The 72,089-nt window shown below is 35.1% G+C and overlaps 4 protein-coding genes and 1 pseudogene across 8 annotated transcripts in view; 3 read left to right on the plus strand and 2 right to left on the minus strand.

Moving 5' to 3' along the window:
• Window positions 1–5,470: 5,470 nt before the first annotated feature.
• On the plus strand, window positions 5,471–9,180 carry LOC114282578 (putative receptor-like protein kinase At1g11050). The gene is made up of 2 exons (XM_082900158.1): window positions 5,471–5,765; window positions 5,923–9,180. The coding sequence occupies exon 2, from the start codon at window positions 8,295–8,297 to the stop codon at window positions 9,006–9,008; it is 714 nt and encodes a 237-aa protein (XP_082756284.1). The 5' UTR covers window positions 5,471–5,765; window positions 5,923–8,294; the 3' UTR covers window positions 9,009–9,180.
• Window positions 9,181–13,167: 3,987 nt separating this feature from the next.
• On the minus strand, window positions 13,168–14,712 carry LOC114268160 (syntaxin-125 pseudogene; annotated as a pseudogene).
• On the plus strand, window positions 14,573–42,739 carry EBS1 (EMS-MUTAGENIZED BRI1 SUPPRESSOR 1). Of its 4 annotated transcripts, none has more exons than XM_082900162.1 (37): window positions 14,573–14,962; window positions 15,934–16,377; window positions 16,513–16,666; window positions 17,516–17,687; window positions 18,387–18,460; window positions 19,682–19,778; window positions 19,874–19,986; window positions 20,120–20,235; window positions 28,431–28,488; window positions 29,720–29,872; window positions 29,993–30,091; window positions 30,188–30,337; window positions 31,279–31,347; window positions 32,219–32,307; window positions 32,560–32,722; window positions 33,199–33,333; window positions 33,472–33,577; window positions 33,668–33,762; window positions 33,949–34,061; window positions 34,165–34,375; window positions 34,595–34,663; window positions 34,929–35,071; window positions 35,177–35,278; window positions 35,756–35,903; window positions 37,281–37,337; window positions 37,424–37,554; window positions 37,848–37,936; window positions 38,064–38,413; window positions 38,502–38,597; window positions 38,723–38,787; window positions 39,055–39,157; window positions 39,381–39,539; window positions 39,660–39,800; window positions 40,518–40,561; window positions 40,654–40,768; window positions 41,638–41,790; window positions 42,258–42,739. In XM_082900162.1, exons 1-37 carry the CDS (start codon window positions 14,802–14,804, stop codon window positions 42,435–42,437), a joined length of 4,917 nt encoding a protein of 1,638 aa, XP_082756288.1. In that variant the 5' UTR covers window positions 14,573–14,801; the 3' UTR covers window positions 42,438–42,739. The 4 variants fall into 4 exon arrangements, with proteins under 4 accessions (XP_082756288.1, XP_082756289.1, XP_082756286.1 ...); XM_082900163.1 differs by having other exon boundaries at window positions 38,502–38,594; XM_082900160.1 differs by having other exon boundaries at window positions 14,593–14,962; window positions 34,929–35,278.
• Window positions 42,740–49,268: 6,529 nt separating this feature from the next.
• Window positions 49,269–51,928, plus strand: LOC114268165 (uncharacterized). 2 transcript variants are annotated; one of them, XR_014347508.1, is made up of 3 exons: window positions 49,390–49,912; window positions 50,666–51,321; window positions 51,572–51,928. XR_014347508.1 is itself a non-coding variant. In XM_028209283.2 (2 exons), the coding sequence occupies exons 1-2, from the start codon at window positions 49,508–49,510 to the stop codon at window positions 51,257–51,259; spliced, it is 999 nt and encodes a 332-aa protein (XP_028065084.2). In that variant the 5' UTR covers window positions 49,269–49,507; the 3' UTR covers window positions 51,260–51,928. The 2 variants fall into 2 exon arrangements, 1 of the variants encoding a protein (XP_028065084.2); XM_028209283.2 differs by having other exon boundaries at window positions 49,269–49,912; window positions 50,666–51,928.
• Window positions 51,929–59,198: 7,270 nt separating this feature from the next.
• LOC114268139 (serine hydroxymethyltransferase 7) overlaps window positions 59,199–72,089 on the minus strand; it is a 17,744-nt gene continuing 4,853 nt past the window's right edge. The window contains exons 2-4 of the mRNA XM_028209254.2: window positions 71,918–72,089; window positions 59,942–60,043; window positions 59,199–59,845 (exon numbers count right to left, since the gene is read on the minus strand). The exon at window positions 71,918–72,089 is cut by the window's right edge and continues 228 nt beyond it. Of these exons, the coding sequence (XP_028065055.2) occupies window positions 59,622–59,845; window positions 59,942–60,043; window positions 71,918–72,089 (498 nt within the window). The 3' untranslated portion in view covers window positions 59,199–59,621. The remainder of the gene's footprint in view (window positions 59,846–59,941; window positions 60,044–71,917) is intronic.

Below are 72,089 nucleotides of genomic sequence, written 5' to 3' on the forward strand. Positions count from 1 at the left end.
CAATGATGGACATCATGTGAATGGATGCTCCAACCTTCATTTTATTAAAAGATGCCTTATTTCAAAATGGCTTTGTGAATATTGAAAAGATGCGTATCAGTGTCGAGGAATCACTTGGCATTTTTTTATATACATTCGCACAAAATGACCGGCATAGGCTACTGGTCGACAGATTTTAGCACTCCACTGAAACTATTTGTCGGCACGCCAAAATCATAATGCGTACACTATGCAAGCTATAGACACCCTATTTTTGACCGCTCGTATGACTTGGGCGCCACGGATTGCACACCCAGTGATGAATTTGTATATGCTTGTTAAATGCTCGAAGCCCTCAGCAGAAAGCCTCAGCTTTGAGCCTCAAAACCCTACAAACCTTGCGCCTTGTCTTTGGACCAAAATAACAGTTTTTCAAGCCTGAGCATCCAGGGACCTGCAGACCCACTAATGTGGCCTACTGCCCACCATTAGTGGCCTGTTGGCCACTTGTGTAAATTTTCAGATCTTTTTGCTAGCTGTGCCACATGTCTTCACAAGTGCATGCATTGTACCAACTGTGTCTATATAGATATTTCCGAGATAGTCTTACAATTTTCTATATATAGAAGACCCTCTCTCATTGTTTTAGGGTTAGAAAAATTTGGGAGCAAAAAATATTTCCCTCTCTTGCAATTTCTCCACCCTCTAAACCAAACCTTGAGTGTTCTTTGCTGATGTGTTTTTGAGCTTGCATTTAGCTCTTAAGAGTGTGGAATTGTTGGTTTGTAACTCAAAAAGGGTACCCCTCTTCAAGAGGTATAATTCTTAGCTTGTTCCCCTTATTTATTTGCCATTTTTTCTACTGTTTTTTGGACTGTTTTTACACTAAATTTTTAGGCTAAAACTTGTGGTTTAAGGCCATTAAGGGTAGAGGGGTGGATCACCCTTCTTTGCACCTTGCTTCTTAAGCCTTCACCCTTGTGTTTCCCACCTTTCCATTATCTTTTTTTGAGCTTTTTACCACTAAATCTCAGAGGTTTTTTAGAGGCTAAAATCATGTTTTGAAGTCCCAAAAATGGAGGAGTTAGCCTCTCCTCCTTGTGCTTGTGTGCTAGCTTAAATTCTCCATTATTTTAGCTTATTGTTTTGGCTATTTTTCCCTAGATTCCAGCACTGTTTTGAGCTAATTTAGGACTGTTTTTATGTGTTAGTTTCATTTATACTTTGTATTGCATGAGTGTAGTGTAATAATCCTCATAGGTTTGGTGTTTTAGGCATTAGACACCAACCTATTTGAGTTGATAGCATTTATTTAGTGTTTTCCATACTTGTGTTCACCTCTAAGCATCTCTGCAATCTCCCTCTTTTCTTGGCTTTTCCTTTTGTTTTGAGAGTTGCTTCAAAAGAAGTGTTGTTTAAGCTTGAGGGGTGATATTGTGCTTAATGGTTTAATCCCTTTAGGGGTTTATTACCAACGGCGTGATCTCCCTCTCATGCCTAAAACAACATTTGGTTTGACACTTCTCTCTAATAGTGGACTTAAAGCTCATTATTGGACTTAATTGACTAATGAATGAAAGGTAATTAAAATGGAGTAATCAATGGTTTAAAAAAATGGAGCAAGATAATAAAATGGTTAGGGTTCAATCGGACGTTAATTGAACCCTTGAATCTTGGTCTGTTTCATACTAACTAGTGATGAAAACGGTTTAAGAGTCAATATCAACCACTTCCCTTGATTAATTCATGATAGGAAGGAGGTTTTGTTGGTCTTTCCTTACCATTTATTGAAATTGTATCCCTTGGTTCATAAGCCATCACACAATGAAATTGCGTCAATTGATGGCTTGCGAATCGAGCCTACCCCTCATTTGACCTGTTTGCTAATAAGGAGAGGCATAGTGGACAAACATCCCTTGAGAATACTCTGTTTGTGCTCTATTTGTTCTTTGTTGCAGCAGGAGGAATCCAACAATAGTGGCCGGCAAGCCACTTTTACTGGGCAGCAGACCACTATTAATGGCCAGCCGACCACCACTTCTGGCCTACCGACCACTTTTTCTAGCCCGGTAGTGTCCTTGTTTCAGCAAAGCAGAGCAGAGGCTGAGGTGAAAAACAGTGCAATTTTCTGACTGTGCAACAGAAGCAATATGGCAGCAGAACATAGAACATTTTTTGGTGAAAATTCGTGTGCATGCATGAGTCAACCCTCATTCCCTGGGGTCTATAGTAGTTAATTAAATTAGCTAGTTAACCCATGTTGTAATTAATTAGTTAAAATAGCTAGTTAATTTTGTCTTTTAATTAATTTTGTCTCGTGATTATTTAATTAGTTAGAGTAGTTAATTTATTTCATTCAGCACTGTAATAATTAGTTAGCTAGCATAGCTAATCCATTCATTTGAACCCTCTTGTGCAAGGGCCAAGATTGCAATAATGTGTATGTCTTCCAACACGTCTTTCTCCCTTTTATTTAATTGCTTATGATAGGTAGCTTAGAACATCAAGTTTCTTTTAGCCTTTCCCATGTTTGCATCCATTTGTTTTGCATGCATGAAGTTCGGCTCATCATTCTAAGAAAGCATTGTCGTTTAAATACTTCTTTGAAAATGTGTTTAAAACTGCATGCTATTAAAATGACTTGCATGCCATGCTAGTAGTCGGACTTCTAATTGCATATTGCATGTGTTGCATTAGGCATATTTGCATTAGTTAGGATCATGCATTTTTCTAACTAGTTTCTCTTTTTGGCTCGCCTCGGGAATTAGGATAAGCTTTTATTGCTTTAACATATCGCATGCATGTGATTGTTGCCATGTCAAGCATAATTAACATGAGGCTAAGTGCTTAAATGCTATATATGTTTGAATGTCTGTGGATGAAGGCTAATTGCTTAAATTGGGATATTTTGATTAATGTACATATGAGATCGCTTTTTCAAGTGGTACATATTCGAAACAATTTTTAAACAAACATGAAATCAAATGTTTTAATTTTTTTTTTGCAAATTAGTCTATTCTTGTGTGCGTCACATAGTAAAATAGCCTAATAATCGGCATAAGAGCATATAATGTAAATAAGATTCACATTATGATTAGTAGAGGCCAATCTTTGATTGAGCGAGTGGGGTGCTCAATTCATGACCTTCCCCTCTCGTACCTAAGTTCCCGTGTCGAGACACTCTTGGTGATGATGGACACATAGCCTTTAGCACGAGTCTCAGGTTTTCTAAATTTCTCAAAAATAATATATTTATGTGGCGACTCTATATCTGGCAAAGCAGTCCATTTTTTGCATTTTGATTCAAAATTGATTTTCCAAAAGAATTGTCAGATTTGGACTCATTTGTGTTTATCTATTTCACATTGAACTTGTGGAATCAGATTCAGAACCACGGGAGTCCAAACTGTAGGGCTAATCGTATCCGAAAGGAGCACGAAAAGTCAAGCTACACAAGCTTGCAGCAACGGTTATCAAACCATGGAACCAAGTAGAAATACCGGCAAAAATTTTATATGATAGGAGGTTTTTCCCATGGTTCAAGGTATGACTCTATCTTCGACATGCAAATTTGCAATAATGGAAACGAAGCAATTTTTTTGTTATGTTTTCAAAGTAATATCTACGTTGGTGTCATGTTGAACGTAAAATTGATAATATGATGTAGGATTGTGTCGGTGCTATCGATGGCACATTGGTAGACGCGTGGATCCTTACCTCAAGACAGATTACATTCTAGGTCGTAAAGCCACGATATCGCAAAATGTACTCGCAGCTTGTGACATGTTGTTCACATTTATCAATTTTGGTTGGGAATGAAGCATCCACGACAACGCAATTTCAGTTGACTCAATTACAAAAGATGATGTACATTTCCCACACCCACCATATGGTCAATGTTACAAAATAACATATTGTAGTATTTCAAAAAATGATATTTGTGTACATGTTTCTGACAGAGCGTTACAAACATTATTTACATGTAGGCAAGTATTATTTAGTGGATGTCGGGTTCACGAACATGCCAGGATTTTTTGTCCCATTTCGTTCACAACGCTATCATTTGCAAGAGTTCCATAGCCTTCATTATTCTGAACCAAAGGAATTGTTTAACCATTGACATTCGTCATTACGGAATGTCATAGAAAGAACATTTGGGTTATTCAAGAAACGCTTTCTAATATTGCTATGCATGCCTAATTACAAGTCAACACAACAAGAACCCCTCGTGATTACATGTTGTGTAGTGCACAATTGGATCCATTTCCATAGCTGATAATGAAATGGTGGTTGAAGCAGCAGCAGAGGGGTTTGTTAGAGGCCAAGCTGAGTATGTGGATATGTCACAATATGGGTTGACGTACCTATCAAACTTGAGGGACACAATTGCTAATGCTATGTGAGAAAATTTTGTTGGTCATGGGTAGATTTGTGACATTATGAAATGATATTTATGTCATTTTTTTTTTGTTAGTATTGTATGTATAATTTTTATTTCTTTTATTTGTAATGTGCGAAATGCAATTGTAATTTGTGGTGTAAAGAGTTTTTTTTTTAAATATAATTTTCCATTTTTTAAGTGTTCATGGAAAAAGAATTGAACAAAGTCACTTCTTGAATAGAGAGCATCAAGCATTTTACCTTCTCAGAGAGAATGGTAATTAGTATAATTTATTTTTAAAAATATTTAATTACGGCCTATTATCACATTATTCGTAACTTAAAATTATTTATATTTTGTATTATATTTTTTCGATGTGTTTCAATTTAAACTTTTTTGTTAATATTCTACTATGCAAAATGACATACAAGCTACACATGTCAATTTTATGACTGGAATAAACATATTTATTTACACAAATGTAAAAAATGTACACAGATGTTCATCTCCTATAAAGAAATATAAGAGAGAACATAGATATGGATATTGCCTGCATGACCAAAGACGCCAATATTATGTATTTAAACTTTAATTTTTGAATAAATGTTTTTATCTTAAAATTGTCTCGTGTTAATATTAATGAAAGGTTAAAATTGAAACAAATGTCAGCAATTTTTTTTTTTTGTTGATGGGTATAGTGCTACAATGTAAATTGTCTAAAAGTCAATAAATAAATAAAAAATAACAATTCAGTTACAAGTTTTAAAAATAATTTTAAATACATGAAAAAAAAAATTACAAAATTATCTTTTAACATATTAAAGTTCATCATTAATATGTAAATATATTTTTTAAGCAACAGTGCTACATACACACAATTTCTTTTCCACAATTCCCGTAATGAGGTGACAAGACAGAAGAATGCATGCAATAAGAGTTTTGAAAACATGAATCATAAATCTCAAAATAGTTTTCCAAAACAAAATTGAAGAATATTTTCTTGAAATTTTTTTTTTTACACATTCAAAAATTTCTAAGAATATTTTTTCATTCATTTTTGTAAGTATAGTTTTGCAAAAGAGTTGTGAATTGAGTTTTGGGTAGCATTGGACATTTACATCCACCTACATCATTTACACCACCATTTACACAATTTGATATATTGACCAACCACTACTGATTGTATCATTAATGAGGTCACGAAACTCTCTCAAAAATTATCTTTAAATGGTGCATAGTTGCTTGCATGCATCCCACAGAAGCTTTTCATTTTGTTGACGAAGCAAAGCACTCTAAACCTACAATATATCTAAACAAGCAAAGCAGTCTTTCCATTGATTCTTTGAATCCATCTCCCAAACACCAATCAAACTGAATAAATATTAAAATTCGTGTGTAAACACAGGTAAATTTCTATATTCAGTGTTTTGGTGTACATTTCATGATAGTGCTCTAAATATATCATCTGTAAATTTATTTGTTTTATCCCTGATTTTTTGTTTTCAATACATGCAATACTTCCATGTTATTGTTAAAATTCTATTGGTCTATTTTTTTCTTAGCATCAAAAAGTGATGGCTCCTCGCACTAAAAAGCCTAGAGCTCGAGAGGCTGGAGAGTCATCAAATCAAGAACAGCAATATCCATCAATTGACTTCCTTTCATAGAACCAGGAATTTGAATTTGCCACTATTTCTTCCTGTTCAATCGTTAGTGGCCGAAGAGTCAACCTTGCCCCAAAATATGATGCCCTGTTGATGAACAAACTTGAAGCCATGGGATGGCAAAACTTGATAAATTTGCCTAAAAAGGTATATCCCCGTCTTCTTGCCCTCTTTTATTTGCATCTCAAACATTCGAATGTCAAAGAAGATGACTACACTGTTGAGTCTTATGTGAAAGGCAATTTCATTTCGTTTAATGTTCCAACATTGGCTTCTATTCTTCATATTGAACAAACCAATAACCAAATATATTTTCAAAATGAGTAAAAAATGGCTGATACTGTGGGCAATATCACTGAAGTTTATTCTACTATCTGCATTAGTAAATCTATGGGCTCAAATCTACTTGCCAAACACCTAAAACCACATATTCGCATTCTCCACAGTTTTTTATTAGAGAATGTAACTCCGAAAGCAGGCCACTATGATGTTGTTCCCACTTTTCATGCTTACCTACTCTATTGTTTTGAGGTTGGTCAACCCATTGATTTGTGTTATATTATTATGCAATAAATGACTCTTGTCTCATTCACGCGAGACAAAGCTTTGGCATTTGGAGCCTTGTTGACCAAAATCCTCAAAAACTTCAAAGTTAGCTTTGTCAGTGAGCCCAAATCTCATATTGCCTCCAACATTAGTGAGTACACAATAAACCAAGTTGGAGGAGGTGATGTTTTGCTTGTGAGCATGGCTGCTACTGATGTTCCCATGGATGATCCTCAACATCATCTTGAAGTTGCAATGCCACAACCACAGCAACAGCCTCCTGCCTATTGGACAGACTTTACGGCAATGGAGCAAGAACACTACAATCAACCCATTCAATGGGAACAACAAATGGCCACTCAAATGAATTCCATCTCTCAACAATTTGGTGCGCTCAATACCCGTGTTGACTACATTGAGACACGCATGGATGCCATATACCAGTACCACTTTCCTCTGCCAGCGCCTAATCCTGAGCAGTGATCCTCTTGATGTTGATAATCTCATAGTGACATTACTGATTGTAATGTTTTTATGTAGTTTTCTTTTCGTCTTGTTTTTTTTTTTTTTTCCTTTCACTTATATGTTGTTTTATTTTGCTCCTATTTTTTTTTTTTTCTAGCAGACCTCAACATGAAGTCCATGAGATGTGATAGTAGTTGTTTTACTCCTGAGCATCAATATTTTTTTTTTTCAATTTCATGGTTTAATTGAGTGGAATGGTGATCAGTTTATAAATTTTTTTTATAGATCAATTAGTCTTATTAATTTTGAAAATTGAGTTTATAGTTATACCCTTATTTCTACTTTTTTTTTTTTTTTACGAGAAAAGTAATACACAACCTATTATAAGATCTTCTAATATGAGAATCTCTTTTTGGGATTGGGTGTGGTTATTAAAATTTTGCGTGGATTTTGATATGGGAATCTTTTTTGTTTGAAATGTGAGATTCTTCAAATATTTTTTTAAAAAAAAGTACAAAAACCTCTTAGTAAGTTTTGAGAAAATATATAATTTCAAACTATGGGGTTTTGATCAGGAATGACTTGAAATGTAGGATTTTTCAAACATTCCAATAGTACAAAAACCCCTTAGTAAGGTTTGTGCTAATGCGTAATTTCAAATTGTGGGATTTTGATTTGAAATGGCTTAAAATGTGGTATTTTTTCAATCTGAGTCGAGCAAGACTCATTTGGCTATGGTGTTTGGACTCATTGGAGCCTGTGTTGCCGCCTTCGTAATGTCGGTTTTGTTGGGTTTTTATTATTGCTGGCATAAGAAATAGGGGAATAATAAGAGTGATGCGATTGGTTTTGGGTTGGATATGAAGGAGGTGGAATCGAGGCCGCGAATGAGTCCTAATGCGGGGTTAATCTAGTTCAAGATTGATGAGCTTTCCAAGGCAACTAAGAATTTTTTGCAGAAGAATTTCATTAGGATAGGTGGGTTTGGTGTTATGTATAAAGGGACTTTGTCAGATGGGACGATGGTTGCTATGAAACAACTGATCGAATCCAATTTTCAGGGGAATGAAGAGTTTTGTAATGAAGTTAAGATCATTAGCAAGTTGAAGCATAGAAATTTGGTTCCACTTAGAGGTTGTTGTGTGATTGGTGAAGAAAATTGAGAGTATAAAGATGGGGAAAGGCAGAGGTACCTTGTTTATGATTACATGCCAAATGGAAATCTTGATGATCATTTGTTTTGGTCTAAGAAATAGAGTATGGTTAGGAAGCAGGCATTGACATGGCCTCAAAGAAAGAGCATAATTTTAGATGTGGCAAAAGGGTTAGCTTATCTTTACTCTGGAGTCAAGCCTTCTATATATCATAAAGACATTAAAGCCACAAATATACTTTTGGATGCTGATATAAGAGCTAGAGTGGCTGATTTTGGGTTAGCAAAGCAAAGCAGAGAAGGGCAGTCTCATCTCACTACTAGAGTGGCCGGTACACATGGTTACTTAGCCCCTGAGTACGTGTTCTATGGGCAATTGACAGAGAAGAGCGATGTTTATAGTTTTGGGGTGGTTATTTTGGAGATAATGTGTGGAAAGAAAGCTCTTGATTTGTCTTACAATGGATCGCCACGGGCATTTCTGATCACAGATTGGGCTTGGTCATTCATGAAGGCAGGGAAAATAGAGGAGGATTTGGATAATTCTTTGTTGGGAGATGGAAATTCGGCGAATTCGAATCCAAAGGCTATCGTGGAAAGATTTGTGCTTGTTGGAATTTTGTGTGCTCATGTGATGGTGGCTCTAAGGCCAACTGTTTTGGACGCAGTGAAAATGTTGGAAGGAGATATTGAGGTTCCTATAATCCCTGATAGGCCAATGCCTCTTGGGTATCCTTCTTTTTCCAGGGATGGGAATACCTTCAGCATATCGCCAGCGGTGAGTGGACCTAAATTGAATTCTGGAGACATGCTAAGGTGATTGAGAGAACTTGTAATGTTTGTATATCTCTTTATTGATCAAGAGGATAGATGGAGATGGAAACCAGAATCTTGGAAGTCCTTTTTGGAGTTGATTCATGGAATGAAATAGAGAAGATGAGGAATTCAAGAAAAAGCCAAATTCCTCTAAATACATTAATCAATTGAAGGAATTGAAAATGGGTGTGAACCTAGATTTCCTACACCATGGATCTTTCTGGTGCGTGGAATAAAAATGATTACTCGCAATGAACAAAATAGGAAGATAGCAGAAATAATGAATATTTTCATTAGCATGACCAAGCATGATGTGAGTTTTTTGAATGTTGCGATTTATAAACTTTTACACAATAATAATGTGAAAAGCACCATTGAGCTTAGTCATAAAATGTTGAGTGTGTACTAGTTTCTTATAGTTTACATGTATTGAGTTTGATTCAAAATGATGAATCAAACAATATTGTGAAATTATTCTTGGAAGTGGGGAAAAAATTTTGACATAGAAGATTTAGTTCATACTTGTAACATTTCGATTGTTGTGTATGTTCAAAGAGTATGAGTTGATAATATTTAATCTCTTTTTGATCAAATTCTCTTTTTCTTTAATTTTGATTGTATAAGGAGAGATAATGAGCGGTTTGAAAGAAATGCGACGTTTAATTTGATAGTGTTTACTTGTAGGGTGTTGACTTGGATTGTGGTGCCGGTGGATGCTAGAAGTGTTGATGTGGTGAGAAAGACGACAATAAGAAGATAGGGGAAGGAAAGAAGAAGAAGGTAGTAAAGTTGGGGTGGCAGTTGTCGTGGGCTTGGTTAAGAGAAGGGATGAGTGAGGTGATGGTTTGATGTAAGGGAGAATTTAAGGGTGAAAAAATAAATTCCACCTTGAAAATAGCGGATAATTTTATCATTTGGTATATAAAATATAAAATACATGAACGTTAAAATGTAATTTCGTCACATATGTTAACATTGTTTATTATACTACTCTTATAAGATTAGTATGACGTTTCCAAACTAATGAAATCAACTATATTTATCTCATCTATCAGTGGAAGTCAAAAACTCACATTAAAAGTTAAAAAAAAAAAAAAGAATTATACACATATTTATTAAATTTTTTACTAAAAATACAAATGATCAAGTATGATTGGTTGTGAAAAAAAATGTAAATCTCTAATGTGATGTATCGTTTTACATACCAAAAATAAATACTAAATTGTATAAAATTTTTAAGAATAATGGTAAGTCCAGATATTGATCCATAGGGACAAATGTGAAATTAAACTAATTTAATTGTTAAATTCCTAAATTAATTTTGACCAACAAGATGATGGTTCATAGACTAATAATAATTAAAAGAAACTAAGAGATTAAACTAGCAATTAAAATTGAAGTTGAAGATCTTAAAAATTATTAGTAATGAAAATATATTTCTCACCAAATAATCTTAAAATATTTAAAATCAAGTTTTTTTTTTTAAATGTAAAATTATTGGTGATGAAAATATATTCCTCACTAATAATTTTGTAATTAGTTACAAATTTTTTTCTCACCAAAAGTTTTAAAATTTTGGCGCCATCAAAAAAATTAGTGGAAAAACCTTCGATAACGAAACATAATTTTTCCTCACCAAAAAAGAAATATTTATTGACGAAAATAAATTTCGTCACCTATTATTTTTATTTTTTATTATATGTGACAAAATTTTATAATTCGTCACAAATTGTTCTTATTTAGAGACGAAATTTATTTTCTTCACTACTTTTCGTCACAATATGTTACTTTTGTTGTAGTAAGATAATGATTTTGGCAAAAACCTAGGGTTATGATTTCACCACTAGTTACATAAAATAAGGTCTCAAATTATGAATCAATTATGTTATGGTTCAAAACTAACTAATACTTCACAACTACAAGTTTGAAGTATTGATCAAGATGATTATCACTCTCAATGTATAGGCACAAACCATCTCAAGTAGGGCGAGTCATTTGCTCTTAGCTAAGATAGGAACATGACTTGTCTATCGTAGTATAGCTCGTTTTATACCTTGAATGCAAAAGAATAGAAAATCATTGCATAGAAAGCATTCAAGCATTCAACAATCATAGAAAATAAAATACTTGAAAAGAAAAATGAAAAATATATTTAAAAATTTCTTGAATACCATTCAACTCGTTCAAACCATTACAACAATGAAAACCAAAGAGAAAATCCTATTTACTTGGTTAGGGTTTCATCAAAACTCTATAAATAGAAGAATTAGCCACTCATGGAGGAGTGGGAAGAGATAAAGGAAGAGGAAACCCCCATAGAAGATGTTCTTAAAGCTTGAGAACCTTTTTCTTCAAACCCTAGCCCCTCATCTTTTTTGAAAAAATTTCAGAACCGTCTTCGAGCTTATTTTTCCTTCTTTTATTCTCAACAAAAGGAAATCAAAATTTCGCGCATATGTCCCTAGGTTGGTCACTCGAGCGCCTACATTTTTTGCTCGAGCGGTAATGGACCGCACGTGTGATGAAGTCTGGCCACATGAGCAGTGAGATGGCAGGCTGAGAAATTTCATTGCTTGAGCGGAGAATTTGCTTTTGTGCCACTTTTCGCTAGAATTTCCATGTTACTTGCCAAATCTACACAAGTACACAAAACACATCATTTTCACTAAATAATCATAATTTAAAAACTATAAATGTAACTTAAGTGGCTTCAATATGATTCCTTTCGACCTTCATCATAATGATATTTGAACATAAATACTTTTAATAAGATTGTTAGTAAGATTTTAAATAGATGTAACATTGCTTTTAAAAAAATGCTCATTAAACTTAAATTAAAAATCAATAAAAAAAGCTGGTCAATCTTATCTACCAAAGACTTTTAAATCTTTCCTCAAAAGAAAAAAGAAAAAAAAAAGAAAGAAAGAAAGGAAGGCTTTTTAAATCAAATTTGATTTTTATTGTAAAAATCAATTATAACCCCCTTTATTGTTATCATTGTCTAACAAATTTGTCTCTAATATAACACCGAGATTTCATCAAGTGCAATAGAAATTTATTGTACTCAATTAAAAAGATAAATAAGAGTAATGTTATAGAAATTAACAAATATTATAGGGCTTTTTTTTTTAGAGTCTCTGGTATTAAGACTTTATAATATAAAGGACATCTAATATTTTCATAATGTCTAAGGTCCCTCAATTTGATCTAGAGAAATTCTGCTCCAGAGAAATTTTGATCTAAAGAAATTCTGGTACAGAGAAATTCTCTCCAGAGAAATTCTATGTTTCTCTCCAATCTAGAGAAATTTCTCTGGACCTCTGAGAGAATTTCTCTGGACCTCTGAAAGAATTTCTCTCTACAGAACTAGAATTTCTCTGGGAGGTTTCTCTATTTCTCTAGACCTCCTAGAGAATTTCTCAGAGAAAATTTACACAATGGCTAAAATCCCAGAGAATTTCTCTGGATAGAAATTTAGTTCAAATCAGAATTTCTCTAGTCCAAACAGACACCATATATATACGTAAGAGTACTAATTCTGTTATGTATCTGTGTGTGTGTGATAAGTAGAGTATATCATTCTAAATTTAACAAGAAACACTAGTTCAGCTATGCACAACTTAGCAGCACAAATAACATAGGTACAAAAACCAATTTAAATTCAAATCTTCATCAAGTTGAATTGAGTGGTCTAGACTGAAGCTAGAACAGGTTTCAAATTATTAGTGTCTGATGGAAAAAAAGGCATCTTTTAAGCAATATAGTGGTTGTAATTCAATGATCTTGGAGGTTAAATGGTTTTACATATCAAACTTGAAAAAGAAAGCAATCATTTTCATTATCATCAAACAATTTTTAGTAACATACACTGCAAATAACTGAAACAGCAAGTAGTAGACATTTGAAAGCAAAAGAATATGTTTAACTGGGGAGACATTAACAATTGATTCTACAAAATACACAGAATTATGAAGAAATCTACTCACTTCAACATAGAAAATAGAAGAAAAATATCTTTAAGAATTTCTCTGGATCACTTTAAGCCAGAGAAATTCTCTCAAAATCAATGAAATTCTTAAAGAAACATTTCCAGATAATTCTCTTTAACCCAGAGAAAATTCAGTTCAAATAAAAAAAAATTCAGTCCAAACTAAAGAATTTCTCTGGACCAACCCAGAGAAAATTTAGTTCAAATCAGAATTTCTCTAGTCCAAACACACACCATATATATACGTAAAAGTACCAATTCTGTAGAAAAATATTGTACTGTTACGCTACACCATATATCAGAATTTCCCTGCTTGCTATCAGATTCTCAATGGTGTTTTCATCCGCCTTCTGTCCCGTGATAGTGAAGTACCTTCGCTCTACTGTTTTCTTGTATTCATCCGCCATTTTGCCTCTCAACCCTTGAAAATCATCCATTATGTCCTTGAGTTTCTTTCCCAAACCACTAACTACGGAAATCCAAGTTCGATCCGCATATGACCCCGGACTGCAACCGGGAAGTTTGCGGTGAGCTGCATTAGACTGTTCTAGACCTTCAAGCTTCTTCTTGATGACCTTGACCCGTTTTAAGACCTGGCCAACATCCGAGCTCATTCTGGCTCAAAGCTCCTTCATGGTTTTGGCATTGTGGACAGTTTTGCTCTCTTCATTGGATTCCTGCAACTTATTGTAGAGTTTTTCGACGTCTCTCATGTCTTCCTTGACATTCTCGACATCCTCGAAAAACCTATCGAGGTTGCCTTTCTCGTTCCCAGCTTGTCTAGGACTGATTATTCAGAGTTGGGATTTGGGGGTAGGGTAGACGGAGATCTTGAAATTTTTGTTCATTTGGTTGTAGGGCAGAGAGAGAGAGAGAGGAATTGTAGGCAAAAGTCAAATTTCTCTGATATATGTTTAGAGACTTTAGACATTAAAAAATAATTTTGCAAATCTTTTCCATTACGAAAAATGGGGAAGGGACCCTAGATTGATTTTCTCAATATTATAACTACTTGCATTTAATTTCTAAAATTTTATTACTATACGTGACATCAATTAATATAAATAAAAAAAATCTTAATATTTGACTCTCATAACAAAACCAACTTTGAATATTTAATTTTGTCCATTTAAATATTATTTTTTAATTTAAACTGTCAGTATATTTTGGTTAAATGAAATCAATAAAAATATAATATTTTAGTTATTAAACTCATATTTAGATATATAAAATATCTAAAATATTATATTTTGTTCAATCTAATGACTAAAATATAATTTTTTTGTCATTTTACATTACTAAAATAGGTAGATGATTTAAATTAAAAATAAATCAAAAATATAGATAAAATTAAAAATTCGGAATTAATTTTCTTGTCAAATCTTAAATTTATTTTTTTGTAATTTCTTTAAAAAATTATTATTTAGTTATTTTGTAAAATGTAATTTTTCGCTGACGAATCGTGCAATGCCACGTCAAATAAATGGCGTGGATATGGAACTTGACCCATTAATTGACAAAAATACCCCCAATCTTCCCAACTAATAGACAATAAAGTCCCTCTACACTTAACGTGGCATGATTTGATTAGTATAACGGTGTCAACCAAGCAAAGACAATGGTGAACCCTAGCATTGCTCACTGACTTTCTCTCCTGCTTAAACTCTGCTCTGCGAAGTCGTCGTCTTCGCAATCGTCTCCTTCGGTTCACCGAAGCCATAGATCTCTGTACAAGAGCCCTTATGCGAATCAATGGCGATACTCTGATCTGATCAGCCCAGAAAGTTTAAACTCAATTAGGTTTCAGGAATGTGGACCCATTTTAGATCTGGGTGTTGGGTTCTGTTCGTTTTCGTTGGATTTCTGAGCCTTTCTGGGAATTTGGTCTCTGTGGAGAGTCGTCGTCCCAAGAACGTGCAAGTGGCTCTTCAGGCCAAGTGGTCTGGTACCCCACTACTTTTAGAAGCTGGGTATGTTCTTTTTCATGGGTTTTGTGAAATTGTTGCTCGTTTTTGTTTATTTATGTGAATCTTTGCTTAAATCATCATAGTTTGGTTTGGTGTATTTTTTTTTATTTTTTTTGGGCTTAGGCAGAACAATACTTATTTTAGTTAGCTTTTACATTGCTGAATTGGACTTTGATTTTCCATGGGTGCATTGCAAGTTTTTACTCTAATCCTTACTTTTTTTCTTTTTTTTTTTCTCATCAGATTTTTTTGAAAAATGTTAACGTATCTTTTTAGAGAAATTCTACTGCATATGCACCCCTATTATGCCCTTTTTTTCTTTAGTTATGACCAATTTTCTTTCTTTTAGTTATGACAATAGTCATGAGATCTTTGGTTATGCTTCTGGTGTGTGGTTATGATTTTTTTTTTTGGTTAGTTATGACGTATAAAGTATGGGTTATACCATTTTTTTTCTTTAGTCATAAGGTATAGTCTTTCTCATCTTGTTATGAAAGAAAATAATTTAGAATCCTTATTTTTCAGTAAAAATAAGACAGATGGAAATTTGATGAATGATTTGGTTTACCCTCAATTTGATCAAAGGGTGGGAGATTGTTTTTATCAGGATGAAATTGTTCAACGTGAGAATTTTTCAAGAGTTGCAGTTCACACGAAAAAAAAAAATAAAAAATAGCATACTTCTTTTCATGAAATTATAGTATGATTTCGTCCCAAACGTTCTGGATTTGGACCTTTCCCATCTCATAAAGTCCTCTCCCCATCTTATCCCCGCAAGACTGTACAATAATGTATAGAGCTGAATGGTGATAAAAAACTGATTTCTGTAGCCTTACCCAAACAGTAATTCCAATAGTTGCCACTGGAATTTGGAAGTTGAGCTAATTAGCTAACTATTGATTAATTGCAAAGCGACTTCCCTATTCAGTTCTTCAATTTTGAGTGCTTACTAACTTTATTGTATTATTTGATAGTGAATTGCTTTCTAAAGAATGGAAAGACTATTTTTGGGAGTTCATTGAGGTCTGGCATCACAATGAGGATGCTGATTCACAAACAGCCAAAGATTGTTTAAAGAAAATTGTTAAATATGGGCAATCTTTATTAAGTGAACCTCTAGCATCACTCTTTGAATTCTCTCTTACTCTGCGATCAACATCCCCAAGATTAGTGCTGTACCGGCAATTAGCAGTGGAGTCTCTTTCTTCTTTCCCCCTGTATGATGATATTAACTCTCAATCTGTCAACGGAGGGATTCCCGAAACAAATGAAAACGTGGAAAGCAAGAAGGTTGAACCATTGCTTGTTGGCATGAACCCAAGAAGTCCTGGGGGGGAGTGTTGCTGGGTGGATACTGGTGGGGCATTCTTTTTTGATGTTTCAGAGTTCCAAACATGGCTTCATAGCCCTAAGGAATCGTAAGTCCTGTTCCACATTTTTCAAAGTAGAAGTATTTTTTATTATTATTTATAATTATGTATAAAAAAATCTAAATCAGATGTAAGTCATTTACTTCTCAGTTTGCACCTTGACAATACGTGTTTTATTCCCAGTGCTCGGGATTCATTTCAGCAGCCAGAACTTTATGAATTTGATCACATCCATTTTGATTCAAGTATTGGAAGTCCAGTTGCAATATTGTATGGTGCTCTTGGGACTGATTGCTTCAGAGAATTTCATGTCGCATTGGTGGCAGCAGCCAAAGAGGTCCACTACCTGATGCTAAGCTATATTATTTTTCCTTGTTACTACATTTTTTATGTACCTAATGGTGAGCTATTTCATAGGGTTGTGCTATTACTGGTGTATCATCAGTAAATATAGATTTTTCCATACTTACAGTGAGCATTTGTCAAAATAGATTAACATCAGGCTGCTTTAGTGATTGATTCCCATTTATCACATAATTGAGTTGTATTTTTCCCCACATGCATCCTGTATATCAAAAACTCATTGGATACTCCTACGCACAAGTCCATGTCTCAGACAGAGTGGTAGAATCTTTCTAGGATAGACTAGAGTGAGTGTATAGTATAATTAGATGAGAAGACATCATAACTTCATAAGCCGTTTACAAGCTTCAGTAGTTTCTTTTATCGTTTTCTTTGTTTAGTAAATCCATTAGAAGTGCCACAAAGATTGCATGTATATTGGAATTGTAAAACTAGCTGATGTGCAGAAAAAATCTCAATCGTACATGTACCTCTCTCTCTCTCTCTCTCTCTCTCTCTCTTTGATTTCATACTTCTATTGTTCTTTTTTTGTACGACTCTATTGTATTTGATTTAATTATCTGATGGGATTTTCGGACAACACACAAAAGTTATGTAGGGGATCTGACTGAAAATACTACCAAAAGCTGTGCTACTTTTAACCTAAAGTTCTGTCTGGCAGTGTACAGCTTTTTGTTGATTTAGATAATATATATATGTACTTGGAGTAGCATATTCATTTCAATGTACCAATTCAATTCTTTATGCTTTCTTATTTTTGAATTTTGAGACATTATTCTTTGATTTTTCTTTTACTCTAATGGGGTATGCTGTTGACTTCCAGGGAAAAGTCAAGTACGTTGCTAGACCTGTGTTGCCTTCTGGTTGTCAATCAAAAAGTGGCCATTGTGCAGCTGTTGGTACAAATGATCCAGTAAACTTGGGTGGCTATGGTGTAGAACTTGCTCTGAAGAATATGGAATACAAGGCTATGGATGATAGTGCAATAAAAAAAGGTTAGCATGCCTAACTCATGCTATTCTGCTAATTTAGGGCTAGTTTGGCATGTACTAAATAAGTCAAAAAGTCAAAAAGTCACTATCTTATTTAAGTCACATCATCTTATTTAAATCACATCACCTCTCTAACACATCACATCAAACCCAACCCAAACCCAACACAAACCCACCAATAAGTCAAAAAGTGCACTTTTTTAGGACATTCCAAACCAACCCTTAATTGCCCAACTTTGAAAGCTATGCAAAGTTTCATTCTCTTCCAGTTATGAAACTCCATAGATGGTGTCGTTGAAACCTGTCTTCCACTTCATTTATAAAAATATGAATTGTACTCTAAACTGAAATTATGCGCTATACCTCGTAGTTTTTATTAATCAGTTCTATGGCGCTGAATTATGGGTGGCATGAGTATCCCAAAAAGTTATCCTAATATCCTCCTGTTGTTTCTCTTATAAGGAGTTTCTTTTGCTTTTTCTCTTTGAAATGATCTATGCCAGTCAACTCTTCTTCTGATGCCTTTTCCAACAAAGTTATGCATTTCTAAATTGTGATATTTTACTTCAGAATGTGTGAATTTGATCTGTTATTTGTTAACGTATCTCTATTGTCCTTATCTCATTCCTATAGGTACAGTGTTTTAGTTCTTTGATTTGAGTTAGGAATTGATTCTTAAACAATATGATGTCTGAGATGCAGGTGTAACTCTTGAAGATCCTCACACTGAAGATCTCAGCCAAGAAGTTAGGGGCTTCATATTCTCTAGAATTCTGGTTCGTTTCTGAAAGTCATATTTGCCTCAATTGCAATTCCATTTCAAAATATTTTTGGTCACTTCTATGGCTGCATTAAGTGCTGATCTTTCTCTCTATACATGATCTAGATATAGTTAGCAGATGTTGTATGTTTACTAGAGACAATTATAACTTTTTTGCTTTTTTTTTTTTTTCTGGATGGAGAATCTTTTTTGGCTGAAAACTCAAGTTTGAAAAATGTTTTGAAGCAATCAGGAGTAGACTTTTCTTCATTCTGTAACAGCCTATCACATATAGGAAAATAAAGTTCTGCTTGCTCAGAAACAGATTCTTAATAGCAAAGACACAGATACTTGGCACGAACATGACACAACATAGATATAAATACTAAAACAAGACATAGACATGTTTTCACATTAGAATAATGAAAATTACGTATAAACATTGGAATAATTAAAAATGTCCATTGCATACTTGAGTTGTGGCAGTCATGTCTATGATGCCAGTGTCTTGCATTTCTTCCTTTATCTATTTATTTGAATAAATGGTTGGGTGCTTTTGGTATGTTCATCCTTTTAATAAGGATGTTCGTAGGGCTACGATTGTTGGCCTTGTGTTTGAGTAAGTGTTAGCCGAGGCCCCAAAGTTGCAAAGCATATTTAATAATGTACAAACCCAAGAAGTATCTCAAGTCTCTAGGTGTGTCCAAGTGTAGGTATTGAAGCAGTGTTCTACATGGACACAGCGTATTTGTGTTCATGCTGCTAAGATTGTAGTGGGTTGCTAAATGGTATGGAGAAGTCTAATTTAACTATAAGCAGTTAGACTATTAACATTTTTTGACAAATACTTTATTGATTACTATTATTATTTTTATTGTTATATTTAGTAAGACGAGAAAATTGACTATCACTAATACATAGGATACAGTTACATCATGGAAATGAACTTTTTTCAATAAACCTTAAATGTTGTACGTATCATTTTCTGATTTCCAATGAATCACAAATCTGAAACTGAAAATAGAAGTAATTTAATTAGCTGCGGAGAATGATTAGAAAATATGAACAATAATATGTGACACGAGTTTTTTTGGTGACATTTAAAATCTGCCAGCATTTTATGACTGCCTTTACTTGGGTGTTGAAAATTCCTTCTTAGAACCTTGACTGTACTGGCAACATTATTTTTTAAGAGAATTTTACTGAAGTTTATAAATTCTTTTGTGTCCTCATGCAGGAACGCAAACCCGAATTAACCTCTGAAATAATGGCTTTTAGGGATTATCTTCTGTCATCAACAGTATCTGATACACTTGATGTTTGGGAATTAAAGGGTAAATACCGTGATTATTTATCCATTGGCAGATTTATGTTAAAATTTCTTATACTGGAGTTTGTATAATGAGCTCACTTCGTTATTCCCCAACAGATTTAGGGCACCAAACTGCCCAAAGGATTGTTCATGCCTCAGATCCCTTGCAGTCTATGCAAGAAATCAATCAAAATTTCCCTACTGTTGTCTCTTCCTTGTCCCGTATGAAGGTAAAATATGCCGTTGCACATGATGTGAACTAAAACTAAAATTGCTTTGGTTCCTGTAAAATTAAAATTTGTACCCCGAGATCTAATGCCATTGTATTAGGCGATAAGATCTTAATGTAATTAACCTGTGCAGCTCAATGATTCGATTAAAGATGAAATAGCAGCAAACCAGCGAATGATTCCTCCCGGCAAGTCCCTAATGGCTCTGAACGGTGCTTTAATCAATATTGAAGATATTGACCTTTATCTGTAATGCTTTCAGTTACTCTGGTTTCTTTTACTTTTAGTGTTTTTTAATTTTTCATTTCTGATTTATTTTTCTTCTTAGACATGATATTATATCTGTTTTTTTGGATATGATATTTCTGCACTCTCATAACCCTTTCAGAGAGTGCAGAAATTAAAACCTAGGATAAACTTGTAATGGTCACCACCAGTGCTGAAAACTGGATGCTCAAAATTTAAATGAAGGAAAGGTTGCTGTGTGATTAAGATAATGTTGTTTTTTTATTTGTTTCAGTCCCCGTCCCTTCTCTTTTTTTGTTTTTGATCAGCAACAGAAAAGTAAAATTTTATTAAGGCACATGGCCAAAAAGAAGAGAGGATAAGGCATCCTCAACAAGAAAAAAGAAAGAATAAGACAACCAAAAAGAAAACCAAACCAAAAGACGACCAACTACAAATTATACAAAAAAAACTGACACCCAATTTGAAGCAATCAAAAAAGAAGGAATCCCTCGGAACACAGGACTCGCCGAGGCCCAAAAAGACGCCAAGTATCTCACTCTATCCCATAAATAATCTATATCCCTAGTTCCTCCTTCAAAGATATGCCCATTCCTTTCCAACCAAATGACTCGGGAGATTGCAAAGACTACACAACTCCAAAGAACTTTAGCCCTCTTCGACCTTCCAAAAACTTGAAAATCAAATAAAAGCATTTGAGCAACTCCTTTAGGAGCCACCCACTGTACATTACCCAAACCAAACACCCTATTCCACAAAAGCCCTGCCACCGAACAGTGCAAAAAAAGATGATCCAGAGATTCTCGGCTTTTGCAACACATTATGCACCATTGACGATTAAGATACCATGAAGGTCTCCTCGTTTGCAATGAATCATTTGTCAAAGTGCCCCCATGAACCAACATCTACATAAACACTTTCACCTTAAGAGAAGCACATGCTTTCCAAATCTTTTTGTGAAACAAAAATTGAGGTAGATGCGGAATATCAATGATTTTGTCCAGAAAAGATATACAAGTAAAAGAGACCGACGAATGAATATTCCAAAACCACCGATCCTCCAAATTTGGAGACAAAGAAACATTTTCAAGCCTTGACAATAAAGATATCAACTCAGGAATTTCCCTACCATGAAGGTTTTGGAAAAAATTAAAATTTCACAAACAAGGAGCCAACGAAAAAACAGCCACGGACGCAACAGAACAATTTTGAGACTGAGAAACTCTATATAGAAGTGGATAGGACTCAGCAAAGGACAAAGAACCCACCCAAACATTCTCCCAAAATGTTACCGTGTCCCCCTTACCCACCCTCATAGAAATGAATTGGGACCAAATTGGATAAATATAAGAAATTGACTTCCATGGAGCACGCCCATTACCCCTACAAACCACCTAAGAGTCCCTATCATTAACATGCAACCCATATTTACTTTTGATAACATCATGCCATAATGAACCACGTTCGATTGGGAATCTCCATAACCACTTGCCCAACAAAGCCATGTTTCTAGCCACTGTGTTACGAGCTGCCAAGCCCCCCTTCTCCTTTGGTAATGACACTGTTTCCAATTTCACCAAATGATCCTTACTTCCTTTATCCTTCCCTTCCCACAGAAAATCCCTCATTAGCTTTTCTATGGATTTTGCTACCTTGACCGGAATCTTGAACAAAGACATGAAATAAATAGGAATCCCACTTAGTACTGTCTTGACCAAAGTGTACCTATCCCCAGGGGACAATAAGGCCTTAGTCCACCCTTCTAACCTCTTACCCATCCTTTCCACCACTGGATTCCAAAACATTTCACCTCTTGGGTTACCTCCCAGTGGGAGGCCTAAATACTTCATAGGAAATGTCTCAATCCCGCATCCAATTAAGTTGGCCACACTCTGAATCAGTCTTGAATCAGCATTATTACCCGCTACTCTACTCTTTTCTAAATTAACCTTAAGCTCTAAAAGTGCCCCAAAAAGCCTTACCATTGAAAAAAGGTTTGCCATTTGGCACTCATCCCCCGTAGAGAAGAAAATAGTGTCATCCGCAAATTGTAGATGTGACACACTAATCCAATCTCTACCGACCTGTAAGCCTTCAAACAGGCCTACTTCTTTAACTTTGTCAACCATCCTACCTAACACATCCACTACCAAAATGAATAGAAAAGGAGATAAAGGGTCTCCCTGTCTCAACCCTCGCGAGGCCTTAAAACACTTCCCTGGTTTACCATTAACTATCACCGACATATCACAAGACACCAAACATCCCCTAATCCATGATCTCCATCTCGCACCATACCATTTCTTGTTCATCATGAAATCCAAAAAACGCCAATCTTCATAATCATACGCTTTCTCAAAATCTGCCTTAAACACAAGGCCTACCTTCCCCGACTTCCGGCACTCCTCTACCACTTCATTTGCTGCTAGAACCACGTCTATAATCTGTCTACCTTGCACAAAAGCCCCCTGTGTCAGAGAGATTGTGGGTATGTTTGGTTTCAGTTTTAGAGATGAGTTTTAGAAAAAAAATTTCAAAAAATTGTTTGGTTTGAGATTTTTCTCAAAAAATTTCCAAAATCACTTTCTCTCTCTTACACATCAATCAATCACTTTTTCTCTCTCCTCTCTTCTTCTCAATCACTTTTTCTCTCACACACATCTACCCAATTACAACAAAATATCAAATCATCCCAAACTCCCAAACTCCAAAATTACTTTCAAAATATACAACCAAACAAACCAAAAAAATTTCTAAAACAGCTCTCTCAAATTTTTTTCAAAAACAACTCTCCCAAAAACAAACTAAACAAGCCCTGTATTTCCTAAAGAACATCTCAACCTTTTTGACAATACCTTATCCAAAATCTTGTAGAGTGATGTAATCAAACTAATGGGTCTAAATTCTCCCATTCTAATGGCTCCATCCCTCTCAGGAATCAAACAGATAAATGTGGCATTTGTACATAAATTAACCACCCGTCTCGTAAAATTCCATGAAAACTCTTACCAAATCCCCCTTTACCACCTCCTAGCAATCTTGAAAAACAGCCATGGAAAACCCGTCTGGACCCGGAGCTTTGTCCCTTTCACACTCAATAATTGCTTCCCTAATCTCGTTTTCCTCAAAGGTCGCTCTAATCACGTCACACTTTCCTGATCAACAGGCTGCCACTCAAGCCCATCTATCCTAAGCCTGACAATATTATCCATCGAAAACAAATTAGAATAAAAATAAAAAATCCCCTGGACTATTTGTTCCTCGCTATCCACCACTACACCTGGCCTTACTTCTAATCGCTTAATGAACTTCTTCTTCCTTTTTCCATCCGCAATTCTATGAAATTTTTTTGAACTAACATCCCCTTCCTTTAGCCATTTCACCTTTGTTTTTGTGCCCAAAAAATCTGCTCCTTAAGAGTCAACTCTTCCAATTTCAAACCTAACTCCCTCCTCTCTCCCCTCAATGCCTCAATCTCACTCCCTTGCATCTCCAAAGTATCTATCTCCTCAATCCTTTGCAAAATCTGACATTTAGTTGATTCCAAGTTCCCAAAAACCTCCCTATTCCACTGTTTCACATTCTCTTTAATCACCTTCAACTTTCTTATGAATCTATAACCCTCCCACCCCCTGACATCTAGCAGTATTCCACCACTCCTCAAAGGTCTCTTTAAATGAATGATGTTCCGACCACATATTCTCAAATCTAAATGGAGCCGGACCCCGTACTCAAAGGACAACTCTCAAACATCACTGGACAATGATCAGATACCAATCTTGGTAACGCCTCCTACCTAACATTGGGGACAACCCCCTCCGACCTCAAAGAAAATAAAAATCTATCCAGTCGATAACATACCCGACTTTACTTTAAATTAGACCATGTGAATCTAGCATTAAATAGAGGAGGGTCAACCAACTCGTACCCTCTAATAAACCCATCAAAATCTCTCATACTATTATTGATTTTGTTCCCATTAAGCTTTTCCAAAACCTTCCTAACCACATTGAAATCCCCCCCTCCTAAACACCAATTAGGAGAACATAACCCAAATAAACCATATAACTCATCCCACCAATCCTTTCGCCTAGAAGGGCAATTTGGACCATATACCCCCGACAACCACCACTCACTGAGGTCTAGATTCCTAAACCTAAGTGATAGTGAAAACCCGCCAACTACTGATTCACACTCTGACACAACCCTCTCATTCCAAATACTTAAAATACCTCCTGACCTTCCCACTGATGATACAAAAGCCCACCTTTTATGCCTAACTCCCCAAATATTTTTAATAAAAGTCCTATCACAAACCTCTACTTTAGTTTCTTGAAACATGACAATGTCAGGTTAATGTTTCCTCAAAAAATCCCTAATGATCCCCTTCTTCTTCCAGGATCCCAAACCCCTCACGTTCCAACTAACAATCTTCATTGATAATCATTGTCACCCCTAACCTGCTCATGCCTTCTATCGTAATTAATTGTACTCACCAAATTCCTTTACTCCCTGGCCCACTTTCTAACTGTAACCCCTCCTCGTCTAGTACTCTCCCCGCTAGTGACACTATTATCCAATCCACTAACATCACCCCTCCCATTTAAACTTACTAGGAACAGCCCCGTAACTTGAAGCAAATGTTTGAAATGAGGAACTTCATTTTCCTCAATTGGACATGACGCATACTTGCTTAACTCCATCAACCAGCGCTCTATCTCTGCCTCACTATCCCTCAAACTACTAAAAGCACAGCGTCTGCTGTGCAAATGCTTAACAGACTCCCTCTTAAGCGTCAATTTACTTGACCTACATTTATATTTGCATTATAGGACACAGGGTTAATGGTAGAAACGTCCCTCAATGGGGTGAGCAGCGGATATATTGATCCGCCAAAACCGACAAAACCGAACCGAACCGATCCAACGCATTTTGGACGGATGCGTGATGACGAGCGGACGGTTACGGATTGATTTTCTCCGATCCACCAATTTGGCGGACGAATGGCGGATTTGAGGTCTCTTTGGCCGCAACCGAACCGCTAAACCGCGAACACCCTTAATAATTTATAAGACTTTGTGTTTTCAATTTGTTTAATTATTTTGTTTGTGTTTTCAATTGAAAAAGAGTTTAAATATTCTGTTGAAAAAAAGTTTTCAACTTGAATATATTTTTTGAATTGAAAAAAATAAACGTATTATTTATTTATATTTTTTGATTTTTAAATCTAACTCTAAAAGTAATAAATAGAAAATATGATATATGCTGGTTGGTTTTTATTTTCAAAAATATATATAAATGTAACAATACAGAGACATACAATCTCTACTACTGTTCTGTTTATGGTTTTGGTGGTTTGAATTGTTTTTATATTTTAAGAACCACATATTGTAATACTTTATGTGGATAAGGCATGCTGTGATTGTAATATGTGGATGAGGCATGCAATGATTTTGATATTCTAAAGTTTCAAACTTTCTTTCTTTGGATGAGGCATACAGTAATTGTAGTACTTTTTTAAGTCATTGACTGTAATATTTTTTTTATTTTTTTTTATTTTTAAGGAAGTGCACAAGTTGAACTATGTTGAAAATTTATAAAATTTCAAACCGCCAAACCGATTCGCATCTATCCGCCAATCCGCTCAATCCACATCCGCCGGATTGGATTGATTTTCTCCAATCTGCCAATCTGGCGGACGGATGGCGGATTGGAAGGTCCGTGGCCACAACCGACCCACGCCCACCCCCCTCATGGCTCCCGAGATATCTGGATTGACTCCTTTATCAGCCATTCCCCTGACAGAACACTTAAGACCAAGACATTGAGAGACCCCTATGCCCTTCCCAAGAGAAAAAGAATCTAGAATAACAATGTGACTCCTCTATGATGACGGATCTGTAGAGTCATGATTAACAGAGTCACTAACATGATCCATTGTTTCAAAGACCCCCTTAGTTTCGTCCTCCTTAACAGTCCCCTTTTCAGTTTCCTCCTCCTCTACAGTGCCCTTCTCAGTAAAAAGATTAATAAGCTTAAGGTCAGACTCTTCTTGATCATCTCCTTCACAGTCTGAACCAGAGACATACTCTAAACTCTCATCAGACCCATAAGCATTCAAGGCTTGCAACACTTCGGTAGGTTCGAAACACCCTTCATCCACATTGCAACTCAACAATTCAACATCATTCTCTTCTTCGATCCTTTCATCGACCCATTCATCCACTTCCGCCGCTAATCTCTACTCTTCTTCAACGGAGTCATCCACCCTATCAGCTAAACCAAGCTGAATCTCATCCTGCGTTAGTCGATTCGGACTATCCCTCTGTAAATACACATCACCTTCACCATCGACACCTCCTTGCGTCCTAGACGACTGCCATCGCTGGTCCCCCCTCTCTCTCTAAGTGGTCATCCTTCGTCGTCGAACAAGTCGGGTCGGAATTCAGCTCCCAGTGGTCGAAATTCAACTCGGATTCCCTCCTCCAAGATATGCACCCCATTCATATAACCCACTGGGCCGAATTCATTGGGATTGAACCCATCACTTCTTTGAGGCCCAGCATTATACTCCTTATATTGTTTAGAATATGGCTCATCCCTTGGAGAAACAGAGCTGGGTTTCTGATAATTAATCTCCTAGCCCACATTTAGTAAATCAATTGAGCCCAAAATACTACTTGGCCCATTATGCCCCTTCTGTGGCCCATTCGATAACACTCTAATCCCCCTATCCCTTGGTCTTCCCCCCAACCTCCACAACAACACCAAAGCTGTCCCCAGACCCTTCAACTTCTTCGCCCCTTCGACTTCTCCTTTCCAAGCTTCCACGTGTCCTCCCTGATCTTTTCACCCCATCGGCATCCCTGTCGACGGCGATAAGTTCGCCTGAAGATGCTGGTCGGAAAACCTTTGGCCACGCTTCCACTTGGTGGCGCACTATCTTGGACAAAGATTTTAAACACACCTTTGACGATCGTCCTTTCACCTTCACCTCCATGAACGCCGGCAAAAAACCAGAATCGAAGCCTCCGACTTTCAACCTAGCCTCAAAGAGATTGTCCAGAGCTATGGTTCTTCGATCAACTTCCAACAAACCACCACATCTCTCTCCTATGTACTGGAAAACCTGATCATTCCAAAGGGAAAAAGGCAAATTTGCACACTGCAATCCACCCTCCATAAGAGACAATGACTTCTGGTTTAACATGCTTCTGCTTGGACCACTTCTCCAATCTAACTGCCACACCTTTATCAAAGAATCTCAGACCCTTTGCTCCTAGATGGCTCGCCTCCTCACTATTACTAGCCCAGACCAAAGCGCGATTGAGTTGAAATGGCCATAGAGCAATAGACATCTTTAAATACTTACTCAAATTCTTTTCAATTTGATCCCAGTTGCTTCAAAAGTCGCATCTTGCGTATACGACAGCCCTCTCCAGATCACTCTTTAAACTACTCAACCGATTCGCAGTGAACAAGTCAACGAACCTCCTCCCTCTGTTTGCCCCTGTTTTCCTACCCATAAACATCTCCTTTGTGTCCTTGCTCTGTACTCCTTCTGTGAAGTTAGCCCTGACTTCCATGCCTTTGAAATTTGCCCTGGTATCATTGCAAATGACTTTACAAAGCATTGTAGCAATGTCTAGCCACCCACGACCATTATACCCTGCTGGAAGAATGATGTGGCCTTTTTTAACACCTCCCTCCCACTTCGACATCTCAACAAAAAAAACCCTATCATTCTTATACTTCCGTAAACAGAAAACAGCAGAGCTGCTATGATACTTACTAAAGAAAGATCCTCCTCTGTAGTACGACCCCAACTGCTGAAATGCTTGGACAGCCCAGCTCACTCCTCCCAAATCGATCTTCAACGAGAAACTTTGCACTCTATTCCTCTCTATAATCTCCACTATGCTCCCTCTAGATTTTTTGTCAAGCTGTATAATAATAATCTTCTGTTCAATCCTCAGTTCTGAGGATAGCTCCCGATACACCCTCATTGCAATAATTTCTAGATAAAAGAGTATTGTTTCAGTCCTCGTCCCTTCTCACTTTCATGTTTGCTGCCTTCCTTTTTCAACCTATTTATGATTTCGTGTTTGTTTAATGTGATGTGACTAGATGTCCATAAATTTTACAACTGAGCTGTCTTTTAGTTAACTTTTGCTGGTATATATTGATGCTCTTTGTAGGTTGGTTGACATGGTCCATCAGGAATTATCTTTGGCTGATCAATATTCGAGGTTGAAGGTAAATCTTTCTCAAGCTTGATGGAACATGATGTACCTTGGGCTGTTGTTTTCCTTGAATTGTTCCCATTACTTAATTATTGCTTTATTTTGATCTATGTTTCCATCTCTTAAATTCCTTGCTCTTGTTCAGCTCTTCTTTTCAGTAGAAAGGGCATTAAGGAAATGCCACTCCTATACAAAAAAAGATACAAAAGATAACATAAGAAAAGCTCTATACACTTCTATGAGTGTCAAAAAGCTCTAAAAATTTGAAGAATTGGTCAAGAGTGTGATTAATAATTCCTGACCATCAACTATACAAAAAGCTAACAAAAATACATTTGATCGTATGCAAAGGAACCTTTATTCCTTAGAAATCTGCATGTGACATGACATGGACATGTCAACATCACAAATTTCAAAAAAATGCATGATATGACATGTGGGGAACATGCAAAATATATGATTTTATATCTTATATATATGAAGATTCAATATTTTAGTAATAAAAATATATAGCAACACACAAATTTATAAAGTTTAAAGGAGGATGAATTAATAATATAAATCTACATTGTTTTTCTTTTATCATTAGATCTTAAGTTGTTTTGTTCAAACTTATAATGTGTTTAATGCGTGTTTAAGTGATGGAACATGTCTCCCCAAGTGTCTGAAGTGTGTTCAAGTTTAATTTTAAAAAATATAATTGGACATGTTTGGACCTATGTCCGACATGTGTCAAAAGTGTCGGGAAGTGTTCAATATGTATTGTTTATAGACACACCACCACATGCGTCTTAGCTCTATACCATCAATAGACCTATGATTGTGTTCTCTCCACATAATCCACACAATGGCAAAGTTGTTGATATTTTGAAGAGTACTAGGGGTCTGAAGCAGGGTGATTTATTATCTCATTTTTTGTTTACTTTAGTAGTTGATGTTTTAAAGGGTTGGTTGATGGGACCAAGGCAGTGAGTTTAGGCACTTTAATGAAAGCCTTTCTGAATAAGCACAATAGGGTCACCACATTGTGTACACATGAGGTTCCACCTCTGGTTTCATATTCTCTGGGCGTATATTTCTTTTGCATCTCCTTTTTATATCTTAAATAATCTGTCTGCCAAAGACTATCAATCTGATATGCATGTTCTTAGCAATAAAGGCTAACGTGGCACTGGGTTATTGACTTCGTAACACTAGCTATTTAGTCTTGAGCCTATCAGCTAACTGCTGTTGCTAAAGTTTAGATTCCTCCAAGCATTGTGCGGAAACTCCTATCAACTCTTCCTCCTGCCGAGTCCAATACATTTCGTGTTGATTTTCGTTCAACCCATGTTCATTACCTTAATAACTTGGAGGAAGATGCTATGTACAAGCGATGGCGGAGCAATATTAATGAGGTACACTATATTTTGTTCAAATCTGTAATAGCTTTGTGACTAGATCAGGCACTTTAGATGGCTTCTGTATGCATTGGAATTTTCATTAAATGGTTTGTCTTTTATTTTGCTGCTTTTCAGATTTTGATGCCTGTCTTCCCTGGACAGCTACGTTACATTCGTAAGAACCTGTTCCATGCAGTTTTTGTTTTGGATCCTGGTTCAGCTTGCGGTCTTGAGGCAAGTATTTAATATCTGTCAACTAATCTGAGTTTGTTGTTGCATTTCATTATCACAGGAATTGCTCATTTTTTTTTTCTCCTTTGGTATTTGTAGTCCATTGACATGATTATTTCTTTGTATGAGAATAATCTTCCAATGAGATTTGGGGTGATATTGTTCTCTACGAAGTTCATCAAGATGATTGAAATGAATGATGGCGAAATCCCAGCAGCTCCCATGAGTAATGATGATGTATCCAGTCTGGTAATGCTTCTCTCTATCTTATTCAATGCCTGTGATAATGTCTTCTAACTAAAAGTACAATGAGCGTATTTACAAGTCAATTGGGTTTAAGGACAATATTACCTTAGATAACATCTAACCCTTGATCCGATGCCTGTTCTTGAACCACACTGATGCGACTTTGCTAGATTAGAGGAAGTATTTTGTATCATTCTCGATAGTGTTGCATTGTGCCTTACTGGAGCAAGGAATAAGAATTGTTGTCAAATTTTTTATGAATTTCAATGATGATGAGCATTTCTGTTCTATTATCTAGGCTTTAATTTTAAGGGATTCTTCTGCCTTATTTTGCAAACCGGTAATGCCGGAGGTGACTGATATCACATGCCGTTGTACATATTTGTAAACAAGAGGTTGCTACTAGTCCTCCAGATATTTAATTGGGCTTAGCTGCCACCTGACCGCCCACCCATCCTGAAATTTATTGGTGGAGCCTAATTTGAACTTGGTCATAGTGGCCTGAACTTGAAGTTTGGCTGATCTTTTCCCAATATGAAATGAATCTTTTAATTATTTTTTATGTTATATTTGCGGTTTTCAATTGTATTGTAGAAAAGCACATTCATAGAAAGAGGTGAGATAGGGATAAGGTATTTGAACTGCAGTCAGTTAAGTTAGAACTAAGCTTTAGCAGACTTTTTATTTATGCTGAGTAATGTTTCAGGTGTAGGTTGGCCTAACTGACAGTCCTAGAAGTAAATTCTAAGGACTTTTTAAAACGTGTCAGTAGATCTGTTATTTGGTATCCATTATTTATTTATTTAAAAGTTTTGTTGCAACACCTCATGATCTATCTTACAAACGAAATCATTGTAAGCAGCTTTTGTGCTTTGTGTTTTGTCCACTTATTCCATAAATTTATTGTGATGCTAATGAAAATTGTTATCATGACTGTTTTGCAGATCATACGTCTTTTTATTTATATTAAGGAACATCACGGGATTCACATGGCTTTCCAGTTTTTGAGCAGTGTATGACTTTGGAATCTATATTATTCTTATTTGCATATTCTGGGATGTAAAAGAATTCATTTCTTAGTTTTGTTTCTTTCTCAACATTTTGTTGTTTTGCCGGTTCATGTTTTCTCTTATTTTCTGAAAATACTGAAACAAAATATAAAGACCAGACCACAAATCTTTGGACAAGTAAAGAAGTTCATGAATCATGAATATAAAAACTTTATGGAGACTCTTTCTTAGGATCAAAGGCCAAGAAACAAAAGTGAGTGGTAAAACACATTCTTGATATCACCTTTACTGTTGCAGTTCCTGTCTCATGCTAATTTTGCAATTGCTATTTACCTCCATCTCATGTTTTTATGCACTGTCCAAACTTCAAATTGTTTGTTAAAAAGGCAGACTTAGCCTGGTATTTCAAGTAGATTGGTTATCTTTTGGGTATCCATGTTTCAAAGGGCATGCTTGAATATGTGATTAAAGAAATAAGAAAAACTACAAATTCATCAGCTAATATATTCTCAAAAAATCACAAAAAATAAAATGATACGATTTTATTGAGTTACTTACTGTTACCAGGTTCTGGTACTGGTAATTTGAGGAAACTCAACTCACTAACGCCTTGTCGCAAAGGTTTTGGTACTTCTGTTCTATTTAGATAGAAATGTCACCAATGTTTAATGAGAAAGTTAGGAGATTCTTTAATGGGTCTGGGTGTGTAATCCTGTGCACACTTCTGGATGTGTGTGAAACCAATTAATTGGCAATTTCTAAAGCATTTTGTTTTTACATGTCTTGTGAGTGTGTCATGTGTCTCAGGGTAGCATCATTAAATTCATCTCAAAATTGCTCTAGATTGAGTTCCATTTTACTTGTTATATGGCAGATAAATAAATTACGGATCGAGTCAGCAGATCCTACAGAAGATGCTCCTGAAATGCATCATGTGGAAGGGGCATTTGTTGAAACATTATTGTAAGTTTTTTTTTTTTTTTTTTAAAAAAAAATTTGAACTTAAAATTATTGCAAGTCTGAAAGGTATTTTACAGTTGAGTTCATTGTTATGTGTACATAATGTTTCTGATCATTCTGCATGCCTATTTAAGAGTTGATTATTGTATCATCGTCTTATTATGTCCAATTGAGGTTGATGTATTTGTTCTCAATTTCTTTTGGTTGATTGTTCCTTTTAGTAGTCTACCACTCAAATGAACTTATATTCTGTAGACCAAAGGCTAAATCTCCACCTCAAGATGCTTTACTAAAACTGGAAAAAGAGCAAACTTTCACTGAACTATCTCAAGAGAGCTCCATGTTTGTTTTTAAGCTGGGTTTAGTTAAGCTCCAATGCTGCCTTTTGATGAATGGGCTTGTTGTTGATGCTAATGAGGTACTTGCTCGAATCTCTTGTTGCTTCTTCTTCCTCCATAATAATATATTCTTTTATTTTCTTAGCTTTTGTCTTTGACTGTGGTAAGATTTCATTTAAATTTTGTTTGTTTTTTATAGATTTCTGTCAGTATGTCATATATGCTCTTACAAGAGATATGGGTTCTTAAGTTGGATCCTTCATGATCTCCCATGACCATTAGCACAAGAATGACATATTTAGTTTAGAAGGCAAAGTTGATTATTCTTCTTTGTAACTTTACATATGATTGGCTACTTTTCTTCTCTTTTACTTTTGATCCCTGGAGTTGCTTTCTTTCTTTCTTCTTTAACTTTTTTTCCTTTTTTTTTTTTTTTTTTGATATTGCGTCATCCTTGTGAACTCGACAAATGTAAATTGTGAGCCTTCAAAGAATCAAAGTTAACATTTGGTACTCTTCATTGACACTATACTTTCTCTTTATTTACTATCATCAGGATGCTCTTACAAATGCCATGAATGATGAGCTTCCCAGAATACAGGAACAAGTTTACTACGGCCATATAAATTCTCACACTGATGTACTGGACAAATTTCTGTCAGAAAGTGGGGTTCCGCGTTATAACCCAAAGGTACTGCATTTAGTTAGATTTCTTGGGAATGTCTGATCTGTTTTACTTATTTATGTTTTTTTGGTGTAGATGTATGCTAATGTTATGTCAAGCTCATTGCTTAAATAGTCAACTTTTCATGCTATTGCGCTTTTGTAGATTATTGCAGATGGCAAGGTGAAGCCGAAATTTTTATCTCTGTCTACAGCAATTCTTGGAAATGATTTTGGGCTAAATGATGTCAGTTACTTGCACTCTCCTGAAAGTAAGCTGAGCTAAAGCCCTCAGCATCCCATGCTCAATTTTGTGTACTTTTTGAATTTGACATGTGATTTCTTGGCCCAATTTCTTCCAGCTGTAGATGAATTGAAGCCTGTGACCCATCTTCTTGCCATTGATATCACATCAAAAAAAGGGATTAAATTGCTTCGTGAAGGAATACGGTACCTGGTAATAAGTTTACAACCAAATGCCAAATCTCCATTTGAAATTCATGAGTCACATTGCTTTTCATAATGATTGGCATTTCTTTTGCTACTAATCTCAACATCCGTAATGTTTTTATTGTGTTGTTATTTATTAGTGATTATAATGATGATGACAACAATGTTGTTGAAAGCTTTCACTGTGTCACAGATAGAAGGTTCTAAAAACTCTCGCTTAGGCATGCTATTTAATGCTAATCCAGGTGCGAGTTTTCCTAGTCTCCTTTTTGTAAAGGCTTCTGAAGTCGCTGCATCGTCATATAGGTATTTTAATCCAAAGCTGTTTCTATATTCCTTATGGCATCTGAATATGGAAATATTTGCCCCCCCTAATATTTCCTGTAACTCAATGCTTGCTTTTGTGCAGTCATAAGGCAAAGGTGCTGGATTTTTTGGATCAACTATGTGCATTTTATGAGCCGGAATACGTGCATGCATCCTCTGTAGTTGCTGAAAGCAATCAAGCATTTATCGATAAGGTCTGTGATCTGGCTGATGCAAATGCGTTATCATCTAAGAGGTTGAGAACGGCTCTCTCCGAATTTTCAGTTGACGAGTTGAAAGGTCGTTTGAATAAGGTACAAAATTAACTGTTCCTTTGAGCTTCTGGACATTTACATTCAAATTTTTATTGTGCAATTTTTCCTTGATAGATATTGATCTTGGATTCTTGATTAACCAATAGCAGTGACTTTGTAGGCCTCTGCTATCTTTCATTTTATTTCACGTGTTTTCCTAGATCATTTGCAATCTCAATGTTACTGTCCTGTGAATAATGCAGTCATAATGGTTTGCAGGTGGGACAATTTCTATACAGGCAACTTGGCCTTGAATCTGGTGATAATGCAGTCATTACTAATGGAAGGGTGAGCTTTATATGGGCCATTTTTGCTTAATTGAAATTAACTTAGATCTATTTATTTAGGATCATTGAAATCAAATCAGCTCCAACAACAAACCCCCCCCCCCCCCCCCCACCCCCCCCAACCCACCCACACACACACACACACATTCCCCATCAACATTTTGTGAACGGTTCTTTTAGACAAGTTTATACTTCATTATCTTTCGGAGAATATCGGAGAATATTCTAGACTTCTATGTCTTTACATTATGTTTGGCATATGATAGGTGATCCACCTTGATGGCAGTACATTTTTGAGCCATGATCTACACCTTTTAGAATCTGTGGAGTTTAAGCACAGGATAAAACACATTGTGGAAGTTATTGAAGAAGTGAAGTGGGAGGACATAGATCCCGACATGCTAACAAGGTTTGTTGGTTTTGGCCCTTTTGTTTGTTTCCTATTTCTTCTCTCTCTCTCTCTCTCTCTCTCTCTCTCTAAAAATGGTTTTCTTTGGGTAATTGCATCTTGCAGCAAATTCATCAGTGATATAATTATGTTTGTCTCATCTTCAATTGCTACGCGGGATCGAAGTTCTGAAAGTGCTCGTTTTGAGGTTTTGAATGCGAAATACAGGTACATAAATTTGATATTAGATTCCGAATAACATTCAATGGGACAAAAACACGTGGTACTATGTGAGAAAATCATATATAACCTGCGTGTCAAATTTAGATTGCTGAGATGGTGATTGTCAAGTTTATTTTCATAATCAACTTGTGCAACACGGTTTATATGTTTATTTCAAACATTGAATGTGATATAATGATTAAGCCAAGGACCATACAAACTAAATTTTGCTCAACATCCTAGACAAGCCAAAAATCAGAAAAATTGCATCATAGACTTGTTGATGACATCACATCTATTATAATTTTTTACTTCAATGAAATATGGAAGGCTAATACTTTGGACAATAAGTCAAAACATAGAGAAGTCGCATAAAAGAAGGCTAATCATTAGATATACCACTTTGTCACTTGTTGATGTTTAGTTGTTTAGTGCTTAATTTCAATTTCATGAAATTGATTTTTTGTTTTTGGTTGTGTGCAGTGCAGTTGTTTTGAACAACAAAAATAGTAGTGTTCATATTGATGCTGTCATTGATCCTTTGAGTGCCACTGGTCAAAAGTTGTCTTCACTTCTCAGAGTTCTGTGGAAATCCGTTCAGCCAAGTATGAGGCTTGTACTTAATCCACTGGTGAGTTTGTTTTCCTTAGAATATATTCATAACTATGAGAAACCTTGTCTACTTCTTGCGCTATATGCTCATTCTGAAACTAGCAGAATATATTATTTGAGTTTTTGTTACGTTGACAGAATGTGGTTGAAACTTCAAATATTTATGTGATCAGGTAGAGCTTCTGTGCTTGTTGAGGTTCAGCTTCATATTTGCATTGATACTAGTTCATTATTAATATTTATATCTATATAATGTAATCAGAATCTTATGATTCCCTATATGATTCTTGATTTGACTACTATATAAAACATACTAGTTTTTGAATGTTGTCCTATGCGGCATAATTGAAGGTTAAGATTGAATAAATCTAACAAATATAAAAAATGTTCTATGTGGCATAGTTGAGGGTTAAGATTAAATAAATCTAATGGTTCGTGATTGTTGGGAGATGGGAATTCTTACAAAAAGGAAGTAAGAAGATAACTGCAAAATTATGTCCAAAATCTTGACGAAGAGAAAAGGGAAGAGTGACACCCCTTTAGATGGTTAATATAAGGGAAAATTACTATACAGGTGTATTGTTCAAAAATAATTACATATATATGAAAAAGTTTGACTTTAATAATCAAAATTCATAAACTTTACCATTAATTTGAATTTTTTTTTTCAACCTTTACACTGACATGTTATTTCCCCTTAATATAATTACCTTTGTTAATCTTGGAGAACATATAAATAACAATACACATCTATATCTGATTCTTACTGAACTATATTCCAGGTATAACTATGCTAATCGCGAGGTTACTGGTACAGCAATATTTGTGAAAATTGATTTTTGTGAGAATCTATTTGTTGGCTACAGTAATTGATTTGAATTGCTTGAGTTAGATTAGAAATTAAAAGTTACTGACTAAAAAAATAAAAATCTCAGCACTTTCTCAGTCCTTAATATCATTAATTGTAGGCCCAGGGCCAGGTCCCACTATTTTGGTAATATTAAAATTTCATTGGTTTTTATTGAATTTACAGTGATCTTTATGTTCTAGTATTCTTAGCACATTCTCATTATTAGCTGTATTCTTCTTTCCATATTTTCTTCTACACTATAGCTCTTAGGTGCTCACGTCTTTCCATAAACAGTTTGTGTCAGATGTCTCATGAAGGGCTGCTTTAGGAGATGTTTGGGAATTAGTTTTTTTTAGTGATTTTTTTGACTTTTTACGAAAAGATGTACAAAAAATAGAGAGAATGAATGATAACTTGTAGTGACTTTATGACTTTTTGGCTACAAATCAAAGTTCCCAAACAAGGCCTTAGACTAAAACTTTTTACTTATTTTTTATTTATTTAATGTGTTTCAAGGAGCTAATTTGTTGTTTGGTTTCCTGGCAGAGTTCCATGGTTGACCTTCCCCTGAAGAATTACTACAGATACGTAGTACCAACAGTGGTACCTCTAATACATCTAGTTCTTGTCAAATTTTTTATTTGAGTTCCTCCTATACTGGATGTCTTAATTTTTCCATGATATTGCAGGATGACTTTAGCAGTACTGATTATACGGTGTATGGCCCCAAAGCCTTTTTTGCCAATATGCCATTATCCAAAACCCTTACCATGAATCTTGATGTTCCCGAGCCATGGCTAGTTGAGCCTGTTATTGCTGTGTACGTCTCTCTAACCATTTATTATTATAATTTTTTTTTTTTTTTTTTTTTTTTTGAGGCGGTAGCCTGGGGAAGGGATGAATCTTGTGTGTGGCAAGATTTGAACTCTTGACCTCGTAGTGGAGTGAAGGGGTTCTATTCTACCAAATATTTTAGGTCTTATTTTAGCATAGCATTTTTGTTTTATGAAATATTTTAGAACATCACATTTCAGTTTTAACAGCAGTTTATGCATCTTTCTACGTTGATTGTTTATTTTTATTCATCGTTTGTACTGGTTTTAAATGTTTCAGCCATGATCTGGATAATATATTGCTTGAGAACCTTGGTGACCTAAGGACCTTGCAAGCAGTGTTTGAACTTGAAGCTCTTGTTCTTACTGGTAAATTGATAATCCTTCTGGAACAGTAGTGTTTTTTGGTGCTTGCATATAACTTTTACGGGAATGAATGGTCTTCATTACCCGGTAAATTAGGCAATAATATTAATTGATGAACAATCATAACCAGGACACTGTTCAGAGAAAGACCATGATCCTCCTCAAGGTCTTCAGCTGATTCTCGGAACTCTGAGTACACCTCACTTGGTTGATACCATTGTGATGGCCAATTTGGGTTATTGGCAAATGAAAGTTTCTCCCGGGGTTTGGTACCTGCAGCTTGCTCCGGGTAGAAGTTCTGAGCTCTATGTTTTGAAAGATGGTGACGGAAGTCAGGGCATGACTTCTTCGAAACGTATCACTATAAATGATTTGCGGGGTAAATTAGTTCATCTGGAAGTGGTAAAGAAAAAGGGAAAGGAGCGTGAGAAATTGCTGGTTTCTTCCGATGATGATAGCCATTCACAAGGGAAGAAAAAAGTGAGCACTTATCATTAGTGAATTGGGATACTAGATGATTTCCAAGATGTTAGAACTTGCATAAACATCTTCTTTGATACTTCTACAGGGAAATCAGAAAGGTTGGAATTCTAATATTTTGAAATGGGCTTCTGGTTTTATTGGTGGCAGTGAAGATTCAAAGAAGAGTGAAAGCACTTCAGTGGTGATTTTCTGTTCTCTTTCTCTCACTCTCTCTCTCTCTCTCGACGTAAATGCGTGTATCGGGCACTTTAGGCAAATGAATTTATTGGCTTTTAACCGGACAAGGCTAATATATTTTTCCTGTAGGAACATGGAAATAGTGTGCGACGTGGGAAAAGAATTAATATATTTTCTATAGCTTCTGGACACTTGTAAGTTTTTTTTTTTTTTTTCCTTCTCTTTTTTCAGTTTTTTTTTTTTTTTTTCTCGCAGTCCTTTCTTTTTTCATTAGTCTTGTCTCAAGTTTTATTAGTGAGTGATGTACCATTTTTTTAAATATTTTTTGGTCATTTTTACGTTTCCACCAAGTTTAATTAAAAAAAACATAGTTGGTAGAGAATGAATTTAGTTGTTAGCATGATAGTGTTGTTGGATAACTGTATAGCTGCACATTTTACATTGCTTTCCTTTCTCGGCAGATATGAACGGTTTCTGAAAATCATGATCCTGAGTGTTCTGAAGAACACCAATCGACCAGTGAAGTTCTGGTTCATAAAGAACTATCTTTCTCCTCAATTCAAGGTTTTATTATTTCTTACCCTACTTCTATCAACGTTTTGAACATTTACATTGGACTAACGAAATGATCTTGGATAAAATCAAGTGGACAAGAATGATTCATGTAACCGAAACCATTTGATGGGACTTAAGACTTGGCTTGGCTTGGTTTGGTTTAATTTATGGGCAGCTATACTTAAGACTGTCTAACTTGCAACTGATCTTTTGCTTATAACTCCTTGTACAGGATGTAATTCCACATATGGCTCGAGAATATGGTTTTGAGTACGAACTAGTTACCTACAAATGGCCTACTTGGTTGAACAAACAGAAGGAAAAACAACGAATCATCTGGGCATATAAAATCCTGTTCCTTGACGTTATTTTCCCCCTTTCTTTAGAGAAGGTGTTTTGATTTCTTAGCCCTGCATTAAATGATTGTGCTTGCCTTGTTACTTGTTCATCTACTAATGTTTGCCTACTCTCATACGTGTCTATGGTTTTAACACAACATATATGTTTGCAGGTTATATTTGTCGATGCAGATCAGGTTGTCCGGGCAGACATGGGAGAACTCTATGACATGGATATAAAAGGACGTCCTCTGGCTTATACTCCGTTCTGTGACAACAATAGGGATATGGATGGCTATCGATTTTGGAGACAGGTAGATAGATATCTTTGCCAATTTTTTTTCTTCTCATTGTTCTTTCTCGGTTCAATTCAAGATTTCCTTTAGAAGCACAATGCAGACTATGGGTGTGCATGGGTCGGTTTGGGTTGGTTTTTGCTGGAAACCATCAACCAGACCACAATTGGCAGATTGAGAATTTTTCAACCCTCCGCCAACCCACCCACCTTAAAACCAGCAGATTGGTTGAACATTTTAGCAGTTTCAAACCATCGGTTTTGAGCAGGTTGGGCAGATTAGAAATACAAATGGGAAAGAATATTAGTGAACGTACAACTTTATTTTTTTTATCAATTTTAAACCAAAATTTTATTATTTATTGCAAATCCTGACCTGACACAGCCTATTAATTAGATCTATTAAAAAAATCAAATTAGGAAAAAATGTGGATGAAATTGAGGGGTGGGTGTCATCTGATCAATGGTATTAGGATTAGGAAGAGATTGTGTTAGCAAGTGTAAGGTAATTTTAGTTATACATATAGGCAGGATGGGTTAGTTTTAACCCGCAATCTAACCAAGCCACCATTTTTTAATCTTTAACCCAGCCAACCCAACCTGTTCACCTTCTCAAATCGCAAAGGTTCATGCGGTGTGGCAGATTGGCATTTCTTTTTGAGATTGGCAGTTTGTATGGTATTGATGTATTTAATGCACCACTGCGGCTTAACTTCCTATGACTTTTCTTGAATAGGGTTTCTGGAAGGACCATTTAAGAGGAAGGCCATATCATATAAGGTGGGTATCTGCTTTCATAATTCACTTTATTGCTTATGTAAGTTTTTCTTATGGAATGGCTAAAGACCTTATTTGTTATACACAACTTGCAGTGCTTTGTATGTTGTTGATTTGGTCAAATTCCGAGAAACTGCATCGGGAGATAATCTAAGAGTTTTCTATGAAAACCTTAGCAAGGATCCAAACAGTCTTTCCAATCTGGATCAGGCAAGTAAATGCTATCCTGTTTTTATTTGTCAACTGTTATAATGATAATTTTATTTTGACATACTTTTTCCCCTAGAATGATTTTGTTTCGGAATATGGGCCTTCACCACAATTATAGTTGTTTTCTTTTTCCTTTTGATTGGTTGAGTGAAACTGAAATTTTAGAATGACATCTTCTCTGAATTGATCCCATACATGCAGAAAAATTGAACTGGTTTGAAACACTGTTGTTACAGGATATACTTGTGATTTATATTATGCAACACCAAATAGAGAAGATTCATTTGTAGTAGACATCCAATCAAACCTCTGGTTGATAATTTGATTCTTCAAACTACCAAATTTTCAATTAGTTTTGGCCATTATAGCATCAGTTTATTTTATTTTATTTATTATTATGCAAATACCCTGGAAGAATTTTATTTATTATTATGCAAATATCCTGGAAGATTTTCACTATATATAGATGGATGGTACATGATGAAGAAAGGATGTATGCAGATGACTCCAAGTAGTTAGGAGTAGGTCTTGGTGAGTTGAGTAAACTATATTTTTATGATTCACTGAGTTCATGTTGTCATTGAACCGTCAATTTAGGATTAGTTGAGGCATGAGAGAGAGAGAGAGAGAGAGAGAGATAATTATAAGGGGAGAAAAAGAAACAATGAATATAAAAATTGAATGCGACTTTCAGGGAAATAAAGAAGAATAATTATGTGCTGAATTTTTTCTTTCCAATTTAAATAAATAAATATATATATATATTTAAATTTTAATTTTTCACATTGTATATAAGGTATGCTTAATATGTTTTCGTTTAAAGAAACTGATGTAGGAAACCTAATGCAGTGTGCTAACAATATGTTCAGGATCTTCCAAACTATGCTCAGCACACAGTGCCCATCTTTTCGCTGCCTCAAGAATGGCTATGGTGCGAATCTTGGTGTGGTAACGCCACAAAATCCAAGGCAAAAACCATTGATCTCTGCAACAATCCCATGACAAAGGAGCCCAAGCTGCAGGTATTATTTTAATTTTTCAGCATCCCTCCTATATTAAGAAGCACAGATACTTCTAAGAATATGGCGTGTCGTGTTAAGACACCATGTTTAATACCAACACATGACACAACACTAGTCAGACATTTTTCAACACCTGTCAGACACACATCCAAACATGTTTAAAAATAAAAGAAAAACAAATGTAATCCTCTGGACTTTAAAAAATATGATTTTTTCATTAAAAATTCTTATATATGACGTTTAATTTTACTTATCCTTACATATGAATATGACATATAATAAATATACAAAATTATATATTTTGTGTTGTGTATTGAATTTTTTGAAAATTTTTATGTCAGCATTGATGTCAGTGCTTCTTAGCTCTTATACTAACCCGACATCACTTGCATCATGGTTACTCTTTTGCTTCTTTTTTTATTTTATGTTTATTAATTTCATTTCACTTCCTCTCGATACTCTTGAAGGGTGCTAGAAGAATTGTTTCGGAGTGGCTAGATCTCGACTCAGAAGCAAGACGCTTCACTTCAAGAATCTTAGGTGAAGATGTCGATCCCCAAGAGCAGGTCGTTTCTCCTAGTCAAACACAAAATTCAGTCAGCGACTTTGTATCTGAAGAAGACATTGAATCAAAGTCAGAGCTGTGAATATGATTCTCCACAAGCGTGAGCATAATTTGACTTGATGCAAGCATGATCACATTGCTCAAAAGAATATCACGTAATTCGAGTGAAAAACTTGCAAGAAATTATCTAACCTTATTGAAAAAGGTCTTTCCTTTTTTTTCATTCAAATTTTGCCTATAGGTAATCCCGTTGTTCGGTATTTTGTTAATTTTTAGCAGATTGAAGGGGGGAAAATGTATGAACACAATGTCGGGTTTTAGTTTGTATAACATTTCTATTAAATTATTTAGAGAAATGTAGCGTTTGGAACTGTTAATGAACAATGAAAGCATGGCCAAAATGCGAAAAAGAAAGAAATAATGTGTAATTGTTGAAATTAAAATTTGTCAATACGAAATACTATATCTCAAAATATTTATATTATTATTATTATATTTTTCACATATTTCAAAATATTTTTACCCATTTCAATATCTTTTTTTAGCACTAATAATACGCTTAAAGACTATTTTTAGCATTTTATATTCATGTTTAATACATATTATATTGCTTGTTTTATTATAATAAATTTTATTGTTGGGTTAATTACACTTTTTACTTCTTTAATTTGATTAAAATTTTATTTTAGTCTTCATAATTTTAAATCGAACAATTTAGTTCCTAATTTAATGGAATGATAATAAAATATGCTTATAATCTCTAAAGGATGTGTTTCATATTAGTCTAGTCCCAAAAGTTTTTAATTTGTCAATTTAGTTATGCAACATTGATGTGGGAGGTGAAACATAACTTTACAATATTGAGGGATGAAATTTGAAAAATTAAAATTTTAAAGATAAAAATGACAAAACGTATACTTTAGGTACTCTAGTTGAAATTTATAATTATTTTGTGAACAATTTAAACGGTTGTTTGAAATTTAATCAATTTAAATTAAATTAAAAATTTCAAAGACTATTAATAAAATTAAAATTTAAAGAACTAAAATATCATGAAAAACATACTTTAGGAAACAACAAAAGACAATGAAATATTGATCCTTCAACTTAAATTGTAGACGGTTCGCCACGTACAGGTGGTGCAAAATGAGAGGAAAATTAACCCAAGTTGGAATGGGGGAGTTCTTATAAGTTGAGAGCACTTTCCCAAACTTTACGGATATAATAAAAGGATGAGTTTATCTACAGAATATAATACAGATTTCTTGTGAGAGATTTATGTCTCATTCTATGAATGATTTTTATATGGAAAAGTTTGGATGTCAGATTTATCGATTTGGAAGAAATCTGTGTCTCATTCTGTGAATGGTTTTTATATAGGAAAGTTTGGATACCAGACTTACCCATTTAAAATTTTTTGAATGAGTGATTGTGTCATAGAGATTAATTTATATAGTATAGGGTTCATGTGAGATCCATAAAAAGTGTGATAAAGATTAATCTTTGAATAATTTCTAAATTAATAAGGATATGTTTATAATATTACTCTTTTTATATTCCTAACATTAATGATAATAAAAGGTGAAACCTCCAAATTGGAGATTTTAGATAGCGTTTGGTAGAGTTTTGTAAATGTGATTTGAGAGTATGAGTTGTATTTTGAGTTTGTGTGTTGTGGAATTATAATTTGAGTATAGAAAATTTGTTTGGTAAAGAGTTTTGAAAATAATTTTGAAAAGAGTTTTGATTTGTGTGAGGAATTGTTGATGTGACATTTGAAATTTGATATAAAAATTTACAACTCATACGACTCGAGATTATTTTAAAGCACATAAAAAAATTTAAAAATTTCAGAAAATATTTTTTTCGATTATATATCAATTGTAAAAAAAAATAATAATAAAAAAAAAATCACTATTCCGAACGACCGGCCGGACGTCCCGTTTTGAAAAAAAAAATTGAAACACGCGCTCGGTTTTGACAGAACAAACAGAGCGTTTTGCAGAGCTGTAAAAAATTAATTCCACAACTCCATCCAACCACCATACTCAACTTTGGGGAATGCAAATGCTCTTGTCGATTCAAAAACCACCTTGCTTGTAGTTGTGGGAAATCATTCTACAAACAAACAATCCACCAATTTGGTTGATTGTTGCCCATAACAAATACCACTTTGGTTGGTTTAAGAAAAAAAAAAAATTAAGGTTGCATTTGATAGAGCTTTCTAACTATGATTTGAGTGTAAGAGTTGTATTTTAAGTTTGTGAGTTTTAGAATTATGATTTGAGTGTGGAAAATTTATTTGGTGAAAGATTTTTGAATTGAGTAGAGAATTTTTTATGTGACATATGATATTTGATACAAAAACTTATAACTCATAACCAAACATACAACTCAAAATTCTATTAAAACACAAAAAAAAATTAAAAATTTGAAAAATATTTTTTTCGAATTTATAAAAATTAACATTTGTCAATTACAAAAAAAAAAATTGCACTATTCCGGTCAACCGGCCGGACGACCTATGGGACGACTGGTTAGTCCAATTTTCTCGCCTTTGGCAGAATTTTCAAAACTGAGTGTGGAATTACATTTTGAAAACTCTAAACAAACGTCATATGCAAAACATGGGGTGAAAATATATTTAAAGAGGCTAGCCAAACACTAATTGATTTTTTTCGAGATTCTACTAGAACCCTTGGAAAAAAAAGATTAGAGATCACACGATTTTGAGATGGGATTAAGGTGCTTGTTGTGTCCTTGTTGTGAGTTTCAGTGGAACTCACTCTCATTCCACTGACATTGCTTAAATCGTTTAGTTTGTAAAATTTTAAGAGTAAGTTATTTATTTAAAAAATTAAATTAATTAGATTTGATACTCATATGATTATATCATATTTATTTTTAAAAAATGAGAAGGTATATTTTTAAAATCAAACTTGTTTTCTAGAATACTTGTGATGTGATCATATAGTTGTCAATATAATGTAATCTGGTCAATAACTATTTTTTTTTTTTTTGATCGGCAAAGAAAAATTTCATTAATCAACATGAAATTAAAGGTACAGGAAGATGAAATGCACTAAGAGAGATTCGGAAAGTACGAAATACCCCTACCACTGCTACTCGCAACCATACAACCAACCCCTTGGCCTCACGATTTTTTTTTTTTCCAAAACAAAAAAAAGTTAAGAAGGACTTAACAGAAAATAAAATACAAGATTCCCCACAAACTCAACCCACCAAAACACATAAACTGCTGCACACACCCACGCCTATGCTGCTGCACACACCTATGATGCTACACTCCCAAGGCCAACCACCCACCTACACACAACTTGTTCATCATGCCAAGACCCACGCTGCTACACCTAATCTGCTACACTCCCAAGGCTACACAACGCCTATGCTGCTGCACTCCCAAGGCCACCACCGGAAAACTCCATAGCCAATAGCTCCATGGGCCACACCATCGGGAACTCCATAGCTCCAACAGTTCCATAGCTCCACCGGAAACTCCACAACTTAATCACCACGCCAACAGCTCCAAGACCCACGCCTATGCTACTCACTCCCAAGGCCAACCACCCACCTGAACACCGAACAACTCTAGCACCTATGCTGCTGCAACTCCCCTGCTGAACTTGACATTGCAACTCTAACATTTGCTGCCGAAGACACCGACTTCAGATCCACTGCCGTAAACACCGACTGCTGCAACGCCTAAGCTTCTTACTCACACCCACTGCAAATCCACACACCGACCAAACCACCTACCAACCGCCGGAAGTTCACCCCTCAAACTCTCACTCGAAGAGGAAAGCTCGAATGAACATCAGACAGATCTGGATCGGCTTCGACACCCATGTTTCCGCCCAAACAAAGCATCGATACATCTCCACCAATCTGAACCAAAGTTCACCCCTCAAGCTCTTACTCGCAAAAGAGCGTACGAATGAAGATCCTAGACGTCCCCTACCGCAGCAACACAGAACACACCTAAGTAGGAAAAATGGGGGAATCGAGTTTATTGAAGGAAAAAATTAACAAACAACGGCGGAAAGAACTTGGCCAGCTGACCACCATAGCCAAAGGCGGCAGCCGGCCGGCCCAAAAAGAGGCTTAGGTAGGAGGTTTTTAGAGAGAGAGAGAGAGAGAGAGGAGGACTTAACTCATAAAGTATTTTCCTGTTTTGTGATCCATTTCAAAGCCAACTGGTCAATAACTATTAATATTCAATCAATTTAATTTTTGATATAAATAATTTGTTTAGCATGTTATACAAGTGAATGGTTTGGATCTTCTTGATGAGCCCAATGTAGGAGCATAATTAGTTGCGAAATAAAATTAGGAGAAATGTTAGAGATTCGTAATTTTAAACTAGTAAATTTATCCATAATGATTATGAAAATAAAATTAAATCTTACATCATTAGGTGCATAACAATAAAAAATTAACATTAATTACATCACATTATTATGAATTAATTATAAAAATTAATGTAGTATCCAGAATCACTGAATAACCACTCCTTTAAATTGGGATTTGATTGACAACAACTTCCACCAATTTGTGCCACTAATGTGAAGATTGATTGACATTGCTTTCCTCCTGATCTCTCTATTAAATTGAATTTCATGATGTGAAAGAATAAATTGGCATGTCTTCTTTTTGAGAATGTGAAGCATTTTTGTTTACTTTATAATTTGTGAATGGATTCCATCTCTATCAAAGATCATGAGGGGCCCAAGCCCTCTTTCTTTTGAGGTTTGAAATTTGTGGATCTTGCAAGTTGCAACATGCAAACTTTGATTTGTTAAACTAATGTTATAAGCAATTTAGAGAATCAGTAGGTATATATGTGTGAGTGGGTGGACTTTCTATAATGCCCTAGCTATTAGATGCTATTTGTGTATAAAGGCTATGAATACTCTTTTATATGTTATGAGTTTTTTTATTAATTTACACCCCTTCTTTTCTTTTGCATTTTTTCCTTTTCTTTTTGGTTTATAAAAAAATAAAAATAAAAATAAAAAAAATAAACTAGAGATACTCCCAAACTAAGTTATAATATCATATTTTTGTTTACATGATATTAATAAAACTGGCACAAACTAACCAAAAAAAAAAAAACTTTGGAAGACTAACAACTCACTTCAAAACACTAACACACTTCATCATAGGGTAGATTTTCTACATAACTAAATTATTGCAAACAACTTAAAATTTCTAATTATCTACAACCATATCTCAATTCTTGAGCAAGAAAAAGTGTAATTTAATGTCTCAAAATAGGATGCTAGTGATACCCAACTAAAAAAAAAAATATATATATATATATATATATATATGATTAGGAGAATCTCAACCCAAGGTTCCCCATCATTCAAATCTCTTTTGATAACCAGATCAAAATAATATTTATATATATAGCTATATTTTATACCCAAAAAGTGTCGAGAAAAAAGATTATAGGAAAACGGGTAAAGAAGAGAAAAGGTATAAAAAAAAAAAAAAAAAAATTAAAAAAAGAAGGGAAAGAGCACTCAATTCCAAAGGGAACCAAATCAAAATGGAAGAATGAGAAGAAGAAGAAGAATCTCAGTCAAAGTAGTCAAACTTTTACAGCCCAAGAAACATAATCTAGCATCATCAAATAAAGAGCTGCCAAATGTTTAAAGATTTTCTTCATAACCAAACACACATCCTATAAAGGCTCCTCCTTTGAAAGTGACTGCAAATTAAACTAAACAACAATCTTACGTCGCTAAAAAAAATATTTTAATAATGTTTAGAATTCGAAAGGTGTGAATTAAATTTATTTTGGGTGTAATTTATATGTATCTAAAAAAAATAATTAGAAATCAAAATGTATGAATTAAATTTATTTTGGGTGTAATTTATGCTATATTAAATTTAAGTTTATGTCATACATTAAGTTATGTACATAATATATATATATATATATATTTTTTATTAGATTTTTTTATCACTAAATACAAAAGTAATGAGCAATGGAGCCCACATGTTGGTAAGAAAATCTAATGAAAAATCAATTTATTTTGTAAACAAGGATCAATCATGATATGCACATAAAAAGGAGAAATTATTCACCATTGTTAGAGCAATACTCCACTCCATTAACTAACAGATGCCTTTTACATTGCTCCCTAAAACTCTTAACACAAAAGCGATATGTCTTGTAGATTAGACCAATAGTTATTAATTTGAAGAACTAAATGGACTTGCTCCCTCCACGAGCATTGGATAATTTTTCTGTAAAAAATGAGAGGATTCTCTCAAGTCTACTAGGACGTGTGACCCACCACAGGTCCCTCTCTGACAATTTAACAGTTTATTTTTTTTGTAAAGTTCTATGCGTAGATTATTTATGAAAAAATCAGATTGAATTGATATTCACACAATTTCATTATGTTTTGTTTTAAAAATAAATTATTTGTTTTTTAAAAATAAATATGATAAAATCATATAATTATAAATATCAAATCAATTTTTATTTTTATTTGTTTCCAATGCCGTACATATATAATCTAACAAAATAAACACTTCAGCATATCAAAATAAAATATGTGATCAGCCTTCCAAACCCAAACAACAATCTCTGCTGGGGTTGAAGAATCTATCCCAAAAAAAGTAATTCAAAACCATGACAAAAAGCAAATATTATATAGAATTTATCTTTTTATCTGATACATAGCATTTCAATGAACGAATAGCACAAAGTAGTAAAAGAATTGTTGGCAGAATCCATGAAGTTCTCGTGTAAGTAGATTTCTAATATTCCTTCTTTTGTCCTTGATTTTGCCTTTTTTTTAATTAAAAATTTGAGCCAAATTACCTCTTTCTCTCTTTCCACTTTTATTTTCTTCTTCTACATTTCTGCCCATTAAAAAAAAATGACAGATTCCCAATCATCCCATCCACTCAATAGGAAACACCCATAATTGCACGCAACAAATCAATCCTTTTCATCATATATATAGCAACCACCTGATCTCTCACTCAACCCATTCACATCACATTCACTCACTCATTTCCTCTCTTCCTCTCTTCTTCTTCTTCTTCTTCCACATCTTTCATTTTAAAAATATCACCCACAATCTCCATCACCTTTTCTCTTTCAAACCCATAATGAACCACTCTTCTTCCTCCTCCTCCTCCTCCACCACCACCACCACCGCTGTCGTCGCCGCCACCTCTTCTGTCAATGGCTTCTACAACTTCCTCACCCGAGGCCTCGACGACCTCGACTCCTCCTTCTCCTCCTACCACTTCATGTCAATCCCTTTCCTCCAACGTGTCCTGTCCTCGCTCCGTTCCTTTCATTTCCAGTTAACTATTTTAGTCCAGAGGCTTCGCTTGCCAGTGGGAGAGAAATGGCTCGATGAGTACATGGACGAGAGCTCGAGGCTCTGGGAAGCCTGTCATGTCCTCAAAGCAGCCATATCAAATATGGAAAGTTTTTACTCTGCTGGTTCTAATATGGCTTCTTCCATTGATGATCACCATATTTTAAGTCCACAGCTTTCCCGCCAGGTACCGAATTCAACCCAACAAAGTCTCATCTCAAGTGTATTGATTACTTTCTCCATATAAAAATAAAGATACGAGATTCTCTGTACTTAAATTTTTTTTATTTATCGATAGATATAGATAAGGGCTACGGCCTCTAAACTTTAAGAAAATCTCGTTACATCCCACAGTAAAAATCTTAGTATTTATCAAAGGAATTAGTATTTTAGCCCTTCAAAATCTATGTAATTTTACTTTCCATTCAAAATCTAAATAAATTTATTTGGTTCCATTTTTAAAATTATTTTGGGTCCGCTACTATCTTTGTCACTCGATCTCTGCATTCCTATTTGCACGATGTGGTGAGAACTAAGACAAGAAAATCTTGAAATATAGCATAGGGGAATTATTGCATTGGGAGTATAGTCAAAGACATTTACGTACAAAATATAGAAAGTAGTACATATTATGGCTTAGAAAAGTGTCATTCTTCAAAAAAAAATTTGTATATTTTGTATATTTTTTAGGGGAAATTACCATTTAGAGGGGATTTTCAAAAATTATTATATATTAGTGAAATTTTTTGTGATTTTAATTATTAATATTTACCATTTTTTGTAACTAATTTTTCTGATAACTACCACTAGTGGGTAATTCCCCCTATTATATATATATATATATATTTTATCTTTGTATATCATTCTCTGATGGCTGATTAATTTTATGTACTACAATGAGTTGGTATTTGATAAGGCTAGTCTAAAACTCTTTGTACAGGTAATTCGTTTGATCAATGGTTGCCAGAGGGAAGTAGTTGGATTAGAAGAAGAGAACAGAACCTTAATGGAGACAAGAATTCAACCATTGTCACTAAGGTTTGATGAGAATGTCTCAATAGAATCCAAGTTCAATGCTTTCAATGGCTTTAGAGGTGTCCTCTATGCAATGAGGAATGTAAGCTCATTGCTTTTGATGATCTTGTTCAATGGCCTCGTCTATTTTTGGCCTCAAACAAGCTTCTTCCAAGGAGGCTATGAAGGACACATGGTGTTTGGCTCAGCTTTCATGGTCTCGACAGCAAGGTTGCACCGGAAAGTGGTGGCTGAAACAAACCAGGCTGGCGGGCAGGCGGGGATTCTTATTTATGAGTTCAGAAGAGCGCGAGCCGCCATGGAAGAGCTGAAAGAGGAGTTGGAGAGAGTTGTTGGGTATGGAATAGAAGTTGATGTTTATGACAAGGTTGAGGAGTTGAAGACTTGCTTTGGGGGATTGAAGTGTGGTGCTGAGAGTATAGTCATGCAGCTTGATGACTTCTTTGATGAAATAGTAGAAGGAAGGAAGAAACTTTTGGACATGTGCACTCAAAGGTAGAAGAGACAGATAGAGAGTTTTCAAACTTTGTGCAGCCATAGGTGGAGAGAGAAAAGTGCAATGTAAGAAGTCACTGTCCTGTGTAGAATCTTTTAAAAAAGAGAATCACAAAACAGAACAGAGACGATGGGCGAGTCTTGCCTATATGTGGAGCCTACCCTTTATCTATGTTGTGTGATTACTTTTGAAAAGATTCTGTACAAGTAGATTATTTTCTCGTTGATAGGTTGTAGTTAGGGCTTTAGTTTTACCCATGTCTATTTTGCTCTTTTATGTGTTTGTTCTTGCTCTTGAGGGCATTTCGTTTTGCAGCTCAAAATTGGATTTGAAGCCCTAAAGAGAGATTTTCCAGGAAACCCAAGAAGGAAATTTCTCAAGGAAAGAGGATGTGATTCGTTCCTCTCAATAAAGCATGATTAATATCTTTACCGTATATCTGAAGAGAAGGAACCAGAAGAGTATATAATAGACAAAGGTAGCTTCAATAGAAAGCAAAAACTTTCCCACCCACCATACAGGTTCTTCTTGTATGCACATGAAAAAGAAAGAAATTGATCCATCTTGTTTGATATGTAAACATGTATGTGTGAGATTGATGAGAATTCTTTTATTTTATTCTGTTGAAGATGATTTTAATGAACTGCCTATGAAGTTTCCAATTTTCAAAAACGTGAAAACTAGGTCTCTTCTTTTTGAAAAATGCTGAGCAGCATGAACAATGTTTTATGAAAATAATCATGAACGAATCTCCATCTTTGTATTACATTTTCTATGATCATCATGAAATATTTTTCATGATACCTAGCATGTGTGTGTTCGTGTATGTTAAAACTTTGGATCGGATTTAGACCCAAAACAGATGCCCTTGGGTGGTTTGACCCAATAGTTATAATATCCTTCTCTATTTGATAGTGTTGTAGGATCATTATAACAGACTACATTGTTAGTAAAAAGTACATACAAATCATTCATAATATGGAAAATCAATAACCGAGTATATTTTTCTTGAACTAATTCTGCATTATTTTGATTTCCCTACAATATAAGATTGAAAACTTGGTAAATTAAACAAAATATACATGGAAAACCCTCTATGTTTAATTTTCATAAATTTGACCAAAGTTCAGCAATTAATTTGGACTATAGGATTAAAGTTGAGTCAAACTATGGTATGTCCATTCCTTAAAGCTGATCCCAAATATGCAGAGAGAAACTTCAAAGGCAACAAATTCCTGACATATTTTTTTTTTTTTTGCAATTTTGCAACAAACAATCTAACACATATATCTCCCCCCCCCCCCAAAAAAAAAAAAAAAATTTATAAACACAAATAAAAATTGCAAACGAAGTGCTTTCAACTCTTATAGTAGATCAGTGTAGTCGAAAATCCTTAAAATTATTGGATAAATTATACTCACCTCCTTTCAAATTTGAATAAAGTACAGTTTGCCTCACATTTTTAACATAATTACACCGACTATCCTTAAGATTTTAATTAACACAAAACTTGGTCTATCTTTCATTAATAATTTGTTAGTCATATTAATTGAAAAATTATATTGTCATTTCATTCATATTTAAAAAAAATATATATTTACATTTATTTATTCTTTTGTCTACTCGTCATTTGTATTAATTTTAATCTTATTAAAATAAAAAATTAATATAATTATATTAAATATATGAGATTTATTATATATATTTTTTAAATACTAAGAGAAGTGAGTGTAATATACATTTTTTATTTGTAAAACATAAGACTCTTACAAAAGTAGCATCAACATACAAAGGTTAGGAAGACAAAGCAACATAGGTTAGACATAGCAAGCTTCCAAATGGAGGTTTCATTTTCCCACAGAAACAAAAGATGCTTCTCATGTCAATTGTCAATTGAAAAAAGGAAATGATCATAGCAAAACAAAAGGGAAATTATGTTCCCTTCCCACATGACAATTTCAAAGCAAATATGAGATAGTGACGCAATTTTACAATAATGAATGAATAGGTAAAAAAATTAGAGAAACTTTTTTTTCTTTTTGGTGATCAATATGTTTGTTTGTGGGGTCATCTTTACAGACACAAGTAACTTTTTGTCTAACCCAACCAACTTAAGTTGTCTAATTCACATTAATCTGAAGTTGTCTAAATCATGTAAAATAGAAGAAATTTTAGGCTTATTCAGATCAAGCATTAAAGTTTGACATTTACCCAACATAAACAAGAAAAAAAATAAGGGTAAATGATATTTTGAACCCTTATGTCATAATCTCAAACAAAGAAAATCTAAGCTTTGTTTGGAATTGAGAATAAGATTCAGGATTTTGAGTTCAAATCATCCCAAGGGCCACTAATGCTGTGTTTGGTTGGGGGATTTGGGGAGGGATTTGGAAAGGGAAAGGGAAAGGGAAAAAGTGTGTGAAACTATGTGAAATGTAGGTATATTTTTTTCACATTTCACCTACCTTTTTCATTTCCCTTTTCAAATCCCTCCTCAAATCCCTCAACCAAACACAGTATAAAGGTTTACTCGGTCGTTAACATTAGGACACTGAAATTAGTTAAGGTGCTCGCAAGCTGAACACAAAATGTATAGAAGGGTTGTGTGGATTTTTATTTAATATTAGGTCTTATAAATAAATACCAATTACACTCAATTACCCAAAAGGGCACCTATCAATTAAGCCTAAATATTTTTGTAATCCAAAAAGTCAAAGATGATATTTTTGTAATCTATATTTTTTTTCCTCAAAAAAATAAAAAATAAAAAAGAGAAAAAAAAGATGATACTTCCATAAATTATAGCCCCCATGGTCAGCCCTTTAACTGTTGAGGAAATCTAAGCACTCAAAAATTATCCAAAATTTTAAATTTACAGTATATGTTTAAAGTTGTTACTGTGAGACAACATTATGAATGAATCTTGATTTTTAATTACAAGCAATATTTTAGTTTATTCTTTCTAAGTTTGTAGAACTGTTCTTAACGATTGGTCCGCCACTTGAAAAAGAAGAAAAAGATGGACATTTTTTTCTTCCTCTCTTTTTTCTTGTACCTTAAAGAAAAAAAATACAAGAGAGAGGCAAAAAAAGGAAAAAGAAAAAGAAAGTGACTTGGGAAATCAACTTTATGTACAATGTTATATATATCAATTAGGTTATGTTTGATTCACAATACTTAATAGTGAAGTATTAATAATTTTATTAAATTAGTGTGGTATTCACTATTCAATTGGATTAATATCTATTGGATTAATAATCTCATCCCTACCCCATTATTAATAATCCTACAAATTTGTTGGATTAATTAATAATCCTAAACCAAAATGTTAAAACAAACATAGAATAATTGAGCCCACGGATTAATAATCTCAATCACATACTCTAATCTACCCAATCAAACATGTCATTAGTGTACTAATTGATGATGTGATATAATTTAACTTTATAAATAATGTTATATCACCCATCACTTAGTATAAGACGGACATCAACTTATATAAGATTGTTAGTATCCATAACACTTTTTTTGGGGCATATAGTACCATCGCAACTTTATTGGTAGGATGGTAAATGTTGTGCATTTTCGCATGAGAGATATTCTTAATGAGTTGTGATAGTAAATGACTAATCATTCCAGTTGTGAAACTATGATGGAAAAAGTGCTGTGTGAGAGAGAGAGAGAACAGAAGGGAGATTCCTGGGTTTTCATTTTTGAAACAATTCAGAAAAGCAAAATTTTTTTTTTCTTTTTTTCTTCTCACTTTGGAAGCATTTGTCTGATTCCAGTCATTGTTGTTTTATAATGATGATGATGATGATGAATGATATCCAAAGCTTCTGAAAAGTCCTCTGCACATAATATGAGTGTTAATGAAAAGCTGGAGGGAGCCAGTTTGAAGCTCTCAATCTAGCCAGAGGGCTAAATAGGTCAAATTTTATAATAAATATATAAATAAATAATTTATCAAATACATTCAAGGGTAACATTATAGGATATATCAATGAATAAATTTAAATACATAAAAAAAATTTACGAAATGGGATAAATATATGAGATAAATAATATGTCTTACATATAGGAGATTCTACATGTAAGACTCACATTTTATCTCTTACCCTTATTCTATAAAAAATAATGTGTTCCATATCAATTAATCGAAAAATCAATCACATAAATTGCAATAAAAGATTAAGACATATATGTCTTTTTTAGAACAAAAACCAAAAATATTATAACACGTTAAGTATTATATATTCTCCACATTTATTTATATCTGATTTAGACAATTAAACAAATCACAAGCGAACAAATCTAAATACTTGCAGCCTAGCACATAGGCTTTTAACATGGAGATCATTAACACATGCATCACCATCATCATCCAATCCAAGACAATATTTGATGATTCTTTGAACTGGCAATCCTTTGAAACCAAATATGGCATTCCACAAAGAGGACAACAGTGTGTCCTCAGTATCAAGATGAAAAAAAGTGCCCAATCTTCTTCTTCTTTTTTCCTTTTTTTTTTTTAAACTGTTTTAATTGTCCTTTTTATTCCTTCTTTATCTGCTATTCCATAATGGAAGATGATTTTCATTCTCCCCCTGTTTTTAACCTTTCTGCATTGGGAATCAATTAGCCACATGCAGAGTTTTATCCCAAAGAATTCCTAAAGTAGAAAATTTATCTATCGATTCACAAACCCAATATTGAAACTAAATAAAAAATCTGACCTAATATTAAATGGAATAATGTGTAGACAATTTAAACCTTTAATTTACAACGCAGTACAATCTCCAACATCTGCTACCCCCTCCCCCCCCCCCCCCAAAAAAAAAAAAAAAAAAAAAAGAATATATCAAACATATATTATCAACACACACACACACCATATACATATACATATACATGTAACACTAAAATTGATTTAAACAATATATATCAGTAGAATGATCCTCTAAATCGCAGTCAATCTGAAAATTACTTGAATGTAGTTTTTTGTTTTTGTTTTTTCTTTTCCTTTCTTTTTTTTAACCTACCCAAATTCAGCAAATACTTGTAACATGACAATTGGATAAAGGGGAAGGGAAGGGACGTACTTCCAACCATCAATCTGGAAAATATTTCAATACATATAGTGCCTGTTTGGCACAGCTTATAAGCAGCTTAACTTTGACTTAAATTAAACTGTTTTGGAGCGTTTGGCAACTTAATTTAAGCCAAATGGGCCTTGTTTGGTTTGTATTTCCCAAAAATTTTTGGGAAAAATTCTCTACAAATAAGTTTTCAAAAGTAATCAAACCAAACAAATTTTTCCAAAAAAATTTCCCAAAACTTGTTTGGTTTACAAGTTTTCCAAAGAAGTCTCTCTCCCATACATATCAAATCAATCACTTTTTCCAAAACTCTCTCTCAAAATAATTTTCCAAAACATCTTTTGAAAAAAAAAAAACCAAACCAAACAACTTTTCGTACTTTTTATCTCTAAAACTCATCTCCCAAACTCAAACCAAACATACCCCATGAATTTTGAGAAGTGGCCTGGGAGCAATTACAGCTAAAGCCGAAAGTTGTATTGGAGGGGAAAGATTACTTAAATGCCCCTAATCAATTTTAATTATTACCAAAAACCTAAATATATAAACCACATCTCAACACTGTTCACAAACCAGAGAGAGACGGAGACGATTTCTGGCATGCGCAGGTGATTTCCAGCGTTGACAACCCTAACCCTAACCCTAACCCTAACCACTGCCATCAATGACGTAACGATCTCAAACTAGAGCTCATCATCGCGATCTTAAACCAAAGCTCACTATCGCATCGTGATCCCAAACCAGAGCTCACCATCACGATTGATCCACGCCGTAGCGATCTAAAATCAAAGCTCACCGTTGTGTCGTGATCTCAAACCAAAGCGCTCTCTCTCTCCCACAAACTAAAGGCGGTGGCTAGGGTACAATCTACTCCGCCGCCGCCTCCCGTCACCAAAGTCATCGACGCCGCGATTGCGATCTGAAAACCTAACCACGATCGCCATTGCCTCTCTTTCTCTTCGCCATTGCCCGCCTCCTCCTTTTCTCTTCGCGATCAACCTTCCATGATCTTGTTGGCTTCACGAGATAGCTTGACGGTAACGAACCAGAGCTAACTGTCGCCATTGCGATCTGTGATGTGAAACCCTAGCCACTGGTGGCGGTAGCTAAGGTTTGTAATGGAAAAAAATAATAAATTTAAAAAAATGAAATTAATAAAAATTGAAATTGAAATTAATAAATTATTAATTGTAATGAAAAAAAATTTAATAAAAACATAATCACAATTTTTTTTAAAAAAAATTAAAATTGAAGGAAAAAAATGAAATACAAAATGAAATAACTTATATTAAATGAAATAAAAAATAAATATTATAACTTCTATTAAATTAATAATTGAAATTAATAAATTATTAGTTGTAATGAAAAAAATTAATAAAACTAGAATCACAATTTTTAAAAAAAAAAATAAAATTGAAGAAAAAAATGAAATACAAAATGAAATAACTTATATTAAATGAAATAAAAAAATGAATATTATAACTTCCATTAAATTAATAATTGAAATTAATAAATTATTAATTGTGATGAAAAAAAAATTAATAAAAACAGAATCACAATTTTTTTTTTTTAAATTAAAATTGTAGAAAAAAAATGAAATACAAAATGAAATAACTTATATTAAATGAAATTAAAAAAATGAATATTATAACTTCTATTAAATTAATATAAAGAAAAATAATACGTAATAACATCACAACATTAATATAAATACATGGATATTAATTGTAATGAATAAATTAAACAAAATTAACGAAAAGAAAGAAGCAAAGGAAAAAAAAAAAAAAAAAAAAAAGAGAAAAGAAAATAATGAGAAAAAAATGACAAAATTACAAATTCTATGTTTATAATGGCAAAAATGACAATTACATAGCAAAAAATTATTTTACAATTTATTTACCAAACAATACTCTGCTGCTTAAAATCCATAATCTCACAGCTGCACCAAACAGGTTACCAGCTTATGTTCACAGCTATAGGCTACTGTTAAACTCTAATCTATAATCACTTTCTCACAGCTCTACCAAACGAGTCTATATACTAAATAGTTATATATATATAAAGTAATAATATACAAATAAAAAATTCTAACAAAATAATACAATGAGATGCCTCAATAAAGACTTTTCACTTTAAGATAAAACACTCGTGAAGATGATTTTGTACATACAAAAATGGCATTATCACATTATTTTTATAATGTTTTCTGTACAAAAAAAAAAAAATTATGTATGAATAGAGTTTTCCATTTGTAATATAATATACAAGTAATGCACACACTATGCAAAAAGTAAAAAAAAGAAGGTACTCTGAAAATGTTCTTAAGAATCAATAGTAAGAGAATCAACACAAACATGACATGCAATAATCTGATAATCTGAGTAAAAAAAATTTAGTAAGATTTGTCAGTTTGTGTGCATTAGCCCCATATAAAACCAACCTGCTTGGAAAACACACGTTAAAGAGGGCAAGCTGAAACTTTCTGGAATGAATAAGGTCAAATAAAAACAAAAGACAAAACAAAACAAAGGACAGGCGTAAGGCTAAGGAATAGTGCACATACACATTCTTTAGTAATGAAGCCGTTTTTGGGTTTGGAACCTAAATATGAATATAAATTACCAATGATAAAAAACTAAAGTTTAGTTTGTCAATTAATGGCAAGAGTTCAAGTTCTCTGTCACCTAGCAGCAACAAATGATAAAATAACAATAATAATAATAATAATAAAAACACTATACAGCTGAACAAACCAAGTAAAACCACAAAATTGATGTAAATTTCAAATCCACCAGCCACAGACTAATCCGAACAAAATAACAGCAAGAAAATGACCCAACTCATAGTGTAAAATGGTTGTAATGAACTAAGGCTTCCCTCTTCACAAACAAGACATGTAAGGAAAAGTCAAATAAACAAATCCATGTACATCAAATAAATGAAATAAGAATGAAGAAAAAATGATGTAGGTCATCAGACAAATTTAGCTAGTGTTAAAAAAGAAACACGACCAAGATTCACGGATTTCATGTTCCTGTACCTCATACGGATATATTTTAACTTCAAAAATTGCCTTCCACATCCATTGTAGTCAGTTAACTGACCCATTCATGGCAGCATTACCATTTTACCAAAACAACCGAACGCATTAAATATATACACTTGTACAATATCAAAACTGAATTTGAATCAGCACTCGATATGTGCAGCAGATGTCAGTCCAGAGAGCTGGAAGACGCCCTCCTTTGTACGTCACCTCTATTTTTTTACGCATCAAACCCTGGCATTGCAAAACGAGTAGCAAAATTTTCAACTCCACTCCGAAGATCAACAATATCTTTGTTGTTCTGAAGACCACCCAGGAAAGCTTTCTGCAACTTTCCATGTTCTCTCTGGACCGTACTTGTAATCTGTGCAGCTCTGAGGAGAAAGCCAGCTATTGTTTGAAAATCATTTTCAAGACAACCTCTTGATGTCATAGCAGGAGTACCTGAGAGTATAAACATGAAAAGCTATAATAAATGCACAAACATCTCCAGGAAAGATAATGACTTGGAATTTGATATGCAATAAGACCTTCACTTACCGATCCTTACACCTCCAGGTGTGATGGTGCCATTATCATCAAATATAGCAATTTTATTGAGAGTAATGTGGCACATCTCACAGACCACCTCAAAATTCTTACCTACAAAAACACAGAAACAAAAACGGATACAAAAGGTAAAGACTTCCTCAGATAACAGAGCATTAGATTACAAAAACAACTGTTACATAACGAATTGCAGCTACCTTAGTGTTAATGCATTTAAAAATTGAATCAAACCATAAGAGAGTAACACACCACCAAAAGCGGGAAGTCGAGATGAAATTGCAGAAGTTCATCCAAGTCTAATGCTTGCTTTGGCAGAAAGGGTAGTTTATGTATTATGTGAGAAGTAAGAGGAACAGGATTGAAGGAGCTAAATTTCTGTTAGCTGGGTTACATGATCAGGTAATGTAACAAGTTTAGCGCATATTGTCATGGCCTTGGTCATTTTCAAGCTATTTGTGCGGCACTTAGACAATCACAACTCTTACTTGATGATGCTAAGTCAGCCTAACTCACAAGTTTGCAAGAAAGCGCAGTAAGAAGACAAATAGAGTTTCAGAGAATGCCTTTGTATTCACTTTAAGAGAACTTGTACAACTCTTGATTGTTGAGTGGAGCAAATGAGCCACTCTCCTATTTATAGGCTCATTTGGAGCATTCTAGAATACACAAGAAAGAGGTATGTGTTGGCATATTATAATCACCGAAAGTCACTTAGTATTTTATTAGCCGAAAGGCACTAGGGTCTGTAATCATTGTTATGCCCTCAGGGATCATCTTGTAATTGTCTTGTTTGTAAACCCAAATCTTCATTTATAAATAAGGGGTGATATCTCATCATACCCTAAGCTGATTATTCAAGCTTCATGGTATCAGAGCTGAACCTATAGGGTTTCGGCTCACCCTCGTTGGTAGACCTTTTCACCAACAACACTCTAGGGTTTGAAGCTTACCTGGGTGGATCTTCCTCAGCCGTCTTCCTCAGTCGACCTTCCTCAGTCGATCTCCTCAGCCGTCTTCCTCAGTCGATCTCCTCATCCCCTCAGCTCGTCTTCCTCAGCCGTCTTCCTCATCGACCTCCTCTGTCGATCGTCACTCGGCCGACAGCACCGCAGCTCGGCGACCTCCTCCAGCCATTTCGTCGCTCGTCTTCTTCGTCGTCCTCAGCCTCTGATCTCACTGTGGTATATAAATATATATATATATACCTATATATCCTGATATATATATATATATATAAATAGAGCCGGATATATATATATAGTTATATATAAAGACATGTATAAATAAATCAACTTAGAAAAAAAAAAAAAATAAATAAATAAATAAATAAATAAATAAAATGAAATAAAAAATATATATATATATTCAAAAAAAAAAAAAAATCATTTCTTAATTTTTTGTTATGTCTTTATAGTGGTCATTGTGCCTGTTATCTCATTACCACCTTCCGGGTTTGTGATTTCTACTAGTTTGTTGTGGGTTTGGTAGTATTGTATCCATGACAGATTCCACTAGTGTGTCCTCTTCGTCTCAAACACCAAAGAGTGAGAGTCTCATTCTACCTACTACCATGACTGAGAATCCCAACCCTAGTCTGAAAATCACCACCTCTCTATTTAATGGTCAGAACTACCTAGCATGGTCTCAAAGTTTGACTTTGTTTTTAAAAAGCAGAGGAAAGATGGGGTATGTTGATGGCAGGATACAGGCACCTAGTACCACTGACTCAGGTTATGACCAATGGGAGATTACCAACTCTTTGATTATGAGTTGGCTTATCCATTCGATGGTTCCAGAACTTGGTGAGGGCTACTTGTCTATGGAGACTGCCCAGGACATTTGGGAGGTTGTGGCTGTTACCTATTCCCGCAAAGGAAATTTTTCACAGGCATTTGAGTTGCGTCGCTCTATTGAGAGCACACTTCAGGGGGAGCAGACTGTTCTTCAGTACTTCACTTTCCTCACCAACGGCTGGAAACGCCTTGACCACCTGGAAGACTATAAGCCCGTTTGCCCTACTGATTCTGTCGGGTACAAGAAGTTCATTGCTCGGGAACGGGTCTTTAAATTTTTGGCCGGCCTAAATATGGAGTATGATCCAGTTAGGGGTCGAGTTCTGAGTATGGACACCCTTCCTTCACTACAGGAGGCATTTGCCTATGTACAAAATGAGGAGAGTCGTCGGTCAGCTATGATGTCCCCTGTCTCTACTGACCGTTCCGCATTACTGTCTACTCCTCGAGATGGCCTCAGCCTGCCTCCTCCGTCTGCTGCTAAAGAGTCTGTATTCTGTGATTATTGCAAGAAGCCGCGGCATACTCGTGAGACATGTTGGAAGCTTCATGGGACTCCATCTGGGGGTCGAGGTGATCGGTCAGGTTCTCGAGGAGGTCGGTCAGGCCACTCTCGAGGACGTGGTTCCTATTCCCGGGCTCATCAGTCTAGTGCCGTTGATACCCTTGATTCTAATTCTACTTCTGTTACCCAAGCTTCTGATACTGAGCTGGAGGATGCTTTGCGCCAATTGTTGGACCGCCGATCTTCTACTGCTCTCAGTACCGCTTCCTCGTCCTTTGCCCGCTCAGGTAACTTAGCATCTGTTCCTTGTGCTTTCCTGTGTCATACATCTTTGCCTTGGATTATTGATTCTGGTGCCTCAGATCATATGTCTGGCTCCTCTGATCTTTTCTCTGCCTATAAGCCCTCTTCAGGTCAGGACAAAGTTAGGATTGCCGATGGAACTGTTTCTTCCATTTCTGGAAAAGGTTTAGTCCAAGTCACTCCTACCATGCATCTATCTTCTGTTCTCCATGTTCCCAAGTTTTCTGTTAATCTGTTATCCTTAAGTCCTCTTACCCAGGATTTGAATTGTTGTGTGACGTTTTTTCCTGATCATTGTCTTTTTCAGTACCTTGTCACGGGGAGGACGATTGGCAGTGGTAGTGCAGAAAATGGTCTCTACTTCCTAGATCAACCGGACAAACTTGCTTATTCTTCCACCACGTCTTCTACTACCCCCGCTGATGTATGGTTGTGGCATCGGCATCTTGGGCATCCCTCATTTCATTTACTTAAGCATTTATTTCCTTCTAGTTTCGCAAATCATCATGTGTCTGACTTTCTTTGTGAGTCTTGTCAACTTGGAAAACAACATAGAGCTTCTTTTGCTCCCAGTTTAAATAAAAGCTTAGTTCCTTTTTCATTAATACATTCTGATGTTTGGGGTCCCTCTCGTGTTCTTTCTGTGAAAGGTCATCGCTGGTTTGTTACATTTATTGATGATTTTTCTCGTGCTACTTGGGTGTATCTCATGAAAGATAAGAGTGAAGTTTTCTCTGTGTTTCGCACTTTTCATAAGATGATTTGTACTCAGTTTGGGGCCACTATCAAAATATTTCGTTCTGATAATGGCGGGGAATACATAGATTCTGGGTTAGGACAATATTTCTCTACTCATGGCATTATCCATCAGACCTCTTGCACCAATACCCCTCAACAAAATGGGGTGGCCGAACGCAAGAATCGGCATCTTCTTGACATGGCTCGGTGCATGTGTTTTTTTATGAACGTGCCTCAACCCTATTGGGGCGACGCTGTTCTCACCGATGCCCATCTTATTAATCGTCTCCCTACCCAGGTCTTGGACAAACAGGCTCCGCTTCACGTCCTCCTCGGTTCTCAGTCCTTGTTTTCTATTCCTCCCAAAATATTTGGTTGTGTCTGTTTTGTCCATAATCACTCTCCCTCTCGTGGTAAGTTGGACCCTCGCTCCCTCAAGTGTGTTTTCCTTGGTTATTCTCCTACTCAAAAGGGGTATAAATGTTACCACCCTTCTTCTCGTAAGTGGTTTGTGTCCATGGATGTCACTTTCTTTGAGTCCCAGTCCTATTTCTTGTCCTCTCCGGTGTCACCGTCCTCATTTCCGGGGGAGCCTTGGTGTGAAGTGAGTCCTGTGTCTCCTATGGTAGAAGTGAGTCCTGTGCCTCCTATGGTAGAACCAGTTGTTCTTGCACCCCCCTCTTCTACTGGAACTATAGAACCCACTGTCACCAAGAATAAGGATGGGCATGTTTATGTCCGGGACATCGACAGAAAACAAGTTAACTGGATACAAGGGACCGTTTCTGCTACTCCGCTGCCATCTCCTGCTTCTGATGAGAGTCTAGGTAACTTTGAATCTCGTGAGTCCATTGATCTTGATGTTCCTATTGCCAAAAGGAAGGGTGTGAGATCTTGTACTCAACATCCTATCTCACAGTTTGTATCATACTCTCATTTGTCATCCTCATATAGAGCGTTTGTGTCCAATATTTCCTCTGTTAGCATTCCTAACCATTTTCAGGATGCTCTTGCTATCTCTGAGTGGAAACTAGCCATGATTGAGGAAATGAAAGCACTTAGGAAGAATGGCACTTGGGAATTGACTGAGTTACCTACGGGCAAACGACCTGTGGGCTGTAAATGGGTATATACTGTGAAACACAAAGCAGATGGGTCTATTGAGCGTTACAAGGCAAGACTTGTGGCAAAAGGGTTTACTCAGACATATGGCATTGATTATCAGGAGACCTTCGCACCCGTGGCTAAAATGAATTCAGTCAGAGTACTTCTCTCTCTAGCAACTAATCTAGATTGGCCGCTTTATCAGTTTGATGTCAAGAATGCTTTTCTCCATGGTGACCTCGAAGAAGAAGTATATATGGACATTCCTCCGGGTTTTGAGGATCATCAAACAGAAGGGAAAGTATGCAAACTTCGGAAGTCATTATATGGTCTCAAACAGTCTCCAAGGGCTTGGTTTGAAAGATTCACTCAGGCTATGTTTAAATATGGTTTCACACAAAGTCAGGCAGATCACACATTGTTTGTGAAACATTCCTCATGCGGTAAGACTACAGCACTTATTGTTTATGTAGATGACATAGTTCTTACAGGCAATGATAGTGGGGAAATACCTCTGTTGAAGAAATACTTAGCCAAAGAGTTTGAAATCAAAGACTTGGGAAGCTTGAAGTATTTTCTGGGAATTGAAGTTGCTCGCTCTAAGGATGGGATATTTATCTCACAGAGAAAATATGTGCTTGACCTGTTGAAGGAAACTGGAATGCTTGGCTGCAAGGCATGTGCCACCCCACTGGAACCCAATCAAAAATTGGGAGATGATGAAGGAGGAGAAGTTGTGGATAGGGGAGCTATCAACGATTAGTGGGTAAGCTCATTTACCTATCTCACTCCCGTCCTGATATTGCTGTTGCTGTCAGTGTAGTTAGTCAGTTTATGCATGCTCCTCATCAGATTCACTTTGAGGCTGTCATGAGAATCTTGAGGTATTTGAAGTCTGCTCCTGGTAAGGGTCTGTATTTTTCAAAGTATGATCATCTTCGTGTAGAAGCCTATACAGATGCTGACTGGGCTGGGTCAGTAACTGATAGGAGATCAACTTCAGGGTATTGCACATTTGTCGGCGGCAACCTAGTTACTTGGAGGAGTAAGAAACAAAATGTGGTTGCCAGGTCAAGTGCAGAAGCTGAGTTTAGAGCTATGGCACAAGGTGTGTGTGAACTTTTATGGATCAAATTATTGTTGAGTGATCTAGGTATTGCTCAGACGGACTCCATGCGGTTATATTGTGATAATAAGGCCGCCATCAACATTGCTCACAATCCAGTTCAACATGACAGGACAAAACATGTTGAGATTGATCGCCACTTCATTAAGGAGAAACTCACTAGTGGTACCATTTGTACTCCTTTTGTTCAGTCTGGTGAACAACTTGCTGACATTCTCACCAAGGGAATTGGGAATAAACCGTTTCATGACATATTAGGCAAGCTGGGCATGAGAGATATCTTCGCACCAGCTTGAGGGGGAGTGTTGGCATATTATAATCACCGAAAGTCACTTAGTATTTTATTAGCCGAAAGGCACTAGGGTCTGTAATCATTGTTATGCCCTCAGGGATCATCTTGTAATTGTCTTGTTTGTAAACCCTAATCTTCATTTATAAATAAGGGGTGATATCTCATCATACCCTAAGCTGATTATTCAAGCTTCAGTATGTAGAAGCTTCTCAGGAAGCCTTCTTACAAGCTACAAGAACATTCTAGAATACCTTCTAAAAATATCTATACAAATATCTACAAGTCTAGCTACATGTACAAGTGTGTATGTACTTGAATTCTCTAAAGCCTTCTAGAATTCTCTATGGTCTCACATGTGCGAGAGTTTGCTAGGAAGTTCTAGATTCTTCCATTGGCTCCTATTCTTCCAAGTTCCCATTTGGGTAGGATTTTTGCCATGGGGAATTCAGCAGAATGTGACAAGATGCTTATGAATTTTGCTTTTACCGGTATCAAGTTAAGTTTTCTATGCCTAAAAGTCACCTCCTTAGAGATGGCACCTTATAAAGCAACTTGTCACCTACTTATCATTGAGGTGGCTACTTGGAAGCTGATTGTCTTGCCACCTGCTTTCATTGAGGTTGAAACTGCTTGCGAGCACTAGTAGCTTTCTTTATGCCTATGTACTTCACCATGAAGTCACATAACAAAGGTCAAAGGATAATTAAAATTCCAGGTTTGGGTATTTTCTAGTGTTACATGAACTCCTCTATTTCCCCTATAGAACCAACGTCACCCTGATATGAAAAGGGAGGGTGTGGGATATGTGTCCGACACCCATACCCAATTTAGAAACTTAGATCATCTTTTATATTATGTGTTAAAAAAGAAGCTCACAGTTGCTAGTAAAGAAATATTTATTACCTGTTAGATAGATGGGAGAAAAAAATTTCATATTTTTCCTAAATCGTATTTAATTTCAAGTACATTTCTAAATAATTTGGATAATCATATATAAGAATATTATACAATATATACAAGTGTTCAAACATGCCCCCATACCTATACTTGACTTTTGAATACACTAGTGGTGGTATACACGTGCGTTGCACGTGGTATTTCATCTACTATAATTTTATTTATTTTTTAAATAAGAAACTTCATAAATAGACATTAGAAGTATACTTACTAATTTCATATCATCATTTGTTATAAATTTTGGTGATTTTTAGGTAATGTAATTCTGTACATCATGTTGTTTATTTGGATTTCATGTATAATTTTTTTTTTTTTTTTTTCCCTCTCATACGATGGTAATTCAATTAGAATTAGATAAGTACATAGCATTTTGAAACAATATTCATTATGTCTAACTTTACTATTGAAAACAGCATAAATAATACAACATAACAAACTCTTAATTTATAGCACCACACAAATCTTGTTTTATTAACTTCACACAAATGTCTAGAATTCATTTGTAAATCACTGCAAACAAACAAACAAACAAAAAAATTTGAAAATTATTGGCATCATGGAGGATGGTTTATCTTCACAAAAATGAGTCAACAAAAATCTTTCATGGTTGTTTTAGAAAGTCTTGGAGATGTGATGAAAGTACCATCCAAATTGCAAATTGCATATCTTCCCCCTTCCCCCTTCTAAATCGCTTCCTCCGGAAGGACCATCCAAACACTTTGACCATTGCAAAAAATAATTTTGTCTTCATTTGTAAATCACCATAGCAACATGAAAAAACACAACCTATAGCAAACAGTCCCTGGAAAACTCTGTTTTTAAGAAATTCAACCATGAATAGAAGAAATCTAATGACAAACAAAAGCAACCCAAATAAAACAAATCCGAATTTCAAATCCATAATTGTTAATCAAATAGGCTCACTCAAAATTAATCATCATCGTCAATCTATTACAATTGATCAAATGAAATTAATTGAGTGAAGTCCCAGTGAGAGAGAGAGAGAGAGAGAGAGCAGTAAGAGGAGAAAAACGAAGTTCAAAACAGCGAGTAGAAAAAAACGACAAAACCATTCATGAAAAAACTTAGGTTGATCCAATAATCATAATATTTTCATTTGTCATATTTGTCTATGAAAAAAAGGCGACAAACATATTTTGAAAATAGACTATTCATTTTTCTTGAGACACAATAAAATGAGAAGGTCACAATCAGCATATCAACTTAATTTTTTTTCCTTGAAAGAAAGATGTACACTATAAAACGTACGGTTCAAAACATCAAAACGGAACATGTGGTGGGCCTTACAGATCCGTCAAATCCTTTCAAGTTTATATCCGAACTTCTCAACCTTAAAATTAAGTATTATTATATGGGAAATCTCAAAATTTATTCGCAATAATATTACAAGAGAGTTGGACCATAAATGATTGAGTGTGTAACAAATAAAAATTTGACAGCTATTATGTCATATTATTGTGGATTAGATATAAATAAAATCTTTTTTAAAAATCAAAAATATTTTTCTTGTATATATATATGAAGTTGCCTAACGGTTAAAAATAGTAAAGTCGTTCACAAAGTCTTATATGTGCTAGGGACTATTGCTAAGCATATATATGAAATTGCTTAACAGTTGAAAATTGCTAAGCATGGTGCCTTTTTAGAGAATGTGGCCAATAGATTTAGGGAAGGGCATTTTGGGAACCAAAAAAAGTAGGAAACAAATTAGCATGCTCACTCTTTTTAAAGTAGAGTAGATAGATATTTCAATATCCTAAGATTTAGGTTTAGAAATGTCTAATGCTTGGGCATGCACGCACACTTGATACTCATATCCAAGTCTATGTAACATAAGTGTTTTCTAGTACTCATTAGCTTGTGGAATTCGAGCCTTGCCCACTGAAAATTACAGAGAAACCAGATCTAAAATCTGAATTCTGCAATTCAATTGAATCTTTATTTTGTTCCACGATTATTTATTTATTTATTTATTTTTGTTATTGTAGTTTCTAAAGCCTCAACTCAAATTTTTGTCATTAAATTGATAGCAATGCAAATAGTCCAAAAACAGATAGTGTTGTACACTATGTTGAATGTGTTACTTCCACACACATGGATACATGCGCCACCTACACGTGCAAGAATGTATATGCATTTTTTTATTCTTTTTATTGACACTGGGGTGTCTATATCAAAACTTGACTAATCCCTAAGAGTGCACAGGCCCTCGGTAAGGAGTTTCTCGCAAGTGCACAATGGTTAATTTAAGGGTTTTCTCCTAGTTTGATGGCCTCAAGGAATTGTTAGCACCAAAGAGATTTTGATCCCTGAACCTTGCAGAGGGCACACCCCCAAGATCCAAGGCTTTCCCACTAAACCAACGCCTTGGGGTAGGGGTGCTCACGGATCAATTTTGTGCGGTTCGGATAATAGGTTGGACTCGCCCGATGGGGTGCAGGTTGGAAAAAAATGGAACCATGTCCGCCCACAATACGAGTTGCGAATTGAACAGGTGGGTTGTGCGGGCGGTTTGTGAATTAGACAATTTTTATTTTTTATTTTTTTATTTTTTGGGCTTTGGCATTGGGGCCTTCCCCACTTTCTGAAGCCACAAAAAAACAAACATAAATAATTTTTTTTGCACTTTGAATATGTATATAACAAATAAAGACCAAAAAAAAAAAAAAAACAAGACAAACAAAAAAATTTATTATTATTCAACCTAGCTTTATCACATACAGCAATGAAAACATTTTCTTTTATTAAATAAACAAAGCAATAAGTTACAAACAGAAGTCTGCAAACCCACAATACAACCAGCAAAGCAAACCATAAATAAATAAAGAAGGAAGATTCTAGATCTAGGTACCTTCTTGCAATGAAACCTTTTTTTTTTTTTTTTTTTTTTTTTTGCAGTAGATCTTCCAGATCTAGTTTGCGATTGGGCGACGGCGACAGGGAGAAGAGAAGGGGACAACGGCAAGTAACCAACGACATGGCTGGGTTGATGTGCGAGAGGTGATGGAGCGGCAATGGAGTAGGGATTGATTTGCAAGAGACGACAGCGATAGTAGAGGAGAAAAGAGAGATGGCGACGGGGAGGAGATGAAAGAGACGGTGAGCAAGGAGTGAGAGATGGTGGTGGTGACAGCGACAAGGAGGAGAGAAGAGAGAGGTAGGCGAGATGAGAGACAGAGAGAGAGAAGGCCCAGATGACAGAAAAGAGAGAAACAGCTGGGTAAAGAGAGAAAGGAGGACCAAAAAATGAATTCAACATGTGAGGTGAGATTTTTTTTTATTTTAAACATAATTTGCGGGCGGGTTGCGGATTTGCATTGGTAGGGTCAGATCTGACCCGAACACGATTTTGTATGGAAAAATAGGCCCGCATCCGCCCAATTTATGCACGCAGGTAAGGTCGCATTTGTGTGGGTAGGATCGTTTTGGGCGCGTTGTGCGGGTCAAATAAACCATTGCCCACCCCTACCTTGGGGTTAAGAATGTATATGCATATCAAGTATAGTACAGACCAAAAACACACACACACATATAAAAAAAAAAAAAAAAAAAGTGTGCATCTTTTATTTTTCATATGGAAATTTTTGTGCGCGCGCGTCAGAGAGAGATTAATAAAGCAATCCCAACAACCAAAAGGGTCCATCAATACTCAGGATGTGTAAAGTGATCTTTAAACAGCTCATGTTCTTGTACCCACAATCATATTATAATAGAACAGCACCCTTCTCTAACAGTTAACTACAAGGATTAAATCATTATAAATAATAAAACTAACTCAAGATACAAGATAAAATTCCAAATTCCTGAATATTGCCTAGGATTCATTGACAATTGCAACCTTCCGAGTTGCTCTCAAACATAGCACACTTATGTATGTATAGAATTCATCAAAATGTTGGGTCATCAAACACTAGTGGACATTTTTAACATAATTGGCTAGTGTAAAATTTATGACAATGCTTGACAAATCAAATACTTGTGTAAATTTCATCAAGAAGCATAATACGATATATGGAAGCCAAGAAGAACAGATAAATATGGCATGCCATGTCCATATCATAAACATGTTCGACACCAACATCCCTTCCTTTTTTTAATAGGGATCGAAGGTTTTAGTCTTAGAAATCCCCTTTTGCGTGTTTCTGGTTTTTATTTTTTCTTTTCCCATGTGGGGGACGCGAGGAGAAGAAAGACTTGAATCTATGCAGCACCTAGAGATGCCTCCACAAATACTTCATCTTTTCTCATGAATAAATCACTTCAAATAGGTCTCTAAATATCAAATCACGTGTTACAGAATATAATTTTGGTAGAACCACACCACTAAAATTAATATTTGCTCTTGCAAAATAAGCATGAACGTGTGACAATTAAATCTTCACACGTATTATAAGGATTAAATCATTATAAATAATAAAACTAACTCCAGATACAAAATAAAATTCCAAATTCCTGAATATTGCCTAGGATTCATTGACAATTGCAACCTTCCGAGTTGCTCTCAAACATAGCACACTTATGTATGTATAGAATTCATCAAAATGTTGGGTCATCAAACACTAGGGGACATTTTTAACATAATTGGCTAGTGTAAAATTTATGACAATGCTTAACAAATCAAATACTTGTGTAAATTTCATCAAGAAGCATAATATGATATATGGAAGCCAAGAAGAACAGATAAATACGGCATGTCATGTCCATATCATACACATGTTCGACACCAACATCCCTTCTTTTTTTTAATAGGGATCGAAGGTTTTAGTCTTAGAAATCCCCTTTTGCGTGTTTCTGGTTTTTATTTTTTCTTTTCCCATGTGGGGGACGAGAGGAGAAGAAAGACTTGAATCCATGCAGCACCTAGAGATGCCTCCACAAATACTTCATCTTTTCTCATGAATAAATCACTTCAAATAGGTCTCTAAATATCAAATCACGTGTTACAGAATATAATTTTGGTAGAACCACACCACTAAAATTAATATTTGCTCTTGCAAAATAAGCATGAACGTGTGACAATTAAATCTTCACACGTATTATAATATCCAAGTTCAAACTCTAAGGTGATGGGTTGAATCACCATGATCATGTTGTCGACAAAAGGCAAAGAAGAAGAAAATATATATACCTGTTAGTCCAAGAGTCCTTAGATCCCAAAGTAACAAATGATTGTCAGTGCCTCCTGTTACCAGTCTACACTTTCTACTCAGTAAAGCAGATGCTAGAGCCTGAGCATTTTTCTTCACCTGTTGCATATATGCCTTGTACTCAGGAGTGGCCACTTGTTTCAGGGCTATAGC

Source organism: Camellia sinensis, chromosome 12 (genome assembly GCF_055761805.1).
Source record: "Camellia sinensis isolate YWXY chromosome 12, ASM5576180v1, whole genome shotgun sequence".
In the NCBI taxonomy this organism is placed as follows: Eukaryota; Viridiplantae; Streptophyta; class Magnoliopsida; order Ericales; family Theaceae; genus Camellia; species Camellia sinensis.

Excerpts from the sequence above, each read along its gene's own strand:
- EBS1 (XM_082900160.1), top strand. The coding sequence starts at position 14,802 with ATGTGGACCCATTTTAGATCTGGGTGTTGGGTTCTGTTCGTTTTCGTT. Across the intron at positions 33,763-33,948 it reads GTGAAGGAATACGGTACCTG|ATAGAAGGTTCTAAAAACTC; the intron begins GTAATAAGTTTA and ends ACTGTGTCACAG. Across the intron at positions 38,414-38,501 it reads ATTCACAAGGGAAGAAAAAA|GGAAATCAGAAAGGTTGGAA; the intron begins GTGAGCACTTAT and ends ATACTTCTACAG.
- LOC114282578 (XM_082900158.1), top strand. The coding sequence starts at position 8,295 with ATGGTTAGGAAGCAGGCATTGACATGGCCTCAAAGAAAGAGCATAATT.
- LOC114268165 (XM_028209283.2), top strand. The coding sequence starts at position 49,508 with ATGAACCACTCTTCTTCCTCCTCCTCCTCCTCCACCACCACCACCACC. Across the intron at positions 49,913-50,665 it reads GTCCACAGCTTTCCCGCCAG|GTAATTCGTTTGATCAATGG; the intron begins GTACCGAATTCA and ends CTCTTTGTACAG.